Source organism: Balearica regulorum, chromosome 1 (assembly GCF_011004875.1).
Source record: "Balearica regulorum gibbericeps isolate bBalReg1 chromosome 1, bBalReg1.pri, whole genome shotgun sequence".
NCBI lineage: Eukaryota > Metazoa > Chordata > Aves > Gruiformes > Gruidae > Balearica > Balearica regulorum.
This window is the reverse complement of record NC_046184.1, coordinates 46,651,857-46,723,945: the sequence shown is the minus strand read 5'-3', so window position 1 is coordinate 46,723,945 and position 72,089 is coordinate 46,651,857. Positions and strand designations below refer to the sequence as shown.

Genomic DNA, 72,089 nt, shown 5'->3' with positions numbered 1-72,089 from the left:
GCTCTTGGACATACATAATGCTCTGTGAAACAGCTGGAAAAATACTCAGTTTAATTTAGTAGCATTTATCAGTTCTATTGGATAAACATGGCTGTAACTCTCTGCCACCAATCTGAATAAGCATTTCCCATAATTAAAGACTAAAGTTTGACTGTGTATAATCTGCTTAGTTTTACAAGTAAAAGAATAATATTATTTGCATGCTTTTTCACTGGGATCCCTTAGGAAATCAATAATATGTTTTCATTTTTTTAATAACAAAATCCATCCTTTTCATTGCTTAAACAATGGTATCAGCACTACAAAGTAGACAAGGCTTGATTTGCAGGGTCTTGTGGTCCCCATTTGTCATGTCCACATAAGACCATTGCATTTTAAAGATAAGAGACCAGGAAAATCAGCTTTCTAACTGGTGCTTTCATGTTAATCCAGCATTAATTGTCTCTTTGTACATAATCTCAATAGATTCATTACTTCGGACATCTATTTTTGTGAACAAAACGTGTATTTGTAAAGAAGCTTTCTGTCTGTTTAATCATATACTTCACCTGAACAAAGATATCAAGTTTGCCAAACTTTCTTAACCTGTAAGTGCAGCTTGAAATGTTGGTTCTGTGTACTGATTTCCTTAGAGATTTTAGCTTAAAGCAGGTCTGATGCATACAGCAGCAGTACTCACAGGTACCGTGACTGTCTGCCCTGAGGCACACATCGCTGTGGTGCACATTCCTGCCTACTTCTATTACTCTGGGGTTATTTCTTGCTTGTTCGTACCTGCAGCAAAGTAAAGATTTTGTTCATATGTCAAGGTCGAGGAGACTCTAATTGCTACTTACCATGGAAATTCTGCCACTGACTTCACTAAGCACAGGATCAGTCCCTGCTGTCATAGCCCCGAACTGTGTAAGACAGGCACTATCATAAGAAAAGCACATTTACAGAGAATTAAACTCTTCAGTTCCAGAGTATAACACCCTATACTGCTCACAGGTATATAGTACCGTCCAGGTTAAATCCACAGCTCTAGGAAGAAGAACCAACCAAACGAGACCTCCCCAAACTCCAAACCCTGCTCTTGCATACCAAATTGCACTAGCATCTTTGTAAATTGCATTTCAGGTTTGCTTTTGAATCACAAGCTCTGTCTAGCCGAATGTCTCTCATTTTGAAACTTTAAACTGCATTGTTAAATGACTCTTCAAAGTCTAGGTATAATTTCATAGAAAAGTCTCACCAAAGTAATATAAATTCCTTGATATACCATTTGTCTAGCAGTAAAGGGGAACCAAATTAGAGTGTTCTATAAAGAAATCATCCTACAAGAATATTAGTGTAAATATTACCTATTTTGATCTCTGTATGCAGAAAATAGTGTTTATTGTATTTTCAAGCAAACACTAGTTAATGATTTCTAGCATTTGTAAACATATATTGTTTTATGACCAAACTGAATCATCATAGTCTTTATATAATATTCAAATTAATACGTAGAATGCAAAATAGTATGTAGAATCCAAAGTAGTCTACACAGCCAATTTTTCTACAGCCTGTTATTTTTAAAACAGCATTTTTATGTAGTCTAGCAGTAAATGATGCCATTCTAACCTCACCATTTTTTAATCCTTGCTCTTCATAAATTCTCATAATATGGATTTAGTCAAAACGTACAACCAGTTAGTTTGAATCTCAAGCTTATGTCAAAATATTTCGTCATAATGAAACTAATTTAAGGACTTGGGATCTCAAAGCTATGTAAGGTGCGTGGGTGAGGGTTGGAATTTTTTCAGCCGCCTCAAAGTCAGGTGTCTGGATTAAGCTAAGCTTTTGTCTTCTTTTCAGCTGCTGGACAGAACAGGTATCCACAGGGCAACTTATCCCATCCCACCAGAAGAATGTAAGTAACAATAATGTTGGGATGGCTCACACTGTGTTAGATAAATCCTACCTTTGAAGCAATTGTGATACACCCATATATGATGCATTTTCTATAACAACAACAAAAAACTCCATCAAAACCCCCCCTGAAGAATCCATCTGATTTTCAAGAGTGAGCTAGTGTTTGATGTTTGAAGGAATTCTTGATTTTTCTAGTTCAAACTAGATCTTAAAGGCATCATTGCAAACTAGATTAAAATTAAATTTCACAAATTATAATGAACACTAAGCAAGATATGGAATTAAAAAAATACTGGATATGATTCATTGTAATTCACAAAACTGAACAATAACTACTAAAATCAGCAGTGTTTCAAAATACAACCATTTTCCAATGTTATAACTTGTACTCACATGTTTGTAGTTAAAACAAATGCATCTATTTACGATGAAAAATAAAATTCCAATATGTCACCAGTTCTGTTTTCCCTTGTGATGGCATGATGTTAACCTTATTGTTAAAGAAATAAAGTACTATCCCATTAAGGTATAAAGTACTAAAGCATAAAATAGACTTTTAAAGGTACACACAAGCAGCCTGTGCGTAGCTGTAGCAACTACCTTTCTTCATGGAAAAATGAGTGATTGAGTACTATTTGCTAACAAAATAGTTAAAACAAACAGATAAAATGCAAAATCGAGATCCTTTACATGTATATTTAACTGTACTTGAAGTTTTCCAGTAGTTTAGAGGAAAAAAAAGTATTGTCTGAATCAAAACTTTATTTTCAGTATTGTTCTTGTAGGCCAATGGAAATAATGAAATACAAGTAAAATGATCAAAACCAACTTTTCAGTAAATAAACTGGTTGTGACATTATTTACTCCAAAACCTTTGATTAATTAGTATAATGTAAGTCAGTACTTTATTAGTTGTGGTTTTACAACAGCCATTGTGATTAACACTATGTGAAACATTGGGAAACTGAAAGACAAAAAAGTTAAAATGCTTGTTCAAAAGATACACAGAGAAGTGATAAAGGCAGTAGTAACACAGAAGGCATAAAAGATTTATGTAATTAAGTAGCACCATTCAGGAGGTTAGAAGGACTGGGAATTTGCTGGAAACTGCAAAGTAGCTTTGCAGATGAGTAGCAGTAATGATCCTCACTTCTACCAAAATAAGAGAGGGTGGCATAGATAGGAGCAGGGAAGCTTGTCTCAGTAGTAAAATTTAAGGGAGAGACAGTCAGGAATCAGATGAAAAGACAGGATGATACAGAGGAAACATGAGAATGTCTACAAGGCAGAATGATCCTCAGACAGGAATAGAGCAGATGGGAAAGAGCCTGATATTCACTACAACATCAAAAGACTCAGGTCTTTGTGGTTAGCATTTAAGAGTAAAGAGGCCTGCCCATTGAGCAGATTCAGACACAGTAAAGATTTAATACTGACTGTGAACTGAAAAAGATTCAATTGCAGAAAAACCATTGACTGTTCTTCATGTCCGGCCAAACAACTTCCTGATTTCCACTGAAAACCATGAATAAATAGCAGACATGGGCAAAGTTCATAAAAGCGAGAAGTCAGTGAAGACAAGAGTGCTGCTAGTCTGGCAGTTCTCATAGCAGTCATCTGACCACAAATGGAGTTTTAGGACTTTTGAGCGAGACAGCAAAGACTCGCTTTCATTATTTAAATTGATATTTGGGGTTACAAACCCTTCAGAAGTGGAGCCTGCAGGCAGCAGTTCTTTGGAAATCCAGATCTAGATGACAAGGTTGAACGGAAGATTTAAAGGAGATGCCTAGATTCTGGGAGATGTTTGCAAGGAAAGGACTCTTCTCAATAGATGGAGTCGATTCTAAGCATGCAAGTAAACCCAGGTATCTGAGATCAAAGCTGGTCCCTCAGCATTTTTTAATTTTTTTTAAATCTGAGTCTCAGATAATCAGCCTACTTACATTTAGTAAAGAAGAGAGAAATTGATAAATGGAGTGGTAAAGGATACAGAAAATGAAGAACAGTATTCTAGGAGAAAGAAAATATGAACAGTGATGAGAATGACAAGAGCAGAAGTCAGGGATATAAGACCGAGAAAGATTGCCTAATTCAGATAGGAAACTGGGTGAACTCAAGAGAAAATAACTAATCTATCTTTACATTAATGCAAAACGCTCTGAAAGTAAAATTAAAGACTTAGAACTGCTGGCATAAGGTATGGAAAAGAGACAAAGTTAAAGATGGTGTGTAGTATTTTGGAAGCTGCTGCCGCAAGCTTTAAACCAGAATTCAGCATGAATAAAAGACATCTTGGTTAAAATAATTTTTTGGGGTGGTGGTGGAAGTGTATTTTTTGTTTTGTAATAATGGCATAGGTCTACTATAAACCCTCAGAACAGGACACTAACATGAAGAAAATAATGTTACTGGCAAGATAAATACTACTGAAGCCTGTGTCACACAGATAGAAACTTGAGACAGTTTGGAGGAAATATTACTATCAACAGCAACTACTCCTGAGCAGGACATATGATAGATTTCCTTTTTTTACAAATAATCAGTGACACAAAAATAGGTTAATATTAACTTGTTTTGGGGGACAGTGAAGTCATAGGGGAAAAAAACAGCTAAAGGAAGAGCTAAGCGGTCACTAGCTAGTTCAACTGCACAAACAGAATGGTTAAGTAGTTCTGTGACTAACAGTTTTGGTTGTAGAGGAGCCTATAGTAAGATGTTAGGAAACTTACTAGGGAAGTTTGCAGACTTACACAACAAGGGAGTAGAGAATCTCCTTAAGTAAAATATGCAAAAATTATGAGGGCTTGCTTGAGTCTTCAGCAAAATTGGGGGTGTAACTCTTGGTGGCAAAAGGAGCTTTGCTAATGAGAATGATTAAAATGGAGCAAACCTCAACAATAAAACATCCTTTTCTGTGTAGCTAGAGACAGTTGAGGGAGGAAAAAGCCACATTATTTCCATCCCAGAACACCAGAAGTACTATCTACGCACGATACGTTTTAATAAGTTTTCAAAATTTTTTTAGCATTTTTCAAAAATGAATAAATTAAAGGATTGCAAATATGTCTGGAAATAAATATATTTAAGGAGAAACACTGAGATTACTCCTTTGATTTCAATCATATACAGATTTTTCAATCAAATTTGAAAGAAAAGGTAGTCAAAGAAAGAAATACAAATCACTAAGTTCTGCACGGGTTTACTAAGGATAATTAATGCACATTAGCTTCATATATTTCTTTGATAAACTAGATTTTCTTTTAAGTATAGGAAATCTTGTCTGAAATTTATTAAGCTCTTGATATAATGTGGGAAATCATTGCACTGCACTATTCTTAATGCTCTTCTGTAAACATCTACCATTTACCACTGCTGGAGACAGATACTATTCAGGTGGACCTTTGTCCTGGTACTATATATAACTGGAAACAACATGTCCTACATCAGCGTTGTATTGTGCATGAGCTACTTAGTCATTCACAGAGATTTAATAAATTACCTCAAGGATAACACTTCACCATTACAATATCGTAGTATACTATCACATGCCTGCTCCTTTTAAGACTCAAGATAGTATCTCTTCATGATGTGCATGACTAACATGCATGAGGACAGTTTTATATTATCTTTCATCACTCTAAAAGACCTGTTTTATACACTCTGCCAAAACAAAGGGAGAAAGAGATAGTGTTACTCTCCATAAATACATGATGATACATAAAATACAAGGACAGAAAACAGTTTAAGAACTTTTTGGCCCAGGAACAAATGATGATGAATAAGCTGTGACTGGATGTTTGAAGAAGGTCTTTAACCATCACAGGAGAGAAGTTCTGGAGAAACTTTTCAACAAGATGCAGTGGTGAAATGAAGTACTTTTAAGACAGAAGATGATAAATTTAGGGATGACTTTACACAGGTAGGTTCACTAGGATATCACAGAACTGGATTTTCTAATGCAAGTTGTCCCCTCCAGTCTCTTACTCCTGTGAATGACACCACATCTTGGTCCTCACTCCCTGACCTTAACTGACGGTCAACAACTAAATTCTAATTCTATGAATATCCTATAAGATTACATTTCCTCATATCTGCTTTTTGAGTGTAATGCATTAAAATGAAATTATTTCAAATTAATTGCTTGTGTCTTTTCACACGGGGATCATGTGGTGGTTGATTCAAAATGTATTCAGCTTGAAGTATATGGAATGCACAAGTCCCTTATACCACAGTTTTTAAAGAAAATTCCAGGCAGGAGTAAAAAAGTAATTTCCACCCTTGCCCATCAATAACTAAGTATGAAACAGCATGTGTAAGATATGGGCAAAATCTGATATGGATTTTGTATTATTATGAAATAACCTAGTTATTACTCTGCAAGTGGAGAATGATAGCTTCTGTGGGCAGTGATGACCGAGAGGATTACAGACATGAGTGGAGCCTTACGTTTGCCCTTGCCATTCATGAGGTTAAGAAATGCGTTTGGATTTTCTTAGCCCAGAAGCCTGTGATCTGAGGTCATATGTGAGAATACACTGTCAAACTGGTTTGCTTTGAAATCTCACTGAGACAATCAACGCAGCCACAGACATTTTGCAACCCACAGTTTTCTTCATGCAATGTACAGATTAATATAGACTTAGCCCATGTTATCCTACATTCATGAACTTTAGAATACATTTTGGTGAACCTAGGATTTTGTTCTGGCTCATCTCATTATGAGATGATAAAACCAACCAACACATAGCAAAAGTATATATTTAAAGTAGTCTACCCAGCTCAAACATAAGGAACAATTCTGAGTATCATGTGCAGTTTCAGGCAAGAATTAAACAAAAATACTATTCAGAACTGAGTCCTCAGTATAATACTCAAAATGTGGTTGTGCTGGTTTTGGCTGAGATAAGAGTTAATTTGCTTCACAGTAGCTAGTATGAGGCTGTGTTTTGGATTTGTGCTGAAAACAGTGCTGCTAATACAGGGATGTTTTCGTTACTGCTGAGCAGGGCTCAGGCAGCGTCAAGGCCTTTTCTGCTTCTCACCCCACCCCACCAGCGAGTAGCTGGGGGTGCACAAGGGGTTGGGAGGGGACACAGCCGGGACGGCTGACCCCAACTGACCAAAGGGATATTCCATACCATATGACGTCATGCTCAGCATATAAAGCTGGGGGAAGAAAAAGGAAGGGGGGAGATGTTCAGAGTGATGGCGTTTGTCTTCCCAAGTCACCATTACGTATCACAAAGTCCTGCTTCCCAGGAGATGGCTGAACACCTGCCTGCCCATGGGAAGTGGTGAGTGAATTCCGTGTTTCGCTTTGCCGGTGTGTGCGGCTTTTGCTTTAGCTTTTAAACTCTTTTTCTCAACATACGAGTTTTTTCACTTTTACTCTCCTGATTCTCTCCCCCATCCTGCTGGGGGCAGAATGAGTGAGCGGCTGCGTGGTGCTTAGCTGCTGGATGGGGTTAAACCACGACAGTGGTATATAGTGTGGTTCTACAAGCAAAAATAATTTTCTTTAGAGTGCTATTTTGCCGTTTTATCACTTCATTCAAGACTTATAGTACATCCATGAACAGATCACTGATGCTTACGTATGTGTGGCCTAAAATAGTTTATATTAACCTAAATGTAAATATGCTAAAGCTGAGTATATGACAAGCTGAAAGCATTAGATTTTATTTAAACATTTAATTTTTTGACTGCTATGTTGCAACACAAATCTACACAGATTCTGGTGTAAAGAAAACAACTCAATAAACTTCTGGCCTCTTTATTTTCAAAGTAATTATTGTCTTAGCCCAGCCCTAGCAATGACATCCCATGACAACTTTCTTGTGTTTTCTGGAGCAGAGGATTTGTTCTTTTCCCCATGTCCTGGATGGCCATGTAGATCACTCTGTACAAATGTGCATTTACTTGCCTAAATGCATTTAAAAATCTCTTGTGGATGGTTTGCAATTGAACATCCTATGATATTTATTCCTTGCTGTCACAAAAATTAATTTATCATTGATTCAATCTGTAAAAGAGTCTTTTGGGGATTTCTGAAAATAAACCTTCTTCTTTTGTCTGAATATTACATTCAATCATTTATATGGTATTCTGAACAGCAGTAATTGAAATAATGGTCCATACCTGTTGCATTCGAGCATATAAATATTAATTTATTTAAAAAAAATACATTGCCAACAATTTTCTGGAAAATGTGTCATCTCGGATACAACACATCATGAGAGGAAACTATTTTTAACTCATGCACAGTTTTGAGCTGCTACAATGTTTTTTTCTTCTAGTCTCAGTGAGTTTTGGGAATCAGAAAGTACTTCCACTGGGTATTGGTATGATTTTATGATAGGCACATCGGTTTTCTGGATTTAAATGGAGAATATAATTTCTGAGATTCTCATAATGTCTTATATAGATGAACATAGCACATGGAACCATTCCTTAGTAAGGAGTACGTCCTATATTATTTTCAAAAACAAAATCCATATGTTTATAGCTACACTTGCATTTTATAGGATACTTTGTATCTATCTGAACAATATTTTCAATACTGTTTCTTTCTTCTCTGAATAAAATAAGGCTCTTATTTAATTTATTCTGATGAAGAAATGATGGTCAATGTACCGTTCCATTAATTATACCTAAACCTTCAATTTAGTGAAAATTAAATTTTAAAAACACATTTCAAAACCCATCTAGCCAAACCCTCAACTCAGAGTGTTCCTGGAACTGACTATTTTAATCTCTATACACACCAAAGTCTTGCAATGCACTTTGATTGCCCCGGACCAAGGAGAATAAGGTGCCTCCCTAAACATCTCCAGAACACAAAACCAGGTGTGCAGTCAGCAAATCCATGCTCACTGTGTCCAAAGGGACAATTCATGTCCCAAGTCCGAAGGGATAATTCATGTCCCAAGGGATAAGGAAAAAACCTCCTTCAGAATCCTGATCAGATGCCATCTCCTAGCCGGCACAATGCTGCAATACGAAGTCATGGTGACTGGTCAGCGGTTCTGCGCCGCTCAGCAGAAGTTCCTCAACATGTTCATTAGCACAAAATCAGTGAGAACAGGCAACTTACATAAAACATTTTTACTTTTTTTTAATCTTTCTGGTACTGTTGGAGACAAAGTGTATTTTTAATTCCATGAATAGATCACTAAAGTTTTAAACCAAACAGGCTACATTTAAAATAAAGATATTAAGTTGAAAATGATCATAAGTGATTTAGAACTACTGGATCATGAGGCTTTTTGAAAAACATGGTAAAAATGGAATGATAGCCTCTTGAAAACTGTAGTCAAGACTCCAATGTATAATATGTTAAAGAGCTCACGTTTTAGCTTTGTCCAGGATCTTTCAGTGTTTTGCAGTTGTGGCTAATGTTTATACAGCCTATTTTATTTTTCTAGTTGCTGTGCATTTGCTGGGGAATTTCTTAGCTCCTTAACCTCAGCCTCATTCTCAACCCACTCAACCATATTATTTTTAAAATTTTAGTGTCTTGAAATTTGATTTGTATAGACATAAGTTCTTGTAGTTCTTCTATCTGCTGTTTTATATTCAGGAAAAGAAGATGTAGCTGGGTGGCTGCTAGCTTTCTACATTGCTGTCATCAACCTAATTTTGGTGATTTCTAAATTGTCAAAGATACAGAGAATGGCTCCATTATCAGAACTATATCTTCATTTTCCACATTTTCACCAGTAGCATAATCATCTATGTTAGATATTAACTAAAATATGACTTAATCTATGAGTCTTCTGCTTGGTTTAGATGCTAACTTTAATGTATGTTTTACCTGTAATGAACCATGTGGTGTTCTGAGCATCTGTGATTTGCACACCCTTCCAATGTTGTCTTCTGTCACTCAACATACGATGCCATTGTTTCACATTTGGAACCATCTATGATGATAGTTTTTTTCTTTAATAGGTAAAAGAAGGGCACATTTATTCTGGCCAGATTTCTACAATAGCTCAGAACTTCCAGGACTTCACTTCTCATGTTATTCCCTACTAGAACGAAGTACGCTGCAACTTCCTAAACTAGCCGCCAGAGTTGCCTAAACAGATAAATTTAATAGACAAAGCTTGACAGCAAGATTTCATTTTCAGGACGTTCCTCTCTCAGCATAATACACACATCAATGACAGCAGGAACCACATCAGGCACTGCCTTGCTCTCTTATACTTGTGTCAAGGCCACACAAGACCACGGCTGAGAGATTATTAACACACTGTAATTCTAAGCAACAGACAATGCTACGACCACTTCTTCCTGCAGTGCCCTTGTAGAGTTAGAGAAATCCTATGCCCTGAAATCTTCATGTTCCTCCCATCCAAAACCAGCGAAAGTGAGGGTGAGAACATGAGTTTAGTAGCTAATCGTAGACACTCCCTTACCACTATGGCTATATGTGCCACTGGAATATTCAGAAGATTTCTCAACTGATTTTTCATCCTATGTTGCCTCGTTGTTAGTAATTTCTGTGTGCAATTGTAAAAACGTTTCAGTCATCCACAGACTCTTAAATATTGCAATGAAGTTATGCACAGAGTAACAGATAATCCAGATTTTTGATGACATGGAAACAGATGTCCTTTGATAAAGCCAGCAAAAAGTAGCAAATCTCTTCTATCTGTTAATTTTTCAGAAAATATTCAGAGATGAAAACGTAAAAAACCGAAGAAGTATAGCCAGATTCAAGGACTCCATCATTACTGCAACATGTAGGAGCAACTACTGTGACTTACAACTGCTGACAGTAGCTGGCAGTATCTCAACACATCACTTGCTATATAACCATTGTCTGGTATTTCTTAAATCACAGTGGCTTCTCACCTGATCCAATATATGCTGACATGTTTTTAGCTCATCATTCATGAAAGAATCACATCGAAGTCTACAATATTTTTTGTAGATTTGGTCAGAACACTTCTGAACACAACTATTATGCTTGTTTGCTTGTCCATGGAAGTCTGCTTGTGTCATCAGGTTGTTCTACAGTGAGAAGCGTTGTAGGGTCAGACTGAGATCTCGTCCTGCCTGAAATTTTCTCACTTTTGAAGGATAAGTTAAGTGAGATAAAAATCCGAGTGTTCTCTCTCTTCTATGCAGCAGTTCCTGCTACTGCACTCAGAAATGTGATCGCAATCATTTGGATATATTTTAATAAGCTGAAAAGCTATTCAAGTGACCAGAACTGGAGTTTCAAAACTAATTGAGAGTTTCTGCCTGATGGTAATTGCAAACCTGAAGTGCACATACAGACAAAATTATGAGCAGGTTTGAAGAATGAGTGGAGGGGTGCTAAAAACTTAGGTTGCACTAAGTTAAATGCTGAACTGAAAAATATAAATGGCAACCCAAGGTGGAAGACCTAACAATTTTCTATTTTGACAGCACACTGTCAAGTGCTACTGTCTAAAACTGAGGTTGGCACTGACAAATTTTATTAACAAAAAGTCAAGCATACTTTCTAACGGAGTTTGAAACTAACACAGGATCAAAACTCAGGCTGAACATGGTCCTTAGAACTATAATCTTGCTGTGTAAGCTCAAAACTTTGGGCTTCCTATTGACAACATACCTGACTTTTTGAGGGGTGTTGTGTGTAGCGTTCTGCATGCTTACTGTGCCTCAAATCAGAGTTTAAAATCTGTGAAGTATTGATGTAAAGCAGTCTTCCAGAGAATTAGGCCATCATGGTACAGCTGTAGCAGACTGGCCAAATAGCTAGTGTAGTTGATAATTACTGATATAACTGAGCTCACGATCCACAATAATCTGAATTGCAGTAGCTTACGCTAAAACTCAGTGCTGAGCTAATACTGAGACAAAGAGAGAACATTAACAATAGAGCAAGATTCAAAAGGTGCCAGATGCAATATTATCTAATTTCACATTTAGTCAGCATGTGAAAAAGTGTTATGTATATGCACTGAGAATATTAACGATATTGTATACAAAAGGCCCATTTAGCAAGAAACTGAAGCACTACGCAACAGATTTTATGGAGAGGTCCAAAACACTGAACAGTTCTATCCTGGAAGTTCAAGCCCTGGACTATGAACCCGAGGTATGATTTTTAACCAGTAATAATGACAATCACTTTCCATCGTTTCCATTCAAATTTACTGGTGCATACTGACTCATATTTATTCCTATTTAGGTATGTGCTTGTCTACTTCATTCTAGTTCAAAGAATGTTATTCCTAACTTTCACCTGTTACTGTATGGTACACCATCAATCTAAGGAATACAAATAATTATGGACAGAAGAGACTTTTAAAGAACTCAATACATTATTAATTAGATTGTAGTTATTCATTAGTTAGAAAAGGTGTAAAAATATTTTTAACTAAAAGTGGTTTATTTCATACGTGTTTGCTTCCAACAACACTATAAAATAATGTGTTGTATTTAAAATCTCTATGCAAGTGACAAGATTGTAAAACCTAGCAGAAAAATAAAATTGGCTAACTGCTACCTAAAATATTTACTTCCAAACAGCACAGACTTATGTTTTCTGCTTGTGCATTTTTTTATCTAAAGTTTTGACAAGGTAGAGGTTTTGTACATCAGCATCTCAGCTTTGCTCTAGGATAATGTTTTTTCTCATGGTGGCATTTCTTGCCTTCCGCTTAGACTGTTTCTCTCTGTCCTCAAACCTCCTGAGTCACAAGCACAGACACATCGAGAGTCTGACGAGCAAATGAGGCTTTCCCTCTGTCTGTGTGGGCCCATAACTCAGCTTAGAGAATGATAAGCTCCCCTCCAACATACCTCAATCTCGTAACAGCTGTATTGCAAACCTTGCGTCCACCAGCAGATTCTTGTGTTTGAAAATTGGCAAAAATTAGTAAGTTATTTTTGTATCATATTTTTGTCATCGGAACCCAGAAGCAAAAGTGGAAATCCCTCTACATTGGAAGTGAAATTGCTTCTACAGTTTTGAAGCCATAAATATTTGCACTTTCATTAAACCAATGTAGAATTTAAAGATGGTTGTTTTAAGTTCCAATAAACCTAGTAAAAAAAGATTAGAAAGGTGATTACAAAAAAGATTGCTATTGAATGGTTACCAATGTGGTTTTTACATGGCATTTGAGGAATTGCAAATTCCTCATGGAATTGTAAAAAGCTGTAAATATCTGATGATATGTTTGGTGGACATTGAAAGTTGAACAATACCTTTCCTATAGTAAAGTTAGAGGCATCAAATAGTTGAGAACATGAATACAGATCTCAGCTCATCATTAACTGTACACAGAATTCAGAGGGATCCAGGAATGACCTTTTCCTGTGTCAATTAACCACGCAGTCACATGATAACATTATTAGGTAGTTTACTAAATAAAAGTATCACTCGTGATCTAGCAATAGAAAGCATAAATTCTTCCTCTCATCTGTGCTTAGCAGAAAAGATGTTTAGTTCACAGTTAGAAACTCATTCAAGGTAAGTTCATTGTTACTGAGTTCCAAATAACATTCAATCACCAAGTGCAAAACCTATAGTTTACAGGACCATTTTTAGACATAACTGAAATACATTGTGGAAACTATTACTTAGGTGTACTAGCAACGATAACGAGAAATGCAGAATACTATGACAAATTGCTTTGCATAATGAAGTAGAATTACAAAAATAAGTTTGCGTCACAGCTTTCTCAGTAAAATATGAAGGAAATGCAAATCAGCTAGGCAGACTAACGACAACTCTTTGAAGAAAAATATGACCTTGATTCATGTGGTGGAAGAAAGTTACATATTTTTATTCAGCATGTGTTAAGACTGAAGTTGTTGCAGTAATTACTCAGCGAACATTACACCAGTTCACTCTCCATTCCATTGTGCCTATCTTCACCAAAGTCAATGCGGCTTTCCTGTCTGGCTGCCGCACCTCTGAACAGCTTACTTTCTCATCTTTACTACAAGCCTGCCTTTCTAGCCTGAATCGATCTGCTTTTCTTTTAAAGAAAAATGCAAGCAAAGAAAAAAAAAATGGTAGAAGGGTAGGTCAATGGAAAGACTTAATGATAGGAAGTTTAAGGGGGGGTGTTAAAGTGAAACATCATCTTCATGCGGCTGCGACAGCAGTAAAGTCTGGGCGACAAGACTTGTGCACCGTCACCACGGGTACTGGTTGGTGCCCTCCAGCCTCCTCACGGTCTCTCTCCAACCCTTCAGCCTTCAGGCTCGCCCCTGCCAGGTCTCTATCCCTCGTCCCCCCCCCAGCAGGCAGGTGTACCCGCAGCGGCCGCCCCGCCGCCACCCTGCTCCCGACCGAGCTCTCTACCTTCCTCAGGCCCACAGCCCTCACTCCCACTCACCCCCTTGTTTTGGAAAACCTCCACGTTCTCCAAAAGCGCTCACACCCTTGCGCCTGCCTCCCGCCTCCAGGCCACCCCGGCGGCCAGCTCCCCGCCCGCGCCCCGCCACCCCGCCAACACGAGGCGCAGGGCGGGCCCGGGCGGCGCCGCCGGCCGCTCACAGCCCATGTGCGCGGCGCACGGACCCGGGGACGCGGTCACCGTCACGGGCCCGGCGGGAGGCGGCAGGGGACGGGCCACCCGCGGTGCCGGAGCGCGGCCGCGGGACTTTTGGCACGGCGGTGGGGCCGCGGGCCTCTCCCTCCTCCTGCTCCTCCTGCTGCTACCGCCGCCTCTGCCTCCTCCGCGCCCGCCTCCGGCGAAGGAGATGCTGCTGCAGGCGGGGGGGGGTGGGGGCGCTCCTCCCTGCGTCAGGAGGTGCGGCTCCCCCGGCCCGGCGCTGCCCTCCCCCTTCCTCTCCCCCCGCCGCTTTTATGTCTGTCTTTAAACGCCGCCGCAGCGAAAGCTGGGCACATGTGCCTGCCGCCGCCGCCCTCCCGCCGCTGAGCTCCGCGCCCGCACCGCACCGCTCGCCACCCCGCGTCCGCGGGGGGACCCGCCCCTTCCCCCCCCTTCCCGCAGCTGGCGCCCGGCGAGCCCCGCGGGCGGAGGTAAGGCGAGGCGAGGCGCCCGGCGAGCAGGACGGCGGCTGCGGGGTGCGGGCGGGCCGGCCGGCCGGGAGCTGCTGCGACCCGCGCTTTCCCAGCCCTGCCGTGCCGTGCAGCTGGGGGCGCGGAGAGGGGGGGGGCATGGCCGGCCCGCAGTCTCGCTTGTGTTGCCGGGCGGGAAGGGGCAGGATGTGCGGGGGGCGGGGGGGGGGGGTCTCTTTCCGCTCGGTGCCCGCTTTCCTGCGGGGCGCAGGGGGGGTTCCCTCGGCCCCCCCCCGGGAGGCTGCCTTCGCCCAGGCGCCAGCCTCTCGCTGGCAGGGAGAGAGCCGGCCCCTCGGCAGACAATAGCAAGCGCCCGCTGGAAGCCACCCATGTGCTTTAACTCAGCGGTGGGTCATAAGGATGTACGGGGCTGTAATAATTCAATAGTGATTCAGTAGTCACTATTATTATTGTGTGGGGCAGGGAATTTACATCCTTTTCCTGCCATAACTGATAGAAATTTCATTCATCTCCCTCGCGTTGCGTAAAACACCTTAAATGTATGTGTAGCGCGTGTTTCAGGGGGAGAGGGGTGAGGGCAGGCTCCATCACGAGAGCACCGCGTTGCTGCGCCTGGCTGCGCGGACGGCTCCGGGTCGGCAGGGAGCGGGACGAGCCTCGCCGTTCCGGCAGATGAGGGAGCGGGAATATCGCCAGTCACGCCGGGAGCGGCCCGCGGGCGTCCGTCCCCGCCTTGCGCCGGCGGCGGCGTGCGAGGCCCCGGGAAGAGTCGCAGCGAGGCGAGGGCTGCGGTCGCCGTGTTGGAGGGCTGGGTGGAGGCGCAGGAGGTAGGTGGGGAAGACCGGTGGCGGCGGCGGGGCTGCCCGGGCGCGGCATTGTTGCCGCGGAGCGTGGGCGTCGCCCGGCGGGGAGCGGCACCGGTTCCTCCCAGCGCCGCCGCCCGCATCCCTGGCCCCGCGCAGGCTGGAGCAGCCCCGGCGGGCTGGGGGCTGGTGCACCCTGATGTCAGCCATGTTTGGGTGGGTATGATAATGAGGACCTTTTCTCAACCTTTATGCGTCTTGGATTTATTTTCCGTTCGGGATTTTAATGGTTGCAGCCCTCTGTCTACTACGGCATATCCACAGGGTAGATGCATACCTACAGTTTTCAGCCAGTGATTTTTTTTTTTTTTCTTTTTTTTCTTTTCCATTTTCATATTAATTATTTTTATTTCCCATGCCCATATTGGTTGGTTTTGTTCCAATTTTGCTAGTACTAGAGCAAACGGGAATTTCTCTTCAAGGCTTTGCTTTTGTTGTGGAAAGAAATTAGATGATTGAAATATGTCTGCACAGTCACACTGACCTGCCACATGAGAAGTTGCAATGGGATTTGCTCCATTTGAGTAAATTGCACTTTGTTGTATTTGTAAAAGCTGTTGTAGTCAAGACCTCATCTTCATCAGCCATTTTATTTTCTGTGTGGTATTGCTATATAACAAGCTCACTGCTGTAGTATTGATTTCTAAGAGAAGCCTAATTATTTTTGAATAGTATGTCACCATCAATATGTCACTGTGACACACTATAGGACAGGGATCCAAATCTCTGTTTTCCCCCTCCAAAGGAAAGTATAAATGAAGTAAAGATGTCATGTACATGTGCACTGGGTGTATTATGCAGACAGCTTACTCCATTTGATTAGAAAATGATGACAACATAGGGGTTTTTTTCCTATTTAATAATGTGTTTCCCATTATCAACATCTCATTAAAAAGGAAACTTTAAAAAAATACTTAGGAAAGATTGCTTAATTTTGTCTTGGCTAATATACAAGATTTTGGTTTACGTGTGGACCATATTAAAATAATGACAGAATTACAGCCTGCCCTCAGTGCGTACCAGACACTCCCTGTGGGCTCAGTTCTGCACTTCAGATTCAAGAACAAAAAAAAAATCCCATTGGTTTTGATCTGTATGTGAAAAACCAAGCCATTTCATAGCTATTCAGATGTGCCACCAATAGTGAAACTGAGTAAGTGAAACGGCTAAGGCATCTGGAAACTAGCTTTGCAGCATAACTGATTCCAGTTGACCTTTAGTGTCTTGTCATTCTTACGGTTCTCTTTTTTCTTGAAGGCAAGCAAGCAAGAAAGTAGTAGTGCAGATGAGACCCTTATAGATTGAACAACTCTGTCACATCTCTTTTCTCTGCTGTATATTGCAAAGGCTGGTATGCACAAAAGTTTTAAAATGTTGAATTTATCAGAAAAGAAAAAAAAAAATCACAGGTTATTCAGAAACACAATCTACTAATTACAGTTATTCCTTTTAGTATAAATTGCATTGTTAAGATATATTGGTGGTGTTGCTGCACAAATGGCATGAAATTACATCACTTGGGAAGTATCTGCGGTAGGAATCTTTTTGGGAAGACAGATTTTTTTTTTTTCCTGAAATTCTTTCTTGTGCAACCGAAAGCATCCACAACATTAAGGACGTGTTGACCTGTGTCCCCAGCTGCTTTCCACTGCACTGACTAGCTTATGTCAAGGATTAATGTTCTTACTCCAAAAGAAAAAATATCTGTTGATTTTGAAAGAACAACTTTGGGTGTTTGCTCATAAGATATATAGATCAGCATGGCAATGGATTGTAAAAAATGATAATACCAGTAGCAGCTTTTCCATGTGACTTTAAAGATCTTTGAATTCTCAGTTGGTTGCAGAATCACTGTGACTTATCAGCAGGTGGCATCTCAAAACTGAAGCCCTTGAAATTTGATTCAAAGTCACCTTGCCTTTACTCAGGAAATGTTCTTGAATAATTTGAGAAAAAAAGGATCATTGACAAATGATAACTGAGCAGTATTCTACTGAAGAGCTGGATGCGCAAAACCTGACAAGCCCGCACAAAGTAGTCTGAAAGAGCAATGGTAACTGCCAGAACGGTTGCTTTAGGCAATGGCAATAACTGGGCTGAGCTTCCCAGCAGCCTACACTGAAACAGACCTCTTCATTCTCATCCTTCACTCTTAAGACTAGGGGTTCCTTATTTTCTGTACGGGAGAAAGAAAAGAAGTTTGTGTAATGCTGTGTACAACAACGCTTTGAATCTAATTCACAGTGCCAGTAGTCTATTTCCCACTTTGGGAAAATAGTTTTTTGCTGCTGGCAAGTTATACAATTTTTGCATTTCAAGTGTCAGAAATGTGTACTGTGGTGCTAATGATTCAGCATGCTCTTCTCTAAGCCAAAATGAAGAAGGGATGGGAAATTGCAATAGGAAGTTTACACTGTTGGATCCTCTATAGTGGAATTGGTATTAACAATTTTCTTTTTAAAGACAGGGATTTACTGTAACATAACTTGAAAGCATAATTTATATCATAAAATGAAATAACCAGAATCATAGAATCATAGAAAGGACCCATAGTTTGGGTTGGAAAGGACCTTAAAGATCATCTAGTTCCAACTCCCCTGCCATGGGCAGGGACGCCCTCCACTAGACCAGTTGCCCAAAGCCCCATCCAACCTGGCCTTGAACACTGCCAGGGAGGGGGCATCCACAGCTTCTCTGGGCAACCTGTGCCAGTGTCCCACCACCCTCACAAGGAAGAATTTTTTTCCTTATAACTAATCTAAATTTACATTCTTTCATCTGAAAGCCATTATGCCTTGCCCTGTCACTCCATGTCCTTGTAAACAGTCCCTCTCCAGCTTTCCTGTAGGCCCCTTCAGGTACTGGAAGGCTGCTCTAAGGTCTCCCCGGAGCCGCCTTTTCTCCAGGCTGAACAATCCCACCTCTCTCAGCCTGTCTCCATAGCAGAGGTGCTCCATCCCTCCGATCAGCTTCGTGGCCCTCCTCTGGACTCGCTCCAACAGCTCCATGTCTCTCCTGTACTGGGGCCCCCAGAGCTGGATGCAGTACTCCAGGTGGGGTCTCATGAGAGCTGAGTAGAGGGGCAGGATCACCACCCTCGACCTGCTGGTCACACCAGAAGCAAGATTTCTGCTAACCTGTTTATGAAGAGTTGAGGTTTTTCTGCTATAAAAACCATGTATATATGTATGTGTATATATATGTATAAAAACCAGACTAGAAGTAATTACATTAATTCTTCCAAAGGACAACTTGATTTACTTATTGATCCATCCAGAAGTGCAGAGGGCAGAGAGTTAAGGTCTCAGGGCAACTATATATCTGATAATATCTAACTTTCAGTACTTGATTTTGTGACTTAATTTCAGTACTTGAGTGAAATATTTTATATCCTCTCCCATCTCAGAGGTGTGGTAAGATTTTGTAATAAAGTTGTGGTCCTGTTGTAGCTTATATGGCGAACTTAGAAAATGGAGCTTTTGTTTCACGTTGCCAGCAGTTATACCCTTCGAACTTGACCATTCAACGGTTGAGTATTGTCAAAATTGCTGAGATTACTTCACTCAGCTTCAGCTGGAGGGGCGGTGACTACTGAATTTGATGCTTTAATATGTATGTATTCCTACATATAGGAAAGGACTGCAGAATAAGTGATACATTTTCTCCATCTGAATAGGAAATTCCAGTTAGCACATCATGTAAGGCTGTAAAGTATTTCAGTGAAGTTGATATGTGAGAAGAAAATACTGAGAAATCTGTGAAAGCAGGTGAGAAACTACATTAAGGCCAATAAAGTGTTTAGAGATTACATCCAATGAAAAGAAAAAAATGATGTTCAGGAGCTCTAGGTTGTAACATTCTCAGATATTTCTGTTTGCCCAGTGATTTTGAAGAAGTCATACAAGTTGTTGAGATCAAATCTATTGACAATGAACAATTCTAAGAAAGAAATCTTACTATTCTTGACAAATGATTGTGTTTGTCTTATAATAGTAGAAAGTATTCTCCAGTAACTAAAATTTAAGGAGACTAATCTGGGAGAGGAATAGTCTGCATTTGAGACTGTGCAGGTTGTTGATGTAAGATAAAGTCAGGAAGAACATTCTGTAGAAACTGAGAGCAGATTTCCCATCAATATCAAACAGATGCAGTGTCACTGAAATCTGTATAACTACCTGTATTTGCAGCAGGTGTGAATTTAGACTTGCATCCTGAAATAGTTTTGCTATAGTCTAAATGATTTAGTATAGAGGCACCAGAATCAAAAACATTCACATTTTCTAATGCTTTCAATTCTCCCGTAGCCCAAAGAGCTCTCATTTTTTTTACAATGTAATGTAGTATGTGTAACATGCATTAGCATGTCTCAGACAACATCGCTGAAGAATGCAAAGAAATGTAAGTTTCATTGTATAGAATATAATTATCTTTCATTACGATTAAGCAGCTATTTAATCTTTATCTGTTACTGACAGGCTGTATTAAACTAGGTAGGGCAAAATGCTGGATCATGTAGTTCACGCTGAAGCATAGTAGCGTAATGGCAGCTTCAGCAGGTAGATACAAATGGGCTTGACTAGGCAAAAAGGCTATGGTGCATATTCTTATTTCCGCCAAAGAGCACAGTGCTGCATTGCAGCAGCAATTCAGTCTGTGCAATGAGTACTGTAACACAGTGTAACTCTTGCTGAAATAATTATCTGTACACAGATTCCCCCAGCGATAGCCATTCTTCACAATCACAGCACTCCCACGAAACCTGGTTTGCTCCTGCAGTCTTCATTGTCGCTTTCTCACTCAAATATGATGGTTATTAGCTATTCGCCCCGTCCTGTCTGCACCAATGGCCTGCTTCCTTTTTGCAGACTCATAGCAGTCCTTTGCTCCTAAAAAATTTGATTTTCCTTTTTCTATATTGGTTGTTCCCGTCATGCTTTCTTCTGCCTAGCTCGTAGACTCGTATTTGAGGTGAATTTTATAGGCTTCCCTCATGCTGCAAAAGCTCCTCTTCTTCACTTTTGCATATAATTCTCATCCAGTGATTTCATACAGAGTGAAACCTTTGGCATGAATATTGGTCAAGATCTTTTATGAACATCTTCCATGGTGGGAATCCTGACTTCTAGTTCTGTGTCCTCTGCTTTATCGTACTGGTTTCTTCACTGGGAGTCGAGGTGGAGATTTTGTGAACAGGAGCATAAGACGTAAGCTTGTGGGACGGGACTGGTACACTGCGCTATTGCAATCTACCTTCAAAGCAGAGATTATAGTAATGTGAACTGGCTGCAGCTTTATATTGCGTTTTGCTACCCCCACAGCAGCACGTTGGTGTGTTGACTGCTTCATCAGAGAAGAACGCAGAGCTCTGAAGAACACAACGTTAATCTTTTTCTCCCTTTAATGGCAAACGTTGAACTTAAAAAGGTATCCATTCTTTCCTTTTTCTATTTTTTTATGATGTTACAGTAGCCTTCTAGAAAGTTATTTGCTGTCTGGATTTTCTTGATAGCCTATTATGAAGTGTGAACACACTTTTAATTATTCCCCCTTTCCTTTCCTTCCAACTCACGTTGAAGACTGAAACCATATTTGATCAAAGAAGATTTGAGGATTATTTGTAATGCATTAAAATTTGAATGTAGATACTTTGATGAATGCTGTGTCTTCATCAGAAGTAAAAATAAGATAGTAAAAGAAATAAAGTATACCGTGTTAGAAAAGAATGGAGCGTTTATTGGGCTTTTCAGAGGGAAATGCTAGTTTGAAAAAGGAACACAGTGTAACAGTAATTGTGTTTTAAATTATGTCAGAAAAATATTGCTAAAAGTTCTTTAAAATCTAGTTATATCAGTTGTTGCAATAGTATTGTGGGATGTTTTAAGCATGAAATTGCTTTACAAATAGCTTTTTATAGAGACTTGTGCTGTAATTGCAAGAACATGGGAAGGTTGTACTCATTATACTTTAAAATCTGTAAGCAAGTGAGATTTTTTTGTGCCTATTTTTCTGTACACGTTGTGAAAACCTCCAGCCTCACAACTTTTAATTGTAATTACTGGTACTACACTGTTGAGAGAACTAGAAGTACAGTGTGGGTCTAGTAGTGTCCGTATGTTGGCATGCAGATCTGTCTAATAGAGATGCATTGAAAGGGAGCCCGACGTGGGATTTATTACCAGTGTAACAGCAAAGAGACAGAACCAGTACAACTCCTTTACTAGGCATTACCTATAAGAAAGATGGGGACAAAAGGGGATGCAGCAAAATTTTTCAATGTGTCTTTTGGTGCTTTGACTAATGAAGTTCCTTTGAGTGTTACTGCAGACGCACGCAGTTTGGTCAGCGGAGGCTTTACGGGTCTTATCTCCCTGTGCCAGCATTTCTTGAATGCGGGCCTGAAGCTGAAGCAGAAGTTCTATAGCGAGCCCAGATCTCCCAGGGAGCTAATTTGGGTCTGAATTCCCTGTTGCAAGGGATTATTATTGCTTAATCTGCTAATAATGTGGCAGTCTAATCAGGTTACTTTACTTCTGCATGCTGATGCATTAAGGCTTCATTCTTCTGTAGGAAAAAAAAACAAAACAAAAAAATTCCCACTGTGTTCTGAGAAAGTAAGTTTGGGTTTGCAGTTTGCTTGATGTGTCAAAAGAAGACTCAACTGTTTTATCTTTCAGTATGAGAAACAAATAGAGATTTTAACATATCAAGGACAACGCTATTAAGACATCATAAAAATCGAGCTGATTTGTTTAATTTAGAAAGTTGTTTCCAAAAGTTTGTGTATGCTAACTCAGGTTATTGATTACTGTTAATTCAGTGACAGAACAATTTTCTACATGGTTTTCTAACTGAACGATGTGCTGTTCAGCAATTTCCATTCTGTTACATTCCCTCAAACAGTACAGACACTTGTCAGGCCAGTTTAAGATTAATTTTAGATTTTTTTTTTTAAGGGGATTTTACATAAGAAAAGGGATACTATGTTTATTTGTTCATTTCAGTTGTGGAAAAGTCCAGAGAAATATTATATTCTCCAGTAAATGTGCTAATAAAAATTTCCCTTTGGTGTTGTCATCTGGCACATGATATCATTTGAGTTATAAAAAAGATGAGTGAAACTGCCTGGAAACCATAATTAAATCAGTTGATCAAATTGCGTGATCTAGATCTAAGCTAAGTAAAAAATCAAGAAACCCACCAACCCCCAAAGCAACAACTTAATAAGGCTAAGTTATATTTTAGCCATTTTACTTTTAATCCAGGGTGCTGGTAATAGTACAATACAGTAACATTTTAAAGTATGTGACAAGATTTAGGACTTGGAGTTTAAAATGATCCTAGTAATGGTTGAGTCTATGATACTGAATTCTGCAGTTCATTAGTAAATACAGTGGTTTGTTATGTAGATTTTTTAATGATACTTAGGAGAAACACTCCTATTGTATAGTGCTGTGTTACTGCACAAGGTTGGGTAGAAGGTAGCTGGTAGTGGAACTAGCTGAAAGAGCAGTTTAACAGAATTTGCTGTGATATTTCCTAATTACTGTCTGATGCTAATGAAGAACTTCAGTACTGGACTAGATCCAAATGATGTGGAAACCTAAAATAGCATTTTATAGATAAAAGTGCTGAAGTTCAATACTGTGATATTAAAAAAAAAAAAGACCTTGTTCAGTGATTCATGTTTATTGAACTGTGCTGGTGGGTAACTTTACTAGGTATCTCCCTATTCAGTCTTCACTGGGGAGCACTCGTATCTAGACCCAACCTCGGGCTGAGCGGTTTGGTGTCCGCCTTCTGCGCGGGTGTGATTTGGATCAAAGGCTTCTGCGTGTGTCTTAGTGTGTTCTGGGACTGCCGAGCACAGAACGGCAGGCTTCTTGCACAAGCCAGTTGGGACCACGTTTTGAGCATTTGCACCTGATGGTAGTGTCTGGTGAGGTAGGACTCCTCGTTTGGTTTAGTGCTGACCCCTTTAGTACAGAAAACAAGTTGTTAAATCTGACAGTCGGAGACCGCCTGTGGATTTGTGATGTATTACAAAGGACTATCCTGCATCCTTGATGCCATCTGGCCAATGATACATATTCAATTAGAAAACCAGTACTCTTAGACCAAGCACCGGTCTGCTGGGCGTGCCTCCCACATTTTCTCAAGCCCTGCAAGTATTGCAAGTCTAAAGAGTGATAGCACAGCACTATTGATAACGTCCTGCTTAATGGGAAGTTAACGAAAGGGAAAATAATATGATACTGTGCTAGGAATAAAAGTATCAAGCCCAGTTTATTCTGAAGGGTAGTAATGCAGTGTTTAAAGTATGATGGGACAGAATGATGCAATTTCTGGTGGAATTGACTCATCTGTGAGAGATCCAGAAAAATCATATTGCTGCCCTGCAAGTTACTATATCTACAATAATTAATACAGATACGACCTTTTTAAACATTTTAATAAATACTGATAGATTGCTTGTGCCTTTTTGACTGTAAATATCTTTTGCTTATTACAGCTAGAGAAGGATTTCAGACCTACAGACAAATACTGATGGAGTTTCACTTGTGCAGCTGTGAATTGAGAGACAATTGTTTCATTTTAACGTAGTCCCTGAACTTACTACTAATTACTGGAACTGAGAAGCTGCTCTAATTTACATCAGTGGAACAAAAGGAAAAGAAAAGTTTGAAATGTGACTAAAAGTAGTGGTTGAAGTACCAGATGCTGTGGTTTATAGTCACAAAGTTCCATTAGGACTGCTTAAGTGCTTCAGCTTTATGTATTACTGGTGTTTGCATTCTGGTTCTACCTAGATATCTCAGTCACTGCTAAGAGCTACTGAACCATACATGGAGTAGAAGAGGAAGTCCTTTGAAGAGTTTACAACCTAAAAGACAAAAGAGATAAAAAGAGGCCTGAGAAGACATTCATTCAGCACAGATAAACAAGACAGAGTAAAAGGATTTCTCTGTTGTCTTAACAACTGTCCCCATTATACTGTTTTGTCTGTAGCTCATAGATGTGATTTTTTTTATAAGAACTGGTATCAGACAAAACGAAGCCTGATACTAGTTCCACCACATTCCAGAAGGAAGGTGTATGGGACCCTGGGCCCTTCCAGTGCCAGTGGTGAGCACGAAGCAGATCACAAGCCAGTGGGCTCTGCTGCACTTAAAAAATGGGGGCTGGATGCCAGAGCTGGAGGTGCTGAGAGGAGGCAGCAGCAGGAGGCAGGGGGAAAGTGAGAAGGCAGTGACGGGAATCTAGGGTATGAATGAAAAGAGGTTAGAATGGAGTTTAGTAGGCAAGTGGAGTGAAGTTCAACTTCCAGATCCATGGAAGCTATTGAAAAAGGTCATTGTCCTGTGGGCCACAAGGCTGGTGATGGTACTTGTGGTGACAGAGGTTTTAGTTCTGTTGTTGTGAAGTCTCGCCTTGATAAGCTGTGGGCTGGGTTCCAGTGGCTTAACATCTTTCCTTCTGGTCTGTCACTGAAGCAGCCATGAGGTGCTTGATCTCTCGATTACTGTGCTAACAGTCCAGTCATTCCTTGCAGTTCTTGGCTATGTGCAAGTTCCTCAGAACATGGTACAGCCTTTGTCCTGTGGAGCAGATGTTTTAGCAAGTCCTTAAGTAAAAGCTGAAAGGTCTTATGTATCCCAGGGTAATTTCTGATTCTCATCAGTTAGCAGTTTTTGATTAGACTCCTTGTGTATTCCCTTTTTAGGGTTTTCATGAAGCTTAACACATAATCTAAATCCCTTTTAAGACTCTTAATTGTGCAGATGGCTTTGCACATACTAGTTTTGTCCCATGTGATTAGTGAAGAATTTCTCAAAAAACATTCCTCCCCAAAATCTTATGGTTACCTTCAGTATGGCAGCTGCAAGCAAGTCGATCTGTCTTTTTAAATGATTCATTGTCTTAAAAGAAAAACACATATTCAAATGGAGGCATTTTTGTGTCTGCACATACACTTTTGAAACAGCAGGCTTTTTAAATGAATTTGGTTATGGCTTTTCAGATGTTTCAGATCTGTTTAATTATTTCCTGTTTCTAAGAAACTAGCTAAAGCATCAAAGCTCATAAGAGATGAGCATCTCACCTTTGAAAATATGATTGTGATTATATATTCCTTGATGAAGAATACAGGAAAATAAGTCACCCTTGCTTTTGAAGCACTAGGTGCATCCTATATATCAAAATTTTAATTGCTGGATGGCTTTCTGAAATGATCTGAAAAACTTAATCTACTTTGTTTAAAACATTTTTAATAAATTCAAGCACAGCTGTTAAGTCAGGAAGTAATGGAATTGGGCGCCTAAATTTTATGTGAAGTGCATATTCTATTATGCCTGGTAAGAAAAATCTTGTTATGCTGTAAAATATAAGCAATTAGCCTATCAGTCTTTAGGAAATAAAAAACCAACCAAACAAACAAAAACAAGCAAAAAAATCCCCCCCAAAACCCCTCAGCAAGTGAATGAAATGTATTCTACATAAATGTTTAAGACCAAACAGTGGACTTAATTCATACAATTTGGAAGTGGTTTAACATCCCTTTCTTCTCTTTTTCTCCTCTTGTTAAATCATTGAGATAAGCAGAAATGGGTAAACCAAAGCATATGATTTCTAAATTAAGTTTCTTCTGCATAATAGTATAATATACTTTTTTCTTTTTTTCACAGATACTTTCAGTAGAAAAAACGTTCAGAAACGGAAGTCCTTACTCTTGATTCCCTGGTATCAAGGACTCGTCAGGCACCATCTTCAGTCTATTTCTTCAATATTTTTGGCCAAGCAGAGGGAGAGCTTTCTTCAGCGCTTGTCCATCTGTCTCAGCTGAACTTGACTTCCTTACTGTTTTTCTCACATTACAAATGCCTAAGAACAGCAAGGTAGTGAAAAGAGAACTAGATGATGAGGTCATTGAGTCAGTTAAGGACCTTCTCTCTAATGAAGACTCTTCAGATGATGCCTTTAAGAAGAGTGAGCTTATGGTTGATGATCAGGAAGAAAAAGATGTAGATGTTGAAGAAGGCTCAGATGTAGAAGATGAAAGACCTGCTTGGAACAGCAAACTCCAGTATATTCTGGCACAAGTTGGATTTTCTGTGGGATTGGGGAATGTGTGGCGATTCCCATATCTGTGTCAGAAAAATGGTGGAGGTAAGTCTTGTGATAGCTAGTCGTAGCTAAATGATGAAGCTAACCTTTCAGGTTTCAAGGTTGGCAGAGATATCCACAGTAAAATCTGCTCCAGCATGTCAGGTTTTTCTTTTAATTTCTGCCAGAGCCTATGAGGAAAAAAACATATTCTCTTTATTCAGAAAGACACATCTGTTAAAGTAAGTAGCAGATTCTTCTAAGATTCTGTTTCTTCATTTTAGAGGAGAAGGTTCTTGATAAGAATTTAACTAGTGGTCAAACTAGTGGCTAAGCAAAACACGTATTTATGGAGGCGTTGCATTATTTAGGACCTGGCTATTGTTGTGCTAAAGTGTTCTTTATAGTACTTGGACAATAAATCAAGGCATTAGATCTGTATCCACTTTAAAGACCGAAGCCATGTTTGGTCTTTGGTATTTACTGGTACTAAGCTTCACATCTTTACTTTTTAATTGCTTTTAGCTCCTAGGCCATTTGATCACGATTTACTTTCTGCAAGAACAACAAAATACTGTAGGAGTGAAAAGGATTTTTTTACTGATAATAAATAATTTAAATCATTACATTAAGGGAAAGCATCTGTTTTGTGCTGTTATATAATTAACTATTTTCCTAAATAACAAGTTACCTTTCACTTAGAATAATAACATTAAGCTGTTTATTTGTTAGCTGTCCATCTGTGGTTTTGAATGTAGTATGAAGTATGAGGCTGGAGACCTTCCTTCCTCTGCGAATGCAGGATTAGTGGTTTATCCTATGCTACTGTATCCTACTATACTACATTAATGCACATCCTATTGTAGCTAATTACTTAGCTGAATTCAAAACAAACCTGTCACTTTCTATGATTCAAAAAGTGAATCTGTGCTAGAGAATAAAGTACATCATTTTATTCATGCTGGATCTTAAAAGTTGAATGACAAAACTGATGTAATTGAGGAGTATAGAAATGAGCCTAGAATATAATCAGAGTGAAATTTTGTAATTTATTTGTTTTCTCTGTCAGTTCAAGCAGTAAAAATGGAGTTTATACTTTCAAATATTCCATCTCCAGTCTAAATTATTAAAGTCTAAATTATTTTATATCTAGTTACTGTAAGATTTTTTTTTCACTCTCATTTAACTTCCTTTTTTTCTCCTTTATTCTGGAGAGAAAGTCATTAAATGGTTGATTTAATGGATTGGAATCTAAAATTTTCTTCGTCTGTAATTGTAATATTAACTGAGAAAGCATGTTGAATGCAGTTTCTCAAAAACCATAGCTTTTCAGTGGATCGCAATCTCATCTAGTCTACTAGACACAGTATAGAAGCGATGATGTATCACTACTAGTTGAAAAAATAATACATTTGTTAATTAACAACTTCTAAAACGAAGTGATTCATAGTTAAAGGTGTAGCTATTAAAATGTTTGTATCATTCCATCCTAAATATGGCATCAAGATGTAGTCTCAAGGGTAATGCATTACAGGAGGTTGTTATGTGTAGTTGTGTTCCTTTTGAAAGTCTGTGTTTAATGTAGTTAGTAACTAATTTTGCAAGCCCATTGGACTCTCCTTCTAACCAACAGAAGATATCTGTTGGTATGTTCCTTAGGCGCTTGTAAAGTTACTCTTACTGAGTATAAATTTAATTCAGATCAAATAGAAATGTATTAAATTAATTAATAATTTCACATTTTAGAAAAAAACCCCACACTCCACTGTCAGGGATTATGGCACTTCACTGATCAAACTTGAAAAAGTAAATATGGAGTCATTTCAGGTTGAAATTAAATGTTTTCCACTGTGCTGTGATTGCAGGAACGTGGACGTATAACAGCCTGTGGAGACAATGTTTTCTGCACATGGCTGAGACAAGGATGCATTTCACTTTTAAAAATATTTTTGCACCGTTTTAGTGAATTGCAACCTTCAGAACAACAGAGAAAAAGCAAGTGATCATTAGAGCTAAAGCTTTCTTGGTTTTCAGGTTCACTGTAACGCAAGCTGGAGAAGGTGACGCAAAACACTGAAATGTGTAAAGTACATTGGTGCCTGTATATGTGTGTGCAGATCAACAGATAACTCTCAAAAGTGCTTAAAAGAATCGGAGGAGGGAGGGAAAAGTTCAAATACGTGGTAAAAAAACCCTACACACATTTTATATGAGGTTCCAGTTTTCTGCTGCACATATTATTTCATGTATGTTTCATTCTAGGTAAGATTGTAGGGGTTTTTTGCAACCCATTCTAAATAGCAGTGTCAGAACTGTTCTGTAGTCTTTTGCTGAGAAAACTTTACTTGTCTCTGAGTACAAGGTAAACAGCCTTTCTGTGGATTTTCATTGGAACTGTTTCAGTGAAGCATATGGCTAGGTCTCCACCTTCAGTTTTGTCTGAACATTTTTCATTTTCTTCCCTATGTTTAAGAATCTTAGATCTGGCAAATACCATCAGATGAGGGAAGTGTATTGAAAAGTGGTAAACCAATAAATATACTTAAAATTTAAACAAAAAAATAAGTGAAAAACACAGTTACTCATTAGTTTCCTTCACAGGTTTCTTCCAACATTAAGTGTTCCAAAGCCACCAGTAAAAGAGAAAGCAAATTCTAACCATATAGTAATCTTCAGTTTTGTCTTTTTTTTTTTATATATATTTCTGTGACAACAACAACAAAACGAACAAAATAAACATAGAAAAGACAGAGACAAGTTAGCCCAAATAGATGTATATTATTAGAGGAAGTTGTGGAGAAAAAATTTGGTGTTTACCACCCTGTTTTCTGGAGAGATTGCATTGTTTATGGCTGTGGCCTGTGGTACGCCAACACTGCTGACTTCAGAGCTCTGTACTGCTTCAGTGAGGGATCTGTGATACCATCTTTAAAGGTAACTTGTGTATAGCCACACAGCACTGATACTTGGATGTCCATAGGTACCTTTCCAATAGCCGTTTCTGGGCCTGGCCTACACCACCAAACAACTTCCTTCACCTTTGTTTCTTGTGATCCTTTAAGAGGTTTTTTTCTGTTGCTTTAATTCATATAAACTCATAAATATTTAGAGAAATATCTGGTATTTTTTTATGCTTGAGTAAGTTGCAGCTAGACTGGGTAGCTCTTTGCTGGCTTTCATACTTGGTTCGTGAGAGGTGAGAGAAGAGGCTAGTATGCAGCTGGGACAAACTTCCATCCACGTTGGGGATGTAGCTGTAATGCAGGAAGCATCACGAGATAAAAAGAGGCTGGGAGAAAATGGAGAGCACCCCAGGGTGCTCTTTTTCTTGACTTGGGATGAGAGGGAGGGCCCAAAGGAGTCTTAGGCTCTGCAGATGAGGGGCTGAAGGTGTTCAGTAAAGTTTTGAGGAACTAGCTGTAGATCTCTGTGCCTCCTTCACCTCTGTCCTCACCACTGGTGGTCCTTACCCTGGTAGGCAATGCCCGGTCCCCATCTGTCACTTAAGGCACCCCTTCCACTCTTTGCAGCCTAACTTGATGACATGGTTTAGCCCCAGCCGGTAGCTAAGTGCCACGCGCCGCTCGCTCACCCCTCCCCCGGCAGGATGGGGAGGAGAACGGAAAAACAACGGCAAAGCCTCGAGGGTTGGGATAAGGGCAGTTTACTGGGACAGCAAGGGAGAGGGAAACAATCAACAACAGTGCTGATAACAGATAGTAACAATGGGTGATAACAGAGAACGATTTTACCGATCCGAGGACCGACCGACCGACCGGACACTCGACCCGTCCCGGAGCCACACCGACACGCCCAACCCCCCCTCCCCGACTAGCCCCCTTTTATGGTGAGCATGACGTCACATGGTATGGAATAGCCCCTGGCCAGCTTGGCTCACCTGTCCTGGCTCCTTGGGAAATTAACTCTATCCTTGCCAGAACCAGGACACTTGATACAAAAGCTGTTCCTTCCTTGATGCCTAACAAAGGTGATTTGCACTGGAGCTGGGTATGCTCTAACTTAGCTTTAGAGGTTTTTTATATTTATAATTTTTACACTGCACAGTTTATTTATTACTCCTTTACTATTTGAAGACAAATATGCGTGTTTGTTCAGACAGGCACAGTTGCTATATAACAATTTCATAACCTATGTTAGCGTGCGGTAGGTTCAGAGTATCCTCAGCTTCCCGTGATTGATAGCGAGCCTTAGAAATAAACCGCTCGGGTCTACCCAGTCTTGATGTGAGGCTAATAAATAGTGACAAACTAGGCCTGTATTTTCCTGCTGCTCATTGCTATCATGTGTTGAATAGCTTGCACAGCTTTCACTTTTTTCAGACAAAGGAAATATTTGAAGTTTATTCTGTTTGGTTGGTTTTTTTCCTTTAGGATTAGCAGAAGTAAAATCGTACGTTCACGTATTAGAAGTAACAAAAGCAAACTAAATTAGCTGTTCTGCTAGAATTAGTGGTAAGTGAGGAAGTGTTATTATGAAGACAAGTGATCATAGTTATTTAAGAGGTGCTTCTAGTGTTGCAGGTGTTACTGGGGGTCTACAAAGTACTGCACACTCAAATGATTTTTGTGTTACATTTTCATGAGCATTATCTTAATTTTACTGTTTTTTTTTTTTAAGGTCAGTCTTTTTAATATCTCTGTGATGTAAAAAGTCAAAAGAACTAGTAAACAATGATAAACAGATAAAAGCTGTGAGCAGCATAGGGAAATCTGTAGCAGATGATCTTGCCATTATGTTTTGAAAAGATTGACATGGGTAGAGTCACATCGTGAGTTTTTACAGTTAAATGGTCCGGATTTTATACTGAAATACCAGCAGATTGAACAGTTAAGTACTGTGGTCTTATAAAAAGCACAGCAGCTATTGCTGAGAACTGCTGAAGAAATAATATGTAAACTGTTAAAGACTGAATAGTCATTAGAAGCTACAAGCTGATTGTCTAATACAAGCAGAATGGGAGCAAAGTAAGTATCCCCTCGTATTCCAACACGGAATATGGATTCAGTGGCTTCATTGTTTAGGTTTTCATCAATGATTTATAATCAGTGCCTTGAATTCACTGATGACTTCAATATTATTTTATGAGTTCTGATTTAAATTGTATGATCAGACTAAAAATTTAATTGTAGTTCAGTGTGCTGAAAATGTTTTTATTTTAGAAGTGTAATTATTCATTAAAGCTTATTGGCTAAGGGAATTTTCATCCTTTAAGCACAGTTTTGTAAATAAGCACACCTGAACATATTTGAACTGTGAAAGAGTAGTGACAGGAGGACTATCAGTGGGATAGACTACAAACCTAGAGGTAAAACATAAAACCTGTTATCAGAGTTTTACTGATAAAAGCAGTTTGTATTTTGTAATGGTAAATAATTTCACTTATAGGAGTTTAGTAGATGCTTAGAGGAGCTTAGTAGACTGTAAACCTGTAGTGTTTTGTTGCCCACTTGTCATAACTTTGAAAATTTTAACATTTGACATTGAAAATAAGTTGATCTTCATCTGAATATCAGGTTCTCACTAGCTTTCTATTAGTAAGTGTCCAGTAAGCTGTAAGAGCTGGGATGTCTCCTCAAGGCAGTGGTAAAGCTCACCTTCATTGAATAAGAATTAAATCAGACTTAATTAAAAACTAGCACAGCAGCAGTTGAAACAAATCTGGAAAATTAATAGATTTTTCAGGTTACATCAAAAATGGCTAGGAGAAGAAAAGTTCTTCTGCAGTATCAAGATGGTAATAGTTATGTCGTCTTGCATTATTGCTTCTGAAATTATTTTCCAACTCTTTAATCACTATGAATCATGTAATTTTATGTTATTTTTCCCCCCTGAGCATTTATAAGAACTTAAATCAAAATGAATGTTAATATTCCATTTCTGTTAGTACATATTGTAATATCAAGAGAGACAATTTACCAGTTATCCCATTATGATGCTTGGTTAAATAAAAAAATTAAGAAATCAAAGCAGTGCTGTGCAGGGTATTAATATTCACCAGTTCCTGAAATCTTTTGTATCTTTGTCATTCATTCTAGTGAAGAAGGATGAGGTGTATTTTTTTATATTTTTTTTTTTTCCCTCATGAAGTTAAGATGAGTTTTTTAAAAAGGAAGCCAGTGTTTTAAGGCCAAAATATGCATAAAAGTGACTTTACAGTAGAATAATTTTGAAAATGTGGAAAGGAGACCTGGGCATCCTGAACCACACAGAATTGTAATATTCAGAAGGCTGCTTAGCTGGCAGATCTAGCAGACAAAATATAACTAATTGTAGGATGCTGTTCAAGGCCAGCATGTGTAGTTTATTGTTCTAATTAAAATAAAAATTATCCTTATTCAATATTGTAACAAGGAGCCATGTTTTCATGCACTGGCAAATAAGAGACATGCTGAGCTGTTTCCATAGTGATTCCATTTTATGATGAAGTGAAGATGACTTACAGTTCTTTAAAGTATGTCTAGCTTCAAGGGAAGGCTGAAACAAAATAGTTCGCCAGAGATGCTGTGGTTTGGTGTTGACTGTAGGGCACAGAAGCCCTTTGCAAGTGTGATCCACAGTTGTATAATCCAGTTCTGTCCAAACTATATTGCACTGAAACTCATATGTGCACTTTTTGCCATTATGTCCTTCTTTTGGGGAGGGGCACAAGATGAGGAGGTTGCTCAGCAGGTTTGAATGATCGGCAAGACCAGTGCTTCAGGTGCTCTGCACAAGCCCTGCAGTATAGGGGTGAACTCTGCTGGCTACCCACACCGAATTACAGGGTTGTGTCATGTGTAATGCAATGTGGATTTAACACCACATTTATTATTTAACTCATTTAGTTGAATCTAACTGATAAATCTTGCAACTTACATTGATACTGCACCATAAACCACCCACGTCAGCCCAGTCTTTAAACATGTGCTTAACTTTGCAGCCTTGTGATTAAGGTTGTGGACTGGGACACTGAAGAGCTGGGTTCAGTTCCTGCTCTAGTACAGTCATCCAGTGGGATACAGGGTAAGTCACTTAGGCCCCAATGTTTTTGAGCTGTTTCGGCTTGTCTCAGCTATGCAACACCTGTCTAATTAAGACCTCAGGTATCATTTAAAGTAGTGTTATACTATCTTAAAAAGTATGTACTGTTGGCTTTCAATTAATTGTGTGGCCAGATTTTTAAAGATAGTGATGCCGAAGCTTCTCATTTGCAATGTGAATTTACAGTATGCTTCTGTCTCACAGAATTTTGGAGAGAATGCTGATGGTAAATCAAGGGTATTTAATGGTATTATTTGTCTTAAATATTTTGAAGACAGATAGTTCCCCTCATTTTGGAATGTGTTTGTTACTGTATTCCTCAGTTTTCCTCACGTTTATTTCCTTCTGTTTCTGTTGTCTCTCTTTTCATAGTACAAAGTAAGTCCTTTGCATTCTTCATTGAATGGGAATGTAGCTGCTACCTCAGTAGAAATAATATTTAAGTAGACTGTCTATACTGTGCTGAAATGGGTAGGTAGACCATGAGGGATTATTGTAACCTCAAAACCAGTACCTTGTTCAGAGCCTGGCATAGGTTTTGACCAAATGCTGCTCAAGCGATGACATTGCATATCATATTATCATGTCATGAAAATAAAATACAAGAAGCTATTTCATTGCTAACAACAGCCAGTAGTTTTTCTCAGATTTACTTTCCTCTGTCTTTTTTTCCTACTTATCTTAGACTCAAGACTGTAATTACTTCATGCTTAGGATCTTTTTAAGGTCTTTATAGTGGAAAGTGATGTCCAATTTATGTGTATTTCATGAGGAGCAAAATAGCAAGTGGACCTAAATAGAGTGGATGTACCAGAAAATATGAGACCACCTGCAGTTTAGCAAAGTTTAACTTTTCTAAAATAAAATGTATTCCATGAGATAAGCTATCTACTAAGGATATGCAAATGACAGTGTGTTGTGATAGACTCCTAAAAAAGCCCTAGAAAGTTGACGCTGGAGGAAGAAAGTTAAAGGAGGACTTAGCTGCAGTTGAGGATAAATCCCAAATTGGTTTCTGAACTTTGCTCAGCTTCTCTCTCATCACAGAGATGAATAGACTGATTATACAACTTAATAGCTCCGAGTCTAAGCTTCTGAAGTCTTTAGATCTTTGCTTTGTAGCTTGCTCTGACATGCCGCAGTCTGCATCCCTCAAGTGCTTTTCTTTAGCCTTACAGCGGTTGCAATCAAAAATCCTAAGCTGTTTGAATTAGGTGGCCAGCACAGTACTCTGTATTGCAGCATAAGAGCTATGCGTTTGAAAATCAGGTGCCACACTGCTAATTGTTTTGTTAGCTCTATTCCTAAATACTCTGCAAGAGCAAGGAGGAAGTTGGGCTCTGAACTTGTCAGTGCAGTTAGTGCGTGGCTATATTTGCTTGCAGTTAGTTTTGCAGAAGTAAATGGAGATACATCCTGAAGTTAGAATTCTATGTGACCACTTCCTGGGAATAAGACCTTGAAAAAAGTAATTGTTTTACATATACATGTCAAACAGTGAAGTAACAGTTACATTTTCAAATGTCTTTAAGGAGAATTTGTGAGTACTGCAAGATCTGGATCTACAATACTCCCATTTCATTTCCACCTCATGTCTCTAGTCTCTGTCTGGAGCCTGGTAGAAATGGACTGATAAAGTTGTCTTGCTTAGCTGGATAGGATCATTATTCTGCACATTGAGAAATCCCTTTCTGAGCATCTGAGGTGCACATGGAGAAATCAACAGGATGGTCTTCTGAAACTGCTTAAGATCAGATGAAATTCAGAATGTATGCACAGTATGTTCTGCATTTCCTTTATAAATTCAGTCTTGCTGCTCTGTTACAAGTTGAGGTGTAGAGATTTTTAAAAAATGTTGATTCAGCGCCTGATTGCATCAGTATATCTCAAAAAAGTTTGATCAAATACCCAAAACTTCGCAAAAGCAGACAACTAGATTAGATAATAACTCACTTTCAGTAAGATTTGCCTCAAAATGTTATAGTGCTTTAGAAATTCAATGTCTCTGGGCTTTTCTTACAAGAGTATGGGCCAGGTTCAGGTAAAATTAGTCTTTGCATGTGATAAAAAAAGCATTGCACTGAATGACACTAATTCAAACTTGAAGCTATTAGAAGGTTTCACATCTGTTGTGTCAAGTTCTGACTCTCCTTCCTCTCACTCTGATTTATACTTTGTTCCTTTCACAGGTGCCTATCTTGTGCCATACTTAATCTTGCTACTGATAATAGGGATTCCACTCTTTTTCTTGGAGCTTGCTGTGGGGCAGAGGATCCGCCGAGGGAGTATTGGTGTGTGGAATTATATCAGCCCCAAACTTGGAGGAATTGGATTTGCGAGCTGCGTGGTAAGTTGTTAACATTAATTACGTAGTTTACTTTCAGTCTGTATGATTTAGACGTAGTGTTTTGCTGCAGGAAAAGGCCAATGATTTGTAGCTGGGCTTCAAGGTCAGGTGACAATGTTTTGGAAGATCTTTAAAACTAAAATTAGTACATTAAAAATATTAATACAGATATGTCTGTAAAACCAGTCAACTTGTATTTTGTGATTCTTTTGAAATTAGGAACTAGGCAACAGAGTAGTCTTCTGGAGAAAAAAAGCATGTGAAAATACAGGTGTTAGACGATAAATACACAGAAAAGTGAAAATTTAGAAAATGTTAGGTACTTTAATGGGCCAAGCCATTCAGTTCTTATTCTGACTTAGTTAAAATTAGGTTCAGTGGCTGATGTGCAGAAATATACAGTAGGGATTTTTCTTCTATGTAGTTAACAAATGTAACTTTTGGTATGTCTCTTTTTTTATAGGTATGTTTCTTTGTGGCCCTGTACTACAATGTTATTATTGGATGGAGTCTGTTTTACTTTTCCCAGTCTTTTCAGCATCCATTACCATGGGACCAGTGTCCTTTAGTTAAAAATACATCTCATACCTGTAAGTCTATGTTAATGTTATTAAAAATCATATAAAATTATGAATTTTGAGATTTTCAAACAAAAAGGAGAAAAAATACAATTCGAAGAGGTATTTGTGGGAAAAAGCGTTGTATGCAAGGCTGGTTTTGCATCTTGATGTCACATTATAATACTTGGAAAAAATACAACAAAGAAACCTAAGATAAATATACTATATTTGGAAAGCAACATCACTGTCAACAGTATTTTAAAGAGCAATTAAATGAGGAGAGTACTACTTAGTGTGTTCCAGAAACAAAAAAATTCTGATTACTTTTTTTCTGATTTTGATAATGCTTTTTATGTTTTCTTGGTGACAAACAAAGGTGGAAGAAGGATATTTCTACATTTCAATTAGTAGGATACTTCCTGACAACAAAGCAAGAAGTGTTACATTACTAACAAAGCAGAAAATGGAAAATTGTAAACATCAATGAAGTGCATGTGATAAAAGCATTGTTTGCTTTGTAACCAATAGAAAGTAGATAATTGGTTATTGGTTTGTTGCTATAATGAAGTGGTCTCAAATGGACATTATACAACAGCATTAAAAGTTCCTTATCCCTTGGTTTTGGCTATCTCGTAGTAGTTAGATACTTTGCATTATTCTTGCTCTTGAAATGTGAAATCTTTTTTTTTTCTTTTTATTTCAGATCTTAAATTTTCTTTAATTACCTTTTGTGGCTTTTTTTACCCCTTAATAAAGAAAATAACCAGAGACATTTGAAAAGTTGTACATTTTTACAGTGTCTTTGCCAGAGTTGCTTGCTTTAGTTGTTTGAAATAATCAGTATATGTGAATGTTGGCATACAGTCAAATTGACTGCATTTCACAAGCTGTTGTCCATTAATCGAGCCACAGTGTTTGTCTGTTTACGTACTTTTATCCTGCCTAACTTAAGCAGAGGTCATCTGAACTAAGCTTAAACACAGAAAAGTATTATATTTGGTAACATCCTATCATTTTTAGAAGTTTATTTCAGTGAAGGTCTGACGCCCACGTTAGGATTCTTAGAATTAGTATATTTTTTCCTTTTCATTAATTAGCCTTGACTCGGGACCTAGCTTAGAGATATGGTTGATTGTCAGATACAAATAATGTATAAAAAAGGTAAGTAAGTATTTTCCTTGAAGAATTAATTTATTTATATGTGTTATATTTCTAGATAGGCACAGTTTCTTAAACTGTTCAGTAACATGAGTAAAGCAGAACTACGCTATAATAAAAAAATCACTTCTGGAATACACATAGCAACTTTCATTTAACATAGCTGTTTAGGAGCATTTTTTTCCTTTTCTCATCACTTTAGTATCATTATGTTATCTTATCAGTTATAATAGTAATTAGGTGCCTGTTGATTTGAGTGTCATATCAAAGCAGACACAATTGAGAACTTGTTTGCTATATATTTTCAAAATTCATATATTTCAGTGTTCAATTTCAGAGAGATATTTTTTGTGGTATATAAGTCACAGTGTCATATGTAGATAATCTAATCATAGAATGATAGAATGGTTTGGGTTGGAAGGGACCTTAAAGATCACCTAGTTCCAACCCCCCTGCTGCGGGCAGGGACACCCTCCACTAGACCACGTTGCCCAAAGCCCCATCCAACCTGGCCTTGAACACTTCCAGGGAGGGGGCATCCACAGCTTCTCTGGACAACCTGTTCCAGTGCCTCACCACCCTCATCATAAAGAATTTCTGCCTAATATCTAGTCTAAACCTGCCCTCTTCCAGTTTAAAGCCATTACCCTTTGTCCTGTCAGTACATGCCCTTGTAAACAGTCCCTCTCCAGCTTTCTTGTAGGCCCCCTTCAGGGGGGGAAGGCTGGAAGGCTGCTCTAAGGTCTCCCCAGAGCCTTCTCTTCTCCAGGCTGAACAATCCCAACTCTCCCAGCAGAGAGAGAGGTGGGGTGCGCCACCTTCATAGCAGAGGTGCGCCAGCCCTCTGACCATCTGCATGGCCCTCCTCTGGACTCGCTCCAACAGCTCCATGTCTTTCTTGTACTGGGGCGCCCAGACCTGGACGCAGTACTCCAGGTGGGGTCTCACGAGAGCGGAGTAAAGGGGCAGGATCCCCTCCCTCGACCTGCTGGTCACACCTCTTTTGATGCAGCCCAGGACATGCTTGGCTTTCAGGGCTGCAAGTGCACACTGCTGGCTCTTGTTGAGCTTCTCATCGATCAACACCCCCAAGTCCTTCTCGGGGCTGCTTTTGATCCATTCTCTGCCCAGCCTGTAGTTGTGCTTGGGATTGCCCTGACTCATGTGCAGGACCTTGCACTTGGCCTTGTGGAACTGATCTTACATGTGATGAATGTGTGATAAATGGAATGTGTGTCTTCATCTAGGCCTGCCTACTATTTAGTGCTTAAATGAAGACTGAGGTCTGCTTAGGACTTGGATTGACCATATGCAGAGGAATACGTTATCCCAAAAGTGTGTTATAAAAAGATATGCCTAGAACCTTTGACTGATAGCAGTCACTTTTTCTTTTAGAGAATGACTTAAGACTCTTTGTGAGTTTAGTTTCTCAGTAAGTGGTGATGGCACAATTGCAGGTTTTGAGAATTGATAGAATGTTGCTATAAAATGTTGGGAAAATACTTCTGTCCTGAACCCATTGTTTATTTGCTAACATCTCTTGACAGTTGTGGAGCCAGAGTGTGAAAAAAGTTCTGCAACCACTTATTACTGGTACAGAGAAGCACTGAATATTTCCAGCTCTCTGTCAGAGAGTGGGGGTTTAAATTGGAAGATGACTATCTGCTTGCTGGCTGCCTGGGTCATGGTATGCCTAGCCATGATCAAAGGCATTCAGTCTTCAGGCAAAGTGAGTATACTGTTTACCTAAATGACAGTGTTTTACTTTGAAACTTTTCATGACATTTTTGTTCACCACACCCTCTGTTTACTGTCTCATGAAATCTGTAGGAGCAGGTTAGAAGCTGTGACTCACCCTAGTATTTGTATAATCTCAAGTAGAGGAATGTTAGTAGTTAAGCATTAAAATTGTTGTAATTTAAGTGGGAATTGTAGTAATGTAGTGGGAATTGAGATCTGAAGAAGCAACATTTCTGTCTTCATCAACATAACTGTTGGAAGTAACTGTATCTCAGCTTTATTGAATTGTTAATGTGGCATAAGTCTGTGGTTTTAACGTCTAAAGGATTAAGTTTCCGTGCATACTCACAGTATGATTGCAATGCACCGAGGTCCTTGGCATTTTGTGTTTTGTTGTTACTGTCATTGGTATCCATGCTTCTGTCATTAACACAGCTACTTTTCAGGATTCTGGATTGTTTCTTGTGACCTGTGACTAATCATCCCTTTGCATCTGAGTACGTCACCTTGTCTTCTTTCCTTTCCACTCAGCCAGCCAGATTGGCTACTGAACGATTTGCTAGCTCTGTTGATCTCAATGGGACTTTCAGATGAAAAATAATCTGTTCTAACAGCAAAATTCTTTGCTATTAGAAAGTTTGGCACTGAGGTGGAAATTCCTGTGACCTCCTTAGTGTATTTTAGTTAAAGAAACAACTAGCAAGTTTAGCAAGAGAATAATTTTACTAAAAGCACAGAATGGATTTGTTTTCATTCAGGATGGAGAATGAAAGACTCTACTATTTTTTTGTTTACTCTTTGTATTAGATAAATAAGTCAATCAATGTGTCTGAAAGGTATTCTGTTATACAGTTGTTTAAGTGGTACAGAAGTGTTGGGCTTCACAAATGCAGTAGCAAAAGCGTGCTGCTTCAGCGTGGAAAGCTGTACAGCGTTGCGCTTCAGGATTCAGCCGACTCTTTGCCGTTTTGTTTGTCCAGTAGTCAGTCCAGTATTGCTTTCTAGTTTTTATGACTCAAAGCTACTAGATCTTAAGTAATTTCTGTAGATCAGAGAATATCCCCAGCTTTTCTTCTGTTTTGTCAGTAAGAATTACTTAGTGGTTTGAATCCATTGGATATGTGCTTTCCACTGACTTACTTTCTTTCCTTCTGAAGACAGAATGATTTTCTGGTCATGCTGAATGTCTTTACTATACTGTGTACTTGAATCAACGTCCGTTTGTAAAGTGAAGCATTTCTAAAACAGGCTACTTCTGTCCTTCTTATCATCGTCTCATTGATTTCATACTGAATTTCCGTGGAAGCTCAGCAGTTTGTTATCGTTAGTCAACACAATGGCAACCATATTGTTTTAATACAGTACAGAATTTATTTTACAGTCATGTGATTTTGCTTTCTTCTGCAGAGACAAGGGGAATGGGAAGTATTCTGCATATTTCTTAGAGTGTATGATTATCAATTCAGGTATATACCGAGTAACAAATGAAGCTATTGAAAATAAAGTCCATGGATGTCATGATAAATTTCTTTTCAATGTTTTTCAGATCATGTATTTTAGTTCCCTTTTTCCTTATGTGGTACTTTTATGCTTTCTGATCAGAGGACTGCTCCTTAATGGGTCAGTGGATGGAATTCGTCACATGTTCACACCTAAGGTATGTGCTTAATTTCTGTTCACAGTGTATTAAAGTTTCAGTGGCAATTTGACCATTTATGAATGCTCTCATTTAAGCTTATTGTCTTCATAGAACATTTGACCATTTTTCTGTTCGGTTAAATTGCAAAATTGTTGTTGACCTCAGTGGCAAGAATATCAAGCCCTAAGGTCTAAAAGGCTGCAAGTGCTCCAAGGGTCTGTGTAGCATTACCTCCCTTAGGTGACAAGTTCAGAGTTAGATGCCTTTACAAAGCTAAGCAACTGGAAGTGCCATTTCCAGGATTTAGGATGTTTAGAAAGCTCCAAATACTGAAAAGAGAAGTGAATCTTAAATCTTGCCAATCTCTAGGGTTGAAATGCCTAATTCTGGGATGTCACAGTGAAATACCTTACCTTGAATGATGTCATGGATTTACATAATTAATTTGTCCATTGTTAGAAAAAAATCAGTGCTGTTTGCATAATACCCCAATAGTACAGGAGACCTGTCTTTAATGCTCTGCTCATCTTGTAAAAATAGTGTAAGTACTCACCACTCGCCTTTCCTTACCGTGTTCTGTATGGTTGTAATGCCAGAATAGCAGCAGATCTAAGCATACGTTTTTTACTGTCAGCATTTTTTCTGGGAATGTGTATTACAGAACCTCAGATTTTATAACTATGGAGGTGAGAAGGGATGTTATGAATCATTGTTTAGCCTGAAGATCTAAATTCTACTCACACCCATCTCAAATGCTTTTATGTATCTATACTACAGGAACAGCATGTTTGAGTAGTCAGAGCCATACTTGCTCAGGAATGCATAATGTTGGGATTCATGTGTATTACTCTCTATTATGAAATGGACTTTCCAACAAGTGCATTTCATAATACAGTTCAACAGAACAGGACTGATGTTTCAAAAATGAAAACTAAACAATGGGATCGTTAAAATCAATGCACATAGTGGCTAATGCCAGATGACAGAGGTGGTGTCAGTTGTTTTGATTCCAGGTGTTTTGAGTCTGCGGAGAACTGTCATCCTATAAAAATGACCTTTGTTAGCTATCACATTGTTATTTTTTCCATTGTGATACGCAGTCGTGCTCCGCTTCGCTCGCTGCCACCGCTTGAGTCGTGGTTCTGCAGGAACTTGCAGGTCTCTCAGGCAAATTTGGGGAATCTGAGGAACAGAGAAATGCAGTGCTTATTGATGAAGAGGAAGTCTATAGCAGATACGGAATACAGACCTGTTGAAGTTACAATTTGGTTTCTCAGCCACAGTATGAATCCTTTCTTTAACTAGAGAAGTACCACTAGGTACTGAGGGAAGGTGAATGCCAAAATTCCCCTTGAATACCAACACCTCTTAGCTCTTCACTATTTCATCTTTCATGAGTTAGACCTAAAATAAGTTGCAGCTGATGCTTACCTTATAGTTACATTATAATTTAATCATACAGGTGTTTCAGGTATTCAGATGAACAATCTTAATAGAAAAATGGTTTTTAATTTCTTCTGCTGGTTTCCAGTTCTGTATCTCGAAACTTAAGTTGTGGCTTAAATTTGAGGTTAGGAGGCCTATGTGTCATGTACAGTATATGTGAATATAAACCTTCAAAGGTATTTTTATTATAATCTCTGATTGTTTCTGTACTTCAGCACTAATGTGGACTGTAGGTTTGCACGAAACTACCTGAAGGAACTCAGACCTGCCCACCTGTTGTTTCCATTCACTCCACTGTGCTAACAGTTTATGTGGGCAGGCAGACTGTAAAAAGAATTGCTAAACTGATCTCGTTCGAAAATAATCCAGGTAGACAGACAGGAGAGGGGAGGGAGAAACATCTTTTCAATTAGTTCAGCAAATGACCACGTTTTGGCCACCACTGATCACAACACAGAAGAGTTGTGTCAGCACAGCAGAGGACTGGCACACATTGGTGCAGGTGTGAGAGCACAGGACTGATGAAGAAGGGGGGAATTTCTTTCTTTGGCTTTGTTGATGAACAAAGCAGAAATTCTAAATAATCTTAATGAAAAACCTAAGGAAAGGTATATGAAAAGCCCACTGAAGTCAACTTCAGTAGTGAAACAGTACAGTGAAACTGTAGGACTGTATGAAGCTTAAATTCAGAGCCCCCAAAGCTTCACAGAAAATACCTTACAGCCCTGTACTAGCTACTAGGAAGAAAATTAACCCTATCCCAGCCCAAACCAGCTGAAACAGCAAATTAATTGCAAGTTTATTTTTAAATGCTAGGCAATGTGTATCTGAGAACGTACTACCTTTGATGATAGCATATGATATATTGCAGGAAGCGAGAAGTGTTTTGGTGCTTAAACCATTTACAGATTTGGGAAAATTAAGCCTATTCCTGAGCTCCCTCTAGTGGAAAAGCTCTAGCATGACTGTGTGATACAGGCAGATTGACCTACGTGCAATAGCTACTTGTGCATTGTAATTTTAAACAAAAATTATAAGTTAGGAACAAGTTTATTTTCATCAGCACCTTTTTTTCAAATTTGTTGTATTTTAGCGATATGTAAATAAGGTATCTGCTACTTATCTATAATAAATATTATACCTTTATGGGAAACTGGAAAATTTTTGAAAATGTTATCATAACAGTAGAAGACTTTTTTTTTTTTTTCCCCCTCTTAGTAAGACAGTCAGTCTTCTAATTGTGGCATCATTCTGATGCTTTTTAGTTTTACTGTTTTCGATAAGCCTAGGATTTAAAAAAAAACGAACAGCAAAAAACCCCAGCACATTCACAGAAGTAAGGTCTTTCACTGTAAAATGAATGGAGGCCCTCAATCAACTTGAGAAAATCTAGTGTTTAAATTTATGATTCAGTATCTAGAAGGATCTGAGATAGATGATAACTTTAACAAAGATATTTCTTGAGGTGTGGTCATCTGAACGATTAATATAGTTCACTTTTTTGATAAAAGGCTTAGTCGTGCATCGAATACATGACCCATTTAAATTAGGGTAAGTTTGAGGCGTCTAGCTTAAGGGAGATTTGACTTGTGGACTGTACAGGTTGTGGTGGCTGGCATTTATTTCATATGTTGCATTTTGCTGTATGTATTTGCATGTAATAGAATTCCATATAAGCATGTGTATTTCATAGTCACTTTTTTTTTGAAAGTAACAACAAAACAACTTTCAACATACTTAATGCATTTATAAGAGGCTTGATCATCCCAAAATAAATCTTAAATCTGACAACTGATAATACATGTACAGTAAAAAAAGACAGTAAAGAACTGTAGAAAAAAACCCTCAACAGATATTCTCTCTTATTTCACAGTTTAACTAGCTGTTAGTTTAATAATCATATAGCTCCAGTAGTGTCTCATTGTTTAGAACGTACTCTATTTCTCTTTAAGGATTATATTGTATAAAATCAATATAAATTCTGGCTGATAAGTTCTCTCAACTTTAGCTGTCGTATTCAGCTTTCATTGTATCATAATGAAAATGCAGTTGTAGTGGAGTATTAGCATTTTGTGATGTAGGTTGTCTTCCTGTTTTTTTTCTGTTGTCTTTTCATATAATAGAAATGCATTTTATAGCTGACATATATTATATCTAATTTCAAACAGCTTGAAATAATGCTGGAGCCCAAGGTCTGGAGAGAAGCTGCTACTCAGGTGTTCTTTGCCTTAGGGCTTGGATTTGGTGGAGTCATTGCCTTTTCAAGCTACAACAAGAGAGACAACAACTGCCATTTTGATGCTGTTCTGGTGTCCTTCATCAATTTTTTCACTTCTGTGCTGGCAACTTTGGTGGTGTTTGCAGTTCTGGGCTTCAAAGCCAATATCATAAATGAAAAATGTGTTATCCAGTATGAATATCCATTTATTTTTTTGATTATTTTTATGGTATATTTCATTTATGAATTAACGCAGATCATCAAGTTTGATTTCTCTGTTTTATTGTGTTTTACAGAAATTCAGAGAAGATTTTAAAACTTTTGAAAATAGGCAATCTGAGCCAGGATATGATCCCCCATCATATCAATTTCTCAAGCATTACAGCAGAAGATTACAATTTAGTTTATGACATTATTCAGAAAGTTAAAGAAGAAGAATTTGATTCTCTTGGTCTGAAATCTTGTCAAATTGAAGATGAACTTAACAAGGTGAGAGCAATAAGTAAGTCTTAAATAGAGAGATTATGAACGGATGAGTATTTCTTAGCCTGAAATAAACCGTGACATACTTACACAGCGTATCAGTACAGCGTACTTAGGAGCAGTGCACCTGTAGAGATCCATATGAAAACTTGGTTCTGTGCAGGGTTGCGTTCCAGCTCACCTTAGGACTTTTGGGCACAGTGTCTTAATATATTCTGATTTGTAATATATTCTGATCATTATATCACTCTGCTCAGGAGGTTTTAAAGTTCTGGTTTTTAGCAGAGTTGAGTGTGAGGATTTTTCCAAAGACTAAGCAGAAGTGTACCTATTCAACATCTCAAACCGATGTCTTCTAATGTTAAGATACAATTATTAAATACTACTTCACTAGAAAGTAAAAAAGTTATTATATAATTGCTTAATGAATATCATCCTGTTTTGAAATCTTTACAGTAAGCCAGATCTGTAAAAGAGATATTTTTCTAGCTTTTTCAGAGGGACTTCCAGTTTTAAACACTGACCTCTACGTAGTTGCTCCAGTATCTGAAGCTAAAATGTCAAATTGATGACTTCTTAGACATTAAAATTTTCTATACAGTTCCTGCCCTTTAAATTTGAAATAAATAGGCATAGAAATGAAGTCCTTTATGTACTTACTGGAGAGACTAGAGTGTATTTTGTAGCAGTCCTGTATAATAGCTCTCATGCAGAATTATCAATGAAAGAAAGAAGTGTGTTGTTAATATCAATCAACTTACAGATTCTGAGCCAAATCCAATATTTCAGTAAATAATATTAATTAAGTTTACAGGTTTGGAAGAATCGCATATTAGATAGCAGCTTCCTGCTCTAACTTCAAGATTTAATCAATGACGTTGCATGAACTCGGAGTCAGACTGTCACACTAGAAGAAAAATACTGTCCGTGAATATAACGTGGATTTTTTTCTCACTGACAGGCGGTTCAAGGAACTGGTTTAGCTTTTATTGCCTTTACAGAGGCAATGACCCACTTCCCTGCTTCTCCATTCTGGTCAGTCATGTTCTTCCTCATGTTGGTAAATTTGGGACTTGGAAGTATGTTTGGAACCATTGAAGGCATCATCACACCCATTGTTGATACCTTCAAAGTCAGGAAAGAAATTCTTACTGGTGAGTTGCAGAAACTTTCTTTTCTCACTACAGTAGTAAGCTAATAATTTTTTTGAGAGTATGAAGTCCTGTTTTCAGTGCTGACATTTTACAGAGCAGTAAATCACTGTATTCTAGACTGTACTTCCACGCACAGGCACATTAATATCTGCAAGTAAAACCTTCTCCTGAGTGCTGCAAGAGCAGGAACATCTTAGAACTTAAATTTGAATGAAGAATTTCTGTTACAAGTTTCTGTGTGGTCAGTCCTTCTGAGCTCTTCCAGCATACTTTCTATTCCAGCCTATGTCAAAGATCAAGGAAACAAAGGAAAAGGAAAGAATGAAAATGCATTGGAAATTATTATAAATTATTCCTAAGTAGGCCAAATGAAATCTGAATTTATGATAAAATGTATATTAAAAATCAGTACAATTACTTTCTAGAGGAACATATTTTTCCCAGTTGAATGTGGAAAGGGTCTTAAACAAGATGTCTAGCTTTTTGCTTTTTGCTTTTTTTTATTTAAATGACCAAAGTTATTTGAGGTGTAGCCTGTTCATGTAGCTCTGATCTTACAGAATTTCTCCTTTTGAGAGAGAACATCAGCATAAAATGTGAAAGTTAGGTTTCTGAAAATCTTCAGGACAGCTGCAAGGGACTTGATGTGCTATGCACAAATTTGGATTTTGTTTCAATACGTATCACAGGGATAGATAACGTTAAAGCAGTTTATTTTTATTTTCTAACTCTATGAAGGAAATAATAATATATTTTATAAGAGTTAACCCCTGATGCAGCAGAGCACTGCTTTTTCCTGACTGCTCTCCTTACCTTACTTAGGTAATAAGTAATATTTATCAGAAAACTTGTATTTTTTTTGCTTTGCTACATCTAAGAATAAAATTCTTCATAAAGATAAATAAACTGATTTTTCAGAAGTCCTAACATATTAAGCACTTCTTTTTTTTTTTGTTTTATTTTTTTAATGCAGCTCTTAAATTCTGACTGAATAACTGGTGAGACATTTAGATATTAGCTGGTTTTCCTCAGTATATACAGTCATTACTCTGGAGTAATGGAGCATTTTACAGTAATTCCTTGTTATTGTGCTTGACAAAAAACCTATTAAGATAAAGGAATATTCAAGAACTGCTTTTCTCTGGTAATTTTTTGAGTGGTATGCATGCATGATTTTTGCTAAACTCAGTTGTACTCAAAGGATTACAACTTGATGTGGTGTTTTTATAATTACCTTATAAAATTGAAATGCTTGGGTTGTACTTCATGCAGTGTTGGTGGGATTTAACAAGGATCATGCCTGCACTAGAGTTTGTGCTTAAAAACCACAAATCTCTTTTTGCAGAAGTGTGAGCACATTTGCAACTTTTTGCACTATGGTTCCAGTTCAGTCCCTCCTGAGTTCAGGGAAATCAATTCATGTGCTTAAAGTTATTTCGTGTTCAGGTATTTCCAAATCAGATTCTGTGTGTGTATGTGCCAAGTTTTGATGACTGTATCTAGCAGAGCCTTAGTTTACAGCTAAAGATGTGTATTTTTGGGGTGTAATGGTAAGACACAATGGGAGAACATAAGAATAACAAGGATTTCTGAATTCACATACACATGGTTCTGGTGGTCTAATTCTTTTTTTTCAGGGTCAGTAGCAAAACTCAGTGTGAGGAGATTTTATCTGTGTTCTTTTGGTTTGGTTACCTTGTGTTAGGAGTTGACATTGATTTGTAATGATCTCTTTAATTCTAAATTTCTGTTCTCTGAAAGTCATTATAAACATAGTTACAACGAGATTTAAAAAAGTGATCGGCCTTATACCACAGTATTTTAAAAAGTGTCATTGTCTTCCTTTCACTACTTTAATCAATACTATTGATTATCTGTGATTTATGCAATGGGTATATTCTCTAAGGATATTTTATACTTTGGCTTAAATTAATTTCATCTAATTTTAGACTGCTTAGCATATCCTCAGCCTAAGTTCTCAGCGGGGGGGTGAAAGGGCACTTCAAGTGGGAGAATCAGTCTTACTGCTGTTCAACCTGTAATTGATTTCACAGTTTATTGAAATTTGACTTATTTTATGGCTACTTAAGCATTCAGTCCTATTGATGAATTTAGTAGGAAGAAAAATAATTGAGATTCATTATGCAGGATTAAGTATTCAAGAAATACATTTCAGGTTGTCCTTAAACAAATGAAAGGGCAGAAATGTCGTTGCTTAGTGCATAGATACGTTTCAATAGATCCTAATGGAAGTTCATGCTGTGAATTATCTAGGGAAAGCCCTGGGTTTTTTTAGAATCATAGTCTGAAACTTTGGTCTTTTTCACTTCTAAATTCTCAAAAGCAATCTAGTGACCAACTAACATGATGTATGATGTTTAGCTCACCAGTTCAGTTTATTTTAGCCTTGCATTCACATTAAGTTAAATGTTTAATGAGAAGTAGTCACTAGATTCATCAGGACTGCTATAATACGGCAATTCCAGTAATTACTTCTAATTTCATAACTTTTCTTTTATGTAGGGAATAGGTAGGATTCCTAATGTTCTTAAAATTGAGACACCCACCCCCCCCCAAAAAAAAAGAAAAATGTTGTGGACTTTGGTTATATGAAATAATATGTTGAAGTGTATCTTTGCTGTTTCAAACTCTCTTTATTTCCTTTTTGTCTATGGAACTTTGTTATGATTACAGCTCACATTTCTGCCCTTTATTCCAGTGATCTGCTGCTTGGTAGCATTTTTTATTGGCCTGATCTTTGTGCAGCGCTCTGGAAATTATTTTGTGACAATGTTTGATGACTACTCAGCTACTCTGCCCCTGCTTATTGTGGTTATTTTGGAGAATATTGCAGTCACCAGAATTTATGGAATAGACAAGTAAGTAAAGGAAATGTATTTCCCTGTCCATATCAACAGTATTCATTACAGTAATTTTTTGTGATGTACACATAAATACAAGTAGAAAGTGGGTCAATCTGGACATGAATCTAGTCTACTACAGTTTTGGAGCAAGATATACTGCATCAAGACAGTATAGTGAAACCCAAAGAGCAATTGCAAAGAGGCAAAATTAGAGAGTTAGAAAGGAGGCTGGATATGCAGGTATGAGGAAATTATATAGAAATACAGCAAGCGAAAGATTTCAAGAAGTTATAACCATGGTCTAAGCAGCAAATGAGGATGAGTATTCTGACAAGATCTGCAGTATATTCCAGGCAGCCTGAGAAAGGATGAAAGCAAACTCTAATGACAGCAAGAAAAAGAAAGTTCCAGTTTATGAGCTAGATTTAATTTGGGGTGTTGTAGCACTTAATTGTTCTTTGCATTTGAGAGAGAGGAAATAGAAGAAATGATAGCAAAGAATAGGGCTGAAACTGAGTTGGAAGGAGCACGGCTGACAATGAAGTTAAGTGACTTTCTATCATTGATGGCTGAAGAGGGACCAAGTCCCTCTAATTTTTTTACGTCTCATGACAGAAATCACCAGAATGTGTTTTAACGGAGTAGAAGTTATCCAAAATAACTCATGCCATCCACAGATAAAACAGAGTATGCTATACTAGCATGTTGAAGTATTTAAACATCTGTGATTCCTTTGCGTGTACAAAGGGTGACATAGAATGGGTGGTTTTTCATTTGACTTTTCACTTGTTCATTCGGAGTAATCAGCCAGTCCCTTGCCATAATGAAATAAAACTATAATAAGAAAATTCAGTTTTATGGTTTCCAGACATTGTTTCTGGTTTACGCAAGTAGACCAGGCACTACTTACTCATTAAGGAAGAATTCCCACTTGGACCACATGTATAATCCTATAATTGATCACATAGACATGAAAACACCATGTAGATGCTTTTACACATGCAAATAAAAGACAAAACAGATGACCTGGGTATCAGGTTGGTAATGTTCAATCAGGTGGAGTTCCACTGTGAAGGGAGGTAGACATGCCAAAAGTCAGCAAGTTACCTGTGAGGAAGTTGGTGGTTAGGAACAGCTAAAATATGGTAATACTTTGCTTCTGAATCAGAGTGCAGCAGATCCATGTTTTCAGAAGTTGTCATTGGCTGTGATAGCACCACGGGGTCATACTCATAGATGAAGATCCAAGTGTATGTCTTATTAGGCACATTGTCTTTGATCAGATAGGGGAAAAAAAAAACCAAACCCCAACATCCAAAGGGATCACAGCCAAAGGATAGAAAAAAGACAACATGTGAATCCCTGTAGTTAAGAAGGAAAACCTGCTATGCTGGACTCAGTGCTAAAGGAGCTTGGTAGCTTTTGAAAGAGGATAAATAAGATGGAGATGATGAAAGACTTTAAAGTGAAAATAATAGATTTATGTTTAACTGGATGAAGAACTGGAGATCCCAGAAAAGAAAAGGCTATCTATAGAGGGCACAAACAGTTTGTAAATCAAGCTTCTTTTCAACAGTGTGTTTCACTGCAATGTAAACAAAGGATAGAATACCCCAAACTATACACTTCAAAAAAATTTTTGAGAGTTTTTATGACACTTGACATATGTAACTGCTTTGAAAACATACTTATTGCTATAAGAGCCTTTTTGAGACACACATTTCAAAAGGGAGTGGGACCACAAGGGAGTTAAAACAGAATCAGTGCTTGTGCACACTCCAAAAGAATTAACTAAAAATATTCTCTCTTGTTCTACTGGCTCTTGAACCACATACTCCTCTGTCAAGAATGCAAAAATAGGAGTTTTGTTCATATCATAACTTGCAATTTTGAGGCACAAGGAGGCAGATTTAAAACTTCACGAAGTTTTATTTCAGCAACTTCTATGATGCAAACCATAGCTTATGCATAAAGTTTAATTTTTACACTGCAGCACACATGTGGGTGTGAAATTAATTTTGCAGAATCTGTAAGATGTGCTGGGTTTATATATCTTCAAAAGTAATGACACATGCCTCAGTAAACAATCCAGTAGACAATAGAAGAAGATGTAAAAAAGAATCTTATAAAAGAAAGGTGAGTTTAAGTATCTTTCCAGCACGGTCCAGCATGCAGTTTACTAAGTCACTGTACTGTGTAGTGATTCCGTCTGTTCACTTATTCTGAGCTAGTAATACAAGCTGTATTTTTCAGCCCATCACATAATCTAAACTGCAGCCATTTTTGTGCGTGCATTTTTTCAGTGTATGTGTTCCCTCAAATTAGGTGCTCTGTGTCAATTATAGTACTTGAAATCTCAGTGTATGGAGTAATAATGACCTTTTATTCCCTTCACAGATTTATGGAGGATCTGAAGGATATGCTTGGTTTTTCTCCAAGCCAGTATTATTACTACATGTGGAAGTATGTTTCACCTTTAGTATTGTTATGTTTGCTGGTAGCTAGCATTGTCCAAATGGGATTGAGTCCTCCTGGCTACAATGCTTGGATTGAAGATACGGTATGTATATAACAGATGCCTTCACCATCGTAATGATCATATCTGAAGTATTTCAGAAGTACATGAAAATACAAAAAAATTTGCAATTAGAAATTCACAGTCCGTATAAATAATGACATGGTTGTTTTTATCTTAAGTAACATTAATGTAAACCCAAACATTTTTTAATTTTAGAGTAGTTCTGCTTTAAAATATAATGGCTTGACACGAACCTTCATGCTTTTTGTGACTTTTAGTTTGCTGATGTGAAAGAAATTCTTAAGGGTGGCAGAGGTTGTTCACTTTCATTAAATTTTATTTTACTACAGAAAATAGTTGGGTGATGACACTGAATAAATCATTTCAGGTATCACTTCAATTTTTTATGTGGAATTAAATATTGAGATTAGCCATGTCATAAATTTTCCCCTTTGGGAACACATATCACATTGTAGGTAACAGGCATTAAAACCTGTCTCTGATAATGTTTGATTTGTAAAAAAACTTGTCTCTCTGAACAGCAGAGTCAGTGCTGCGTGCTGGCTCCAAAAAGAGATTCAGCCAAGGTAACTCCTGAGAGTTCTGCTAGCCCTCAACTATTTCTGCAGGCTTGTCATACAAAATACAGGGAAAGTAAAAGGTCAGAGAAATGAATCTCAGGGACCCCTCTGAATGGACAGTTGTCCAAATTAGCCAGTGGAAAAAAATTAACAGCAAAGGCAGGTAAAGTGTAAATACAAGAGATTGGATTTGCTATAGCTAGACACCTGCCTCTAACCAGACAACCACTACTACTTTCTCAGGATTCTCAGAAAAAAGCTCTTGTTATGTTTGATTCTTGCCCTTAAAAATTAGAAAGATAAATACCTTAGAATACCAAACATCCCGTTCCTTTCCATGTATAAAATTAAATGTTAATTGAGCTACTAGGCAAACAGAGTCTGTTGGCCAGTGATTCATGGATGCAGTAGAGGTGTGGGGTGCCATCACTGCCACAGTAAATGTTACAGTTTACATGAAGTTTGTACAAAGTTGAACAATTCCACAGGGTGATCTGACACAGTCCCTGTCTAGACCAGCTATTAGCCTACAGAACAAGGACTTGCTTTCCAGGCAGAGTTAGATACCACTGTACACTCGTCTATTCTGAACATCCTTTAAAGGATCAGGGAACAACTACAGACAAATATAGCAGAAAGCTTAACGTGAAGACCTTGATTTGGGTTCTGCTGGAGTGCTCTGAGCATCTCAGGCATCTTTCTCCAATCCTACATCTATCCATGACTGTTCAAATTTGAGATCTGTGGTGATGCTCACATTGTAGGTGCAAGGTGACAAAAAGATGAGTATGTGTTTGAAAACTGCAGGCCTTGGTGAGGTCTGCAGGTTTGCCCTTTTTTTAAGTAAGTGAAGACGTATTAATAGTTTTCTCTTGGCTTGCTCAGGCTACAGAAGTGTTCCACAGCTATCCAACATGGGGAATGATTGTCTGTATATCTCTGATGGTGTTGGCCATACTGCCAGTCCCAATAGTCTTCATGGTGCGCCGTTGCAACCTTATTGATGACAGCTCTGGTAGTTTGGCATCTGTATCCTACAAAAGAGGCCGGATAATAAAGGAACCTGTTAATCTGGAGGGAGATAATACAAGTCTGATTCATGGGAAGAGTCCAAGTGAAGTGCCATCTCCAAATTTTGGCAAAAACATTTATCGAAAACAGACTGGATCACCAACTCTGGACACTGCTCCAAATGGACGTTATGGTATTGGGTACCTGATGGCAGATATGCCTGATATGCCGGAGTCTGACTTGTAACTGCAGGAAAAAAAAAAGCTGTTTGTTTCTTCTCTCTCACTGATTTCATTTACTAGGGTGCAATCTCAGGTGCTCCATAGTGACAGTCTTTAAAATGTCATGACTGTACGTACAGGTTGAGAAAACTCCCTTTGGATTTATTTTTTGGGTTTTCATTTGCACTGAAGGGAACAGTCAAAATCAACGGCAGCCTACATCTGCCAACATAGCCAAGAATTTGATTTTTTAATTAATTTCTAAATTTAAGGCTTTCTATCTCTGAAGCCCAGGTCTCACTCAAATGATAAATTTCTGAGGTAATATCACTGAAAATCCTTTTTTTTTCTGCTTTCAGGTTACCTCCCCAGTATTCAAAGTGAGCTCGGAAGTAGTTCACCAAACCCGTGTTTGTGCAAACACTTGTATATACCTTATGTAGATACGCTGTACTTACTTTGTTAGCACTGATAATTACTTAGGCTATTATCTGAGTAAAAAACAAACCTGCAAACTATTTTCTTATATAATATCTGTATAGAGCAATAGTATTAGAAAATCAAGGAGTAGACTTACAGGAAGGCGAGCAAAGATTCCCTGTTCACTGGGGACTTCATAAACTGTGGCTGTATATTTTGTGTAAAATATTTGCTTTTTCAGTGTGAAAACAATGTAAGAGTGAGTCACTCCAAGGATCTTAAGGATTGTGCAGATTCTGCATTTTTTCTATGCTGTGTGCCTAAAAAAGACCTTCTTGATATTTATTGTGGTTACAAGATTACATATATATTATATTTATATAATATACTTGTAATGTAAATATGTATATTATTCTGTATGTAATCGTTTCAAAAGTTGAAGCAAGATGGCTTTTTTAATTAGTCTCCTTCAGTTTTGCTTCTGTTTTATGCAGATAATTTTTTTCAGTCAGTAATTGTTAAGAACTGTATGGCATTACATTTTAACCTATGAATAAAGAGATTGACAAGGTGTTTCTCTGTGATTTTCTAATACACTTATTATAACTGTGCACTTATAACTTATTATAAACTGAGTTTTCTCACTTTTATTCTTCCGATTCCCTCCCCCATTCCACCAGGGAAGGAGTGAGCGAGTGGCTGTGTTGTGCTTAGTTGCTGGCTGGGGTTAAACCACGACAGTAGCACAACCTGCTTTTCCCTCAGCTGAACTGTTTGAATGAATAACATTTACCAGCTGAATAGAGATGCTAAACTAACCTGAAAACAAACAAAACCCCACGCTAAATCAGTCATCTTAAACTATTGGACAAGATCTTTTACTATGAATACAGTAGTTGATGTAGCACTGTAAACTGGCATGATACTCTGTAAGCTCATACATAGAACCATAGAATCTTAAGGTTGGAAAACACCTCTAACGTCATCAAGTCCAACTGTCGACCCAACACCACCATGTCTACTAAACCATGTTCCGCAGTGCCACTTCTACATGTTTTTTGAACATCTCCAGGGATGGTGACTCCACCATCTCTCTGGGCAGCCTGTTCCAATGCCTGACCACTCTTTCAGTGAAGAAATTTTTCCTAATAGCTAATCTAAACCTCCCCTGATGCAACTTGAGGCCATTTCCTCTTGTCCTTTTGCTAGTTACTTGGGACAAGAGACCAACACCCACATCACTACGACCTCCTTTGAGGTAGTTGTAGAGAGCAATAAGGTCTCCCCTCAGCTTCCTCTAGGCTGAACAACCCCAGTTCCCTCAGCCACTCCTCATAAGATTTGTGCTCCAGACCCTTTACCAGCTTTGTTGCCCTTCTTTGGACACGCTCCAGCACCTCGGTGTCCTTCTTGTAGTGAGGGGCCCAAAACTGAACACAGTATTCAAGGTGCGGCCTGACCACAGCCAAGTAAAGGGGCACAATCACATAACTATTGCTGGTCACACTATTCCTGACACAAGCCAGGATGGTATTGACCTTCTTGGCCACCTGGGCGCACTGCTGGCTCACGTTCAGCCGGTCGTCAGCCAGCACCCCCAGGTCTTTTTCCAGCCACTCTTCCCCAAGCCTGTAGCGTTGCCTGGGGCTGTGACCCAAGTGCAGGACCCAGCACTTGGCCTTGTTAAACCTCATACAGTTGGCCTTGGCCCATCGATCCAGCCTGGCCAGACCCCTCTACAGCCTTCCTACCCTCAAGCAGATCAGCACTCCCACCCAACTTGGTGGTGTCTGCAAACTTAGTGAGGGCGCACTCGATCCCCTCATCCAGATCATTGATAAAGATATTAAACAAGACTGGCCCCAAGACTCAGCCCTGGGGAGCACCACTTGTGACCAGCCGCCAGCTGCATTTAGCTCTGTTCACCACAACTCTCTGGGCTCGGCCATCCAGCCAGTTTTTTTCCCAGCAAAGAGTGCACCTGTCTTAAGTCATGAGCTGCCAGCTTCTCTAGGAGAATGCTGTGGGAGACAGTATCGAAGGCTTTACTAAAGTCCAGGTAGATAAAACATCCACAGCCTTTCCCTCATGCACTAGGCAGGTCACCTGGTCATAGGAGATCAGGTTGGTTAAGCAGGACCTGCCTTTCATGAATTAAAGCACTTCAAGGTAAGGAATAAAAGTTAGGTATAAATTTGGACTTCACTACCTCTTGTAACACAGGGCAGAACCTAGTTACGTTGTCCCAGCATCAGACAACCAGATTAATTCATCTGAGGTAAATGCAAGTCTCAGAATCATAACCAGATATGGATGTCTCACCATCCTACTCTCCATTACTCCAGTTTAACCCTGTTCCAGAGGCCAAAAAATGAAACAGGTCTCTTACATAGCTCTCTTGTTCATTGCCCACCTCTTGCCCTTTGATGGGGGAAGAAACATTGTGAAGGCTGATTTGCAATGCTGGTGGCCCAAGAGGTAAGTGCCTTCTGCTTGTCCACATGGGGACCAACGGTGTTCTAACACATACTGTAGCTCTGTGCTTCAAGAGCACAGCTTTGAGCATATCAATGGGGAAAAGCTGTGCCAAAGAAAATCTTAAATCTTAAGCAAATCTTAAAGTATCTTAGTAACCTGATAAAATTCCTTAGGAATAACTCTTTAGTCTTTGGGAGGATAATCTCAGATAATCTCAGATAATTTTACATTTCTAACCTGAGAGCTTTTGAAGTTATTTCCAATCATCAAAAGTTGAACTAGTAACATTAGTTGAGAAGAAGCTATATTTAATTACTAGGCTTATCTTAACATTTGTTAGAAGTTGTGCACATAAAATAGTTTATAGTAGTCCTCTAAAATGCATGTATTATTAGAACATAAGGGAGAGCGCTGGCATAATTTAACCTGGTTGTGCATTCACAACTGGTCAATGGGCAATATTACTGTGTATATAATGGTTCAGCATCAGAGATAGAAGAAGTATGTGCAAAATATTCCTGCTGTGGCAGAGCAGCAGGAGCAGATTTCTGCCATCATATCACATCAGGCTTCCACAGTCACTGACTGCTCGGGGTAGTTGTCATGCATCGCCACTGCCCCATCCTCAGGGCACAGAAGTCGGTTGTTACAGACTTCTTGCCTATAGTGACACATGCTTTTAGTTACACAGACCCTAGTTTTAAATGTGAAGTGATGGCCAAATGTCTGCTGCTACACAAGACTTGTTAAAAAGAATGCGAGCAAGAGCTTACTATCGAAGTGCAGTAGCTGCTTCTGTTTAAAACATCACGAAGGGCACTAATGGTATTGAAGCAGACTGCTGAGAATTATTCTGCTGGGGAATATATGTCTCGTTTCTGCCCTTTTGCCTGTCTCCTTAAACACTTTTAATGAGTATTTAGATTTTCCACTCATTTAAACCACTGCTTCTCAATCAGTTTCTTCCTAATAGCTCCAATTATCACATCTCACCTCAGTTTCATGAAATTTTTCAGGCTTGAGAAAGCCCAGAATGTATGTCCTGTCTACTGCTAGATGTTTGATACATAGTTTGATCTCAACCATGACTGAACGCCCTGAAGTGCAGAAGTTCTTTAACCTGATTTAGTCTGATGGGCTAAAAATGAAAGCATTGTCTGTCCTGCCTACAGATGCAAAAATAGCTAGATGTGGAGGTTTAAAAGCATTAAAAATAATTACTATAAAATGTAACATCCAAGTCCTTGGATATTAATGAAAGAACTGCTGAAGCAAATGTATGTGCAGCTGCTGTACATACCAAGGGGAAACCAAGGGGATTCACACTGCTTTCTGTTTCAACTTTGGGAGCAAGTTGCTACTTGCTGTCTTTATGGATAAGAAGTAGTAAAAGAATAGAGGGCAGGAGAGAGAAGTTTCAGGTATTTATCTGCTTAAAAGCCAGAATGTCTGTGTGTCATGTCAGTCATAACCACAATTAATTTGCCTTTTTTTTTTTAAGAAAAAAGATCATTGCAAAAGGCAGTCATGCTTAAAATTAAAGAAAATCCTATTTGCGTCTTACACAATCAGAAATAGCCTAAGAACAAAATCATCCATGTGGAAAGAGAAAATATATTTCCAATATAATTTATTGCATGAGGCCTAAGGTTTCTGAAACCAATATGCTTTGTGAGATCTGATTTCCCCAAAGAAAGATAATATAATTAGTCACCATCAGTATGGCACAAACGAAGGCCATGCTATTACCTCCATGCTCTTCAACAGAGGTTCTCAAATTCAAAGTGCAGGACAGATTATACAGTCCTGTTGCCTGTTTTTAGTCTTTTCTGATGTATCAGAATTTTATCGATACCATACAGAGTATCACGTAGAGAAGAAAAAAAAGAGAAAAGAGAAAAAAAGAAGAACAAAAAAGTTAAAAAAAAAAAAGAGCAAAAAACCAGTTGAACAATTATAACCCTATTCTCTGGGAGAAGCAGATTCATGTTAGCTGATGAATCTTTATGCTGCCATAAAGGGAAGAGTGATCTTGTCATACTAGGGAGGAATCCGTTATGTTTGTGATAGCAGTAGCAGAGAAAAGAAAGATGTGTTTGCAAAAGAGTTTTAGATACTCTGAAAAGGCTTAACTCTATTGACCACCACGAAAGACCAACATTCCTTGTTCAGCTGGGATGCAGCATACTCAAAAATAGCTTCCTACTGCTACAACATCTTTGAGAAATTAGCAGAAATGTAGTTATGCCAGTTTTTACAAATGCAGGAAATTTAATATAAACATTTAAATGCCGAGTTAGATTCTGTGGTTTGAGGAAAAAGAGGAGGAAATCAGGAATATGAGCTGTGATTTACTGCCTTTGCCACTGGATGGTGCTCATATTTCATGTGTGTTGGTAAAATGGCATGTTCAGGAGTTTTTAAACTGTATTTTTATTCTCTACCAAGGCAGAGAACTCTTCAGAATGATCATAGTCTCACTAAAACTCAGAACTTTACAAATCTTCTATACTTTCAGCTGCTTTCATGGATATTTGGGTTTTTTATATCCAGGAAAGAAAGACGCAACAAATTTTTAGTGCTAGTAAAAGCAACAACACATTATCAATATCCCAGTGCCAAGTAGTACACGTTTGGATCTTGAGAGCAAGCAGCAGCTTCTTGATTCAATATTTTTAAATCGGTAATTTTTTAACATGTCTTTTCAAATGTCCTGTTACTTGCCATTCTTATTTCTGAAATTAGCAAATTAATTAGTTGGTAAATTAGTGGAAAAAGAGACTCTCAGGCTATAATATTACTACTAACGCTAATAATATTAAAGACTTCAATGCTTCTCACTGTCATTAAATGCCGAAAGTTGCAACGAGGTAGATGAGAGCTTGGGGAGCACCAAGCAGCAGTGAGAAGGGAGAGCAGCTGAAGGAGCCACTCAAACCTGCAACTTTGCTTCTGAAGAAAGCAACTACTGTGATATCTGGTAGTGTTTTAAAAGTAGTATGGTTATTAAAACGTGCCTTGGACAGCTGTTTAACCCTATTGGTAAAGAGGATGTAAAACATTGCTCACTCAGTCTGACAGAACCACCGTGTCTTTCACCTGTACTGTATTCATCAGTGCTTAGTACTAAATGAGTGGAAATATTAACTAAGACCCTCTTGTCTCAAATCAGCATCAATACATGTCTGTCTTTGTTGATAATTTTTTTCCCAATAAAGTACACAGAATGGCAGTCCAAGCTCCTATGCCATAGTCTTTAAATTATGAGGTTAATACAAAGAATTTATTCAGTGAAAAATCAGATTTAGACATTCTCCCTTTTTATTCATTCCTATATCTTTTTCTGCTTTTGAGACATCCTCTTGATGTTTCATGTCCAATCCAAACTCAATAGGTGGAAAAGAAGAGTATGTTTTCCATCACTAGACATTCAAACATAAGAGATACTTTCTTAACCAAAAGAAGTAGAACTGATCAGTGAAGAGAAAAATGGTATGGAAAGAAAAAAAGAAATTTGCTTCAAAGTAAATGTGGTTGATTTTCAGATTTTTGATTTAAGCAAAAAGGAAATACATGCAAAGGAAGAGTGAGGTTTGCAATCCAAAGAATAAGGAAGTAAGAAAAGGGAGTTAAGAGAGTGGTGAAAGGGGGTGGAACTGAAATGGAGCTCATTAAAAGAAGGAAGGAGGAAAAAGATACTGTGGAAATAAAACTCACTCAATGAATGACAAAGTGTAAATTGAATAGATAGCAGGTGACCAGAAAGATAAAAGAGGTATGGGGGAAAAAAAAAAGACATCAGGAAGAAAATAGGTTCTGATGGCTATGTGAAGTACGGTGTAATCAAGCCTTTAGAAGAAATAGTCTACAGTTAGATATAGCTGTTAAAGAGAGGTATGAATTGAAGGTGGTTGAAGTTTTGTTAGCATAGGAGGAGAGGGAGAGAGGAGGAATGAATCAGGACAAGAGAATGCTGAGCTGGGAAGAAAGACTTGGGCTGTGTCAGAATCAATTTCCCTTTAAGTACTCAAGTGCGTTTGATATACTGAAAAGCTTGGTTATTTTTCATAAAGCATTTTGAGATGGTCTGGGGAAAGATGTTAAAGAAATGCAACCTTCCAAAATTATTTTATTTTAGCTGTCTGATTTGAAGACAAAACTATCAGGGTAAAATAAGAGGTAAATTGTGACATGAATTTAAGGTTTAAGGAGAAAAATAATTACTTAAAAGCAGAGAAAACTCAATGTATGAGGATATGAGGTGAAGAAAAATGAGAGTTTGTGACTGAAAGCTCTGAGTCGAAGACCACTGTGTTACTGTGATTTAACATTGTAGTAAATCTCCTGAGCATTCGCCTAGCATCAAGGATATGAATAGCCCCAGCCATTACTCAGAGACTTGAAATTAGCCAAAAACTCAAAGCACCTAAATGATATGCATTTTACTGCCTGGTCCCTGGAATGGAAACCAGATACCCAGCCTCCCATATGCAATGCATCTGGACAGTGAAGTGTTCCAAAATTATAGATCTATAAATGGGCAACATTTGCTGTGCCACTTAAGTATGACAGAACCCCTTGTTCTCAAAAAAAAAAAAAAAAAAAAAAAAGGAGAAACTGAGGCACACTGGAGAAACTGCCAAATCAGATAGGTGAGACATTAATGTCTGTGGGTCTTTACAGAAATTGAGTGTTCAGCTCTCTTCAAGTATAAAATATTTCGTTTGAATGAAAAAGTGTTCAATAACATAGATGTTGTATTTAATGAAGATGTCATGAATGTTCTGCTCTCCCCTAGGCAGCAAAAACATAAAAGAAAAACTGTTTATAAGGCATAAAAAATAGAGTGGCTTGCAAAAATGTTGGAAGCCATATATGTACACATTACCTATACCTATACATATACGTATACATAAACATATATCTAGCTACAATTCAGCTGACTTCCTGAGAGAAGAGCAAAAGAGAGATGGAATAGCTGGCACTTAAGGATCTGTCTTTACTCCTCAAGAAGATTTATTTTCAAAGAAGTTTAAGATTATTCCATAAAGAGTCTTACAAGTGGCAAATGGCTAAAAGTAAGGTCACTAGATAAAGAAAGAGCTTTTGAATTAGGGAAATAAGAGTGTTCTTGAGAAACTTTTTGAAATTTTATAAGAAACTATATAGACCAGACCTCAGATCTTCTAGGGTCAGTTTAACAAGTCCTCCACACATCTTGTATATGTCCCAGTGCAAGGTCAGTCTCTCATACATCTTAATTCACATGTTGTTATAGGCTTTCTTTTGATTTTGATTTCTCTCTGTCGCCCCAGGATTTCTGGTTCCTATTTTCACCAACGCAGCCTAACAGCATTTATCACATACATACAAATTACATTCTGACTATCTGCATTGGATTTCTTAATTGCCTTTGTGGTTTGAATGCAAAGAAGCGGAGTCTGTAATGCTGTGCTAGACAGAAAACACAGAAGGACTCTGGTTCAGATCTCACTCCAACTGTGTATGCATGCTGCACCTCTTTGTATGGGCTGTATGTCCTGGTTTGAGCTGAGTTAATTTTCTCTGTAGTAACCGGTATGGGGCTGTTTTGGATTTGTGCTGAAAACAGTGTTGCTAATTCCAGGATGTTTTCGTTACTGCTGAGCAGTGCTCAGGCAGTGTCAAGACCTTTTTCTGCTTCCCACCCCACCCCACCAGCGAGTAGCTGGGGGTGCACAAGGAGTTGGGAGGGGACACAGCCAGGACAGCTGACCCCAAGTGACCAAAGGGATATTCCATACCATATGATGTCATGCTCAGCATATAAAGCTGGGGGAAGAGGAAGGAAGGGGGCAGGATGTTTGGAGTGGTGGTGTTTGTCTTCTTAAGTCACCGTTACGTGTGACAGAGCCCTGCTTCCCTGGGGATGGCTGAACACCTGCGTGCTGATGGGAAGTGGTGAATGAATTCCTTGTTTTGCTTTGCTTGCACGTGTAGCTTTAGCTTTGCCTATTAGACTGTCTTTAACTCAACCCATGACAAGTTTTTTCACTTTTACTCTTCCAATTCTCTCCCCCATCCTGCAGTGGGGGAGTGAGTGAGCAGCTGCGTGGTACTCAGCTGCCGACTGGTTAAACCATGTGGTTAAACCACGACACTGTGAAAAGTACCCGGGGATTTACTTCTCACTCTCTGAAACACTTTTAACCATTCTTAGGCCAAGCACCTGTTGTGGGATGTTGTGATACCACAGAGCAACTGAACAAATCTAGCAATTTGGTGCAGAGGAGGAGGAGGGTGTTTTTATCTTCCTGCTTTCACTCCTGCCCACTTTGACATTCATCAGACCTTCACAGACAGATCTAATTCACTAGCTCAGCAAAACACTTCAATTTTTATTCCAGTTTTTTTTTTGGTAGGTTGTGAATTAAACTGATTCACCACAGGCTGAGTGCAAGCACAGATGAAGGAGGGAGGAGGTGACAGTACAGTCAGGAAAGGAATAGACAGTTGGAGTGGGATTGGGGGTGGATTTCTCTCTTTTTGTAGTAATGGAATTATTGTATCTGCTCAACCATGTAACATTAGCCCAAGATGAAGATGTATGACTGGATAATCTGAATTTTGGCCTGGTAGGAACAATGCCTGGATCCACTATATCATTAACAAGCCTATATCATGTGTACTTGAACTTTCACAGTATGTAATTGAATTCATAAAGCTCATTCTTATTAAAGCAGGTTAATAATCTTCTAGAACAAATTATGAGGGAAATGTTAGTGCCTTGTCATATCTTTAGTGTGAATACAATAATTTGCCACTCCTTTAGTTTTTAACTCTGCTTGCTTGCTGCTGCTGAATTGACTCAGTAGGTTTCCCTGTCTTGATGTGTCATAATACTGAATGGCTAATTTTATTTTACAGAATATCATTATTTAACTATGGGAACCCATTTCTTCAGAGACAATGCAAATGTGTCTAAAAGTCAGGTCTGAGATTTGACTCCTAGCACATTTGCAGGCATACATGGAGTTTTGAGTGCTGCCCAGGCAAAATACTTGAGAAACTCATCATGTGATGTAACAGATTTTAAGACTGTGTTTGGAAATGAAACAAAGTGCATAATGAAAAGGTAACACTTCAGTGTCCTTGCTGGCTTTATGCATAATTATTTATATGGCATACAACATGTAGAAGATCTCACTTGAAGACACAAAGGAATAAAACTAGAAGGGTTTGCAGCTATGTTAGACGTGATTTTCCTCAGATGGAAGATTTGAAGAAAAATGGCAACAATAATCATGTTGTTCTCGGAGGCATAAGCATATCCTATCTCAGCAGCTTCAGGAGCAGATATTGGGCAGAAGGTTAACCTTTTTATCATTGTAGAATGAATCAGCTCCTCAGGAATATGTTATCTGTGGAAAGTATGCAAATAGCCAGAAACTCACTGAGATTACGATACGGTGATCTCTTTAGACAGCAAGACATCCTATACTAGTGAAGTTAAAAAGTACTTAGGTAAACATTCAGGTGACTGGACAATATCAACTAATAAAAGGGGAACTATGGAGTAAAGTTGTGGAAAAGAAAATGCAGAGGTGAAAAATGGTGTTCAAACATTAACATTTCAATGATCTAGACCTGAAAATAATTTGCTTTAATTTGATTAATAAAGAGAAAAAAATTGCAAGTGTTTCTAACTTTTGTGAGCATCAGGAATGACGGGTATTTTGTAAGTGTGTCTCACTTGGAATAAGAACACAGTTAGCAACAGAGAGGGCAAAAATTGTCTTTGTGCTTTGCCTTTGTACACCCTCACATATACTACATGCACGATCCACGGACCCTCCTTCGCAGCCTCGCAGGATCCAGACAGCTACTTACTAATTCAGCTGGCACGTCCCAGGAGCCTGGCTGGGGTATAAACTCCACTGTGGAAAGCAGTATAAACCCAGAAATACCCCTCACCACACACACACACAAAGAGATCAGTCTCTTCTCTCAAACAGTCTACTAAGAGATTGTAGCTCACAGTGCACAATCTGGCCTGGCAGACAGTGGTATAGGTAAACAGATACAGTGGGAGATATACCTACTGTTCCCTCAAGATAGAGAGTGTTTTACTGAGCAAGCAGAAATGAGTACTCAGCTTTAGTGAGACTTCGATGTAATTCTTTAATGCGAATAGAACAAAAGCCAAGTAAACCTCATCCGGTCTCAGAGATTTTGAACATTCTTACAATTGCCTTTTAGGACAGAAGTAACTTGTGGGGTAGCATCACTCTGTCCCCCTAGCCTGCATCTCCCTAACTCCAGATGATTTCTTGGTGAACAGGGAGAGAAATGCAACAGCAGCAAAATGAGGCACTAAATTGGATGCTCAGTTATATTCCTCTCCACTTTCCTTTTTTAACAAAGTACAGGAGTAAACCCTTCCAAAATTGAGAAAATTAGTCCTCTATTCAGTTTTTTATTGCTTGTATGATGTTAAGAAGGTAAGTCAGGTGGTGCATAATAAACCAAATGAATTAACACCTCATTTTGTTAACTGCAGGTCTGAAGGGGAAAATGTGATATTTCATGCTCTGTATATGCTACGATGAGGAAAGTTTTGACAGTGGGACAGAAGATTTAAGCTTTAAACTTCTGTTTACTTCAATGGGTGTCATGCAGCTTAACCCTGTGAAAATGTGTCCTTATGCAACCATTAAGGATGAAGTTTTTCACTTTTGAATCTTTCAGGTACTATGCATCCTGACTCACATGTCACGTATTTGAGACAAACTGTGCAATATGTGCCAGTATCTTTTTCATTTTCAGTGCTCTGGCCTCTAATTTAGGTTGACAGTCTAGTCTTGAACTAATATAGCTGCATCATCAACAGTATTAGAAAGAATTCATCTGTGCTGGCAAGTGCTTCCTTTCTGAATAGAGGAGTCAGTTCTACTCATTTGTAGGTGCTACTAAGACTAAATTATTCTATTTGTAAAAAACCACTTTTGCCAAGACTATATGTTATATGGGAGGGAAGAAGAGTATGACCTGTAGGTGGCTGTGTATGTGGTATTTCCCCACCTTTAACTCTTCATGTCTAACTTTTTTTTAAGAAAATGATAAGAATAAAAACAGGTTTGGGAATTGATTCCAATGAAGCCAGGTTTGTTACCAAAGCAGTGAGATAGATTGTTATCTTTGTCATGAGTCCTTCGTGCTTGGTAATGTTGTAAAAACCTCTAAACCAGCATGGGGGAGGATTCTTCTGGTGCCCATAGAGCTGTCCAATTTCCACTAGATACACCTCCTTCTCAGCAAGTACACTAGGCCTGGAAAGGGTCTGGTACCAGCCTAGAGGAGGCAGGGCTCTGCCAGCAATTGGGAATGCAGGAATAAGGGTTGTGAGAGCTGCTGGAAACAACTGGGCAGTGCAAAGGGGGATTGCACAACCTACGTCGGACTTCCATGTTTGCTGAAGTTATGACAGTGCTGACTCTCCAACAGCCTGGGAGAATGCAAGAATACCTTAGATCATTTTGGCCCCTTTCCAGCACTGTGCAATACACATTTTGGTTTTGTTTTGGTTTGGGTTTTTTTCCTTATTTTTTACTTTAAATCTATACTTGCACAAAGCTCCCATGAAATAGGTTGTGTGATCTCCGTTTTGCAGGGAACACAGATCACAAATGAAGTTTGTGACAGATTCAAAGATCAGATCATACTCATTGGAAAGGAGAGGAAGGAGCTGACACGTTCCTTGTGAAGCCAAAGAAAGAAATGTGTCCTTACTTTAAAACATATTTTGTTGGGATTAGGAGATGCTGGATACTGGTGCAATTTCACATGGCTAGTGCAGAGCTGGCTAGCACTGAGGCCCTTGGCCAATGTGTTTACCTTAGGTTTTCTTCTGTGCTTGTTCTATGGCTTTTTTGAACTAACGGCAAGAGCAGGTAGTCACCTAGTTTCATTGAGGATTTTAACTATTATTTTTCCTATTGCTTTTGGTTTTAAGGTGCAAAAAATTAATCGGGGCTTTTTGCTTTCAAAGTAGAAAATTCAAATGCCTGTTGACATTTCCTGATGGTGTGTAATTATGTATAGCACCTGACTGTCCTTTGGGAGAATGAGATCATGCAGCAGCAGCAGCTGCTGTACAGACAGTGTACATGTGGAGCTGTGACATAAGGTTGTCCTGGTTCTGGCAAGGATAGAGTTAATTTCCCAAGGAGCCAGGACAGGTGAGCCAAGCTGGCCGGGGGCTATTCCATACCATGTGACATCATGCTCCCCATAAAAGGGGGCCAGGCGGGGAGGGGCGGGTTCGGCGTGTCGGCGTGGCTCCGGGACGGGTCGAGCGTCCGGTCGGTCGGTCGTCGGATCGGTAAAATCGTTCTCTGTTATCACCATTGTTACTATCTGTTATCAGCACTGTTGTTGATTGTTCTCCCTCTCCCTTGCTGTCCCAGTAAACTGCCCTTATCCCAACCCTCCAGGCTTTGCCGTTGTTTTTCCGTTCTCCTCCCCATCCCGCCGGGGGAGGGGTGAGCGAGCGGCTGGGGCTAAACCACGTCAGTCCTTTTTGGCGCCCAACGCCAAAAAAGACTGTGGTGGGTTGACCCTGGCTGAGGGCCAGGTGCCCACCAGAGCCGCTCTATCACTCCCCTCTTTCATTAAACAGGGGAGAAAAAGTACAATGAAAAAAAAACTTACGGGTCGAGATAAGGACAGGGAGAGATCATTCTCTAATTATCATCACGAGCAAAACAGACCGAACTTAGAGAGGGAATTCATCTTATTTATTACTAAGCAAAACAGAGTAGAGGAATGAGAAATAAAACCAAATCTTAAAAAACACCTCCCCCCACCCCTCCCATCTTCCCGGGCCCAACTTCACTCCCGGCTTCAACCTCCGCCCCCCCCAGCGGCACAGGGGGACGGGGAATGGGGGTTACGGTCAGTTCATCATGCGGTGTTTCTGCCGCTTCTTCATCCTCAGGGGGAGGACTCCTCTCATCATTCCCCTGCTCCAGCATGGAGTCCCTCTCACGGGAGACAGTCCTTCACGGCCTTCTCCAACGTGAGTCTCCTCCACGGGGTGCAGACCTTCAGGAGCAAACTGCTCCAGCGTGGGTCCCCCACGGGGTCACAAGTCCTGTCAGCAAACCTGCTCTGGCGTGGGCTCCTCTCTCCACGGATCCACAGGTCCTGCCAGGAGCTTGCTCCAGCGCGGGCTTCCCACGGGGCCACAGCCTCCTTCAGGTGTCTCCACCTGCTCCGGCGTGGGGTCCTCCACGGGCTGCAGGTGGAATCTCTACACCCCCTCATCCTCCCTCCATGGGCTGCAGGGGGACAGCCTGCTTCACCATGGTCTTCACCACGGGCTGCAGGGGGATCTTGCTCCGGCACCTGGAGCACCTCCTCCCCCTCCTTCTTCACTGACCTTGGTGTCTGCAGATGTTCTTACATCTTCTCACTCCTCTCTCTCTGGCTGCAAAAGCGCTCTCTAACTGTTTTTGTCTTTCTTAAATATGTTATCACAGAGGCGCTGATTGGCTTGGCCTTGGCCAGCGGCGGGTCCGTCTTGGAGCCGGCTGGCATTGGCTCTATCAGACACAGGGGTAGCTTCTAGTAGCTTCTCACAGAAGCCACCCCTGTAGCCCCCCCGCTACCAAAACCTTGCCACGCAAAACCAACACAAAGGTGAACGAATGTCCAAACAGCTGAGCACCAAGAATGCCATGACAGGCATACAATGCAAGCTTGAAGCCTGTTTCACATATGCCTGTTTCACATATATAAGTATCTACAAACTGCTATAAATAACTGACAGGAGAGAATTTCTTAAGGTTCAAGTACAGAATTATGCATCAGGGAATACCAATTCTAAACCTAACTTTGACACAGATTTCTTGTGTGACATCTTTTAATTAATCTCTCTTCATATGTTATTTTTCTCCATAAAGTATGAATATGTTGCAACCCATATCTTAACATTGCCATAACACTAAATTTTTCACTGATTCATTGAAGACAGTCAAAATAGGATAATGAGTATTCTTTTTCTAATTAATAAAAGTTCACTATTTTTTAGCATTACAAGTTTCTTCTCAAGAAGGCATGAGGGACTCCAGCTGCAGTCGAGTGAAGGAAAGTTAGATCAGCAGTGATAATGTACTGTATCTCTTGCAGTCAGTATTAGACTCGGGCAGCTCCACAGGCAGTAAGGATTCCCTTGACTTTTCCTCTCCACAGAAAACATTTGCCACTATCTAAATTAGCCAAAACACAGACTTTTTGTAGCATGGCACCTCAGGTAATGCTCAGGTTGCTCATATCTTAAGCCAGATATGCTGGGGGCCACTTGGAGAGATGACTATATGCTTTTTCTTTCTCTGAAGGAAAATGGCTCTGTACTTTTGTAGTTAGGTGTATATTTCATTTCACTTTCCTTTTTAATTAGTCTGTGGCTGGTCAGGACAGAAATCCTCTTTGGAAGGGCAGAAGTCATTGATGTACTGTTCCAATTTCCTACCAATATTACTACATTGAGAGTAGAACAGTACAACCGTGAATCCAGTCACTGAAATAACAATAATAATGACCTGATCTGCAGAATAATAAAATTATGCTCCTTCATAGGCAGAAGGAAATTCAAGTAAATTTTAGGGTTTCAGTCAAAAGCTTACTCATAAATTCAAAATAAAATAGCAAAATAACAGCTGAGATTAACAGATTCATTAAGTATATTTTAATTTCTTGTAGGTGAGTCCTTCATTGTATACTGTTAAAGTGCTTCTTGTCCAAAGATTTGCTGATAAGAGCACTGATTCCAATCTGTGCAACACATCTGGCAAAGCACGGCATAGCTCTTGAGAAATAGATCAATGGAGACAGAAATATGGAGAGGTACAGAGGCAGATAGATCAGTCAATCCCCATGAAAATCATTTCTCTCAATGACAGAAATGTCTCAGAGTTGTCTATGACACTGATCTGTTTTCTCCCTTATGGTAGTATGGAGCACTAGATTCTCGGCAGAGTGTCTACCCATTTCATTCTCTCAAGTGTAGTCATAAGTGTGCATCCAGCCCATTCAGTAGAGTGTGGTGTATAATATTTCAGTTTTATGGAAACAGGCTTGAGGTAATCGAGTACAAAGTGGGTTAGACAGAATGATGCATAATGCTGCCCCGTACAGAACGGGAACTTGAAACATTATCCATCAGGGACACAAGCTGGAGCTCTTCTCAAGTGGTTTAGCACCATAATTTGGCACTCTTACTCCAGGTTTGATTCAGTCAACATCACATAGAGCGAGGGGAATGCAGGCAAGGCTGCTTTCATTCAGAGGACTATAGAACAAAAAGAAAGGTTTATGCACAGCTTTCAAGGAGGGTTTGGGATTTTGTAATCATTTTGCAAAGATGACAAACTGAAGTTGGTAGTGGCTTGGAAATTCTTTGTGTAAGAAAGATGCTTATTTGGAACTGAAATTATCCTTGAAATTATCCCATTTTTTCCAGCTATTTCTGGTAAAAAAACATTCAAAGAAACAGAGTGAGAACATCACGTTTTGCAGCCTTGTACTAAGGCCTGATTTTATTCATAGTGGGAGGATATATTTATCTATTTTAGAAAAACTCTACTATGTGCAGATTGATGCAAGCAGTTTTGGTGGTTTTTTTGTATTCAGTGAAATAGTACCCCTATAGCTAATGTACATGCAGATGTTGAGACCTCAGCTGGAGTAGCTCTTCTTAGAACCACAGGCCATATCAGGCCTGATTGTCTTCTTAGGACTATTATATCATGGGGAACTGTGAGTACTCAGCTCCTCACAAAATCAAAGCAGTTGTTTTCTCCACAGTGTTGTGGCCAATAATCATATTTAGACTCTGGCAGGTTATACGATCATAAAAATGAGGCTATTTTTGGCAGCTGGGATGTTTTGATGCTCATGGGAATGAGGTGTTTTGTTGATAGTTTTCCTCAACCCACTACAGAAACTGCCGGTGATGGGTAGGTCAGCCAATTGGAGACACTTGCCAGAGCTGTGGATTTCATGAGGCTAAATTTCATTTGAAAGTAAGTTTTCCCTGTCCTTGTAAAATATGTTTGTTCTTCAGAATGATTTCATTCTAACTGATAGGCTTGGACTTCAAATAAAAGTATCAGTGTATTAGTAATATCCTTGCAGATAACTTGTCAAATGACCACCCACACAAAGTAATAGGAGTCAGAAGTCATGGCTCAAATTCATCGCAAACCAGAGAAGATATTGCAGGTTGCCATTTCTGCTGCCTGTGCATTATAATAGTTTCTTTGAATCAGACTTCTGAGCTTTGGAAAGATCCAACTCATGGACACAAAAAGACACAGTACAGCATAGTCATGTAGCTGCCGAAAATGTACAGTACTGCTAGCCAAATAAGTTAAGCAGAAAATAATTACATGTAGTGCTGTGGTGTGTCATTCTGTCTAGTACCAAGGGACTAGAGAAACCCCTGAAAATGCAGAAGCAGCCAGTTATCAATGCATCTTCAAATTCTTTTCTCCATATACAGAAAATGAATTTCATTTTAAGATATGAAAGGAGACATATTTCTAAAGGTGAACAGCACCCTCACCTTGAGAACTTTGCAGATATTTATTTCAATCCACAAGTATAAAGCAAAAAGAGATTTCATTCTCTCTGCTGCTGCAAAGAAATGCATACTTACCAGCTGGTCACATTTTGCTATGAACAAAACTCGATTTTCCTAAATCAACCCTATGGTCTCTTTTGCAACTTTTCTAGTGAAATAGTTGTTTGTTTTTGTGGAGGGAGATGAATGATTTGATATAAAAATGGTCTGTTTTGTTTTCTACTTGGAAACTTTTAATCTTCATTTAAAATGGGCCAAATAATAAATAATTTGAAGCAAACCAATTCACTGCTTCATATTTTCATAAACCCACCCAAAGTGAACTCTAGTGCATCTTTTTAAATTTCACAAGTAGTGATGTACTTTTCCCCAGTGACTCCCACATAGGGAAAACTTACCAATCAGGGTAAACACATATGTTAAGAGATTTCTTATGTTTTTGGATGGGGAAAAGGTATTGGAAATCAACTGATATATTACATGAATGCTAAAAGATTTCATGATGATGAAAGATTCTGTTTGGCGAATGTGCTTTACAAGGTAAACATTGCCTAGAGGTGGGATAGAGTATTGGAATGTGCCAGCAGCTGCCGCTCCACCTATTGCACAAGGAAAACATCAGCTCCACTTGTTCAACATAATCCCTAAGTTCTAAGGGATGCAGGGATGGGGATTTGGTGCCAGGTTAGTTAACAGGCTGAACCGGTGGATCCCACAAGAAGAGGGAG

The 72,089-nt window shown here is 38.9% G+C and overlaps 1 protein-coding gene across 5 annotated transcripts; it reads left to right on the top strand.

The window, feature by feature from the left end:
• The first annotated feature begins 14,622 nt into the window (after positions 1–14,622).
• SLC6A15 (solute carrier family 6 member 15) lies at positions 14,623–54,833 on the top strand. Of its 5 annotated transcripts, none has more exons than XM_075747929.1 (13): positions 14,623–14,896; positions 21,078–21,183; positions 26,442–26,922; positions 36,090–36,247; positions 36,711–36,837; positions 39,513–39,694; positions 41,252–41,362; positions 44,959–45,200; positions 45,305–45,497; positions 46,453–46,645; positions 49,365–49,524; positions 51,907–52,069; positions 53,494–54,833. In XM_075747929.1, exons 3-13 carry the CDS (start codon positions 26,634–26,636, stop codon positions 53,863–53,865), a joined length of 2,190 nt encoding a protein of 729 aa, XP_075604044.1. In that variant the 5' UTR covers positions 14,623–14,896; positions 21,078–21,183; positions 26,442–26,633; the 3' UTR covers positions 53,866–54,833. The 5 variants fall into 5 exon arrangements, with proteins under 5 accessions (XP_075604044.1, XP_075604030.1, XP_075604050.1 ...); XM_075747924.1 differs by lacking the exon at positions 14,623–14,896 and adding an exon at positions 20,756–20,963; XM_075747915.1 differs by lacking the exon at positions 21,078–21,183.
• The last annotated feature ends 17,256 nt before the right edge of the window (positions 54,834–72,089 follow it).

Coding starts and splice junctions, on each gene's coding strand:
- SLC6A15 (XM_075747915.1), top strand. CDS start 26,634: ATGCCTAAGAACAGCAAGGTAGTGAAAAGAGAACTAGATGATGAGGTC. Junction 26,923..36,089: donor GTGTCAGAAAAATGGTGGAG/GTAAGTCTTGTG, acceptor TTCCTTTCACAG/GTGCCTATCTTGTGCCATAC. Junction 39,695..41,251: donor GCATTCAGTCTTCAGGCAAA/GTGAGTATACTG, acceptor AATGTTTTTCAG/ATCATGTATTTTAGTTCCCT.